The sequence below is a fragment of the Eleutherodactylus coqui genome, chromosome 12, assembly GCF_035609145.1.
Source record: "Eleutherodactylus coqui strain aEleCoq1 chromosome 12, aEleCoq1.hap1, whole genome shotgun sequence".
NCBI classification, from domain to species: Eukaryota; Metazoa; Chordata; class Amphibia; order Anura; family Eleutherodactylidae; genus Eleutherodactylus; species Eleutherodactylus coqui.
Window position 1 is genome coordinate 61,023,580 of NC_089848.1, and position 72,089 is coordinate 61,095,668.

Genomic DNA, 72,089 nt, shown 5'->3' on the forward strand with positions numbered 1-72,089 from the left:
CATGTCATGCTCTCGCAAGCATATCTACATCTACCCTCGTGTGCAGGAGCCCTATGATTGGATACACAAACGTATATCGGCCGTATTTTCACGCCCGGCCGATATACGCTGCTCCTCTGATGCATTGGTTTACAGTGCAACAATTCACATGGGCATATTTCCGCAGCGCAAAAGCGCCCGGCCAGCCAAGGTATTACATTTCAGCCGGGCGCTTTTACACTGCCGTCGGCTGCGTAGACTCCTAGCAGCATGACTGTTAAACTCCCACCCCCTTCCCTCCTCCTCTCCGCCCCTTGCCGGCTGTTTGCAATGGGTGGGGGAGGGACAAGGCAGAAGCTAGTTGCCAAACTGGACTGATGTCTAACTGTAGATTTTAATGCAGAATTGCAGGCAGACTTAAAGGGGTTGTCCCGCGCCGAAACGTTTTTTTTTTTTTTCAATAGCCCCCCCGTTCGGCGCGAGACAAACCCGATGCAGGGGTTAAAAAAAAAAACCGGACAGTGCTTACCTGAATCCCCGCGCTCCGGTGACTTCTTACTTACCTTGTGAAGATGGCCGCCGGGATCTTCTCCCTCGGTGGACCGCAGGTCTTCTGTGCGGTCCATTGCCGATTCCAGCCTCCTGATTGGCTGGAATCGGCACGTGACGGGGCGGAGCTACGAGGAGCCGCTCTCCGGCACGAGCGGCCCCATTCAGAAAAGAAGAAGACCCGGACTGCGCAAGCGCGTCTAATCCGGCGATTAGACGCTGAAAATTAGACGGCACCATGGAGACGGGGACGCCAGCAACAGAACAGGTAAGTGAATAACTTCTGTATGGCTCATAATTAATGCACGATGTACATTACAAAGTGCATTAATATGGCCATACAGAAGTGTATAACCCCACTTGCTTTCGCGGGACAACCCCTTTAAGCCATTAAGGGCTCTTCCTCACAAGCGCTGTGGGCACACAGTATAGGCGCGTGCAAAGATCGCGGCTATACTGCACTAAAGATTGCGTGAACGGGTTAATTCCAGCTCCTTGAAATAGCCTGTTAACACCATCCAAGGTGCTGGTGCGTGCTTTCCAGCTCCCATAAGAAAACACGCACCAAAGATAGGTCAAATCTAGAGATGAGCAAATATACTCGTTTCGAGTAATTACTCGATCGAGCACCGCGATTTTCGAGTACTTCCGTACTCGGGTGAAAAGATTCGTGAGGCGCCGGGGGGCGGGGGGAGGCGTGGCGGAGCGGGGGGTAGCAGCGGGGAACAGGGGGGAGCCCTCTCTCTCTTCCTCTCCCCACCCACTCCCCGCTGCAACCCCCCACTCACCCACGGCGCCCCCCGAATCTTTTCACCCGAGTACGGAAATACTTGAAAATCGCGGCGCTCGGACGAAAAAGGGGCGTGGCCGAGTAGGTTCGCTCATCTCTAGTCAAATCCTATCTTTGCACGCACCCCAGAGCTTAGATGCGACCTTGCAGTCGCATTCTTATCTTTGTTAGGTGTGCGAGTTTAGCACATCTAACATTCTTCCATGTGAATGCTTCTATAGGAAACCATTGGTTCCTATAGAAGCGCTTTCTGTGCGCGCCTATACTATGCACCCACAGCGCTCGTGTGATAAGAGCCCTTAGGCTAACTTCATATAGGAAAGCGTGATATGGGGCCATGCATCATTACATGTGAGATGTTTTTTGACGGGATATGAGCTGTTTTTGTGTCAAGACAGCCTAGAATCACTTTCTGGGATATAGGGATCCTCTGCCGCAGCTGTCAGCCGTGTCGGAGGATCGCAGAGTTTCTACCATTGTTTTCAATGGGAGACCTTACATCGCGTGTACCTAGCACATGGTGCGCTGCTGCCACTGGCCCCATTGAATACATTGGGTGCCGCAGAAAGATAGAACATGCAACAATTTGCTTCCTGCATCGCATTGTGGTGCCATGCAGGAAAACATCGCCCATGCGTATGACCTCATTCAAAAGAATGGAGTTCATATTCATGCGAGATGTGTGCATCTCAAATCTCGTGCGATTTTCTTACCCATGTGAAGGCAGCATGACATCTGAGCTGCGGAAATTATGCTGCTCAGCGCGGATTCTGAAGCGGAATGAAAATGGCTTAAAATAGTTCTGCATCAAAATCCGCAGTTAGCACTGTTAATTTTTATGCAGAATTCCACAGCAGAAAATTGTGTTGCATCCCAGCATAAGGGCGCAATCACATGGACGATTTTGCGCAGCTAAGTTATATGCGCAAAACAAATGTGACTAATAGAACCAATGGTTTCTTATGGAAACCTTCATATGAACGATTTTAAGTCACGTTAAAAAATCGCACCTAAAAAGATAGGACATAAGCGACTGAAATTCTCTCTTTCTCTCTTCTCAGGTGATTTCTGTGTCTTGTGAGATGCATAGAAATTGCATGAGAAAGGAACCCATTATTTTAAATGGGTGTATTTACATGGATAAGTTTTCCTTAACAGCGATGGTGAGAGATAGAAAAATTGCAACATGTCCTATTTTTGGGAGATCCTGTTCAAGAACTACAAATTATTCACTATGGGAGCAAAAAAAAAAAAACCGCATTGCACTCACTTCTAAATACAGGCTTCATGCAACTACAAAGCGTTTTTCTGCTTCTACTATTGGAACAACATGCAATTTTCACACCTGTCAAAATTGCAAGGGCAGCAATGCATTTTTCAGGCAAAGCACACCCCAAACTCATAAATATTGCGAGTTTACAAATGTGATAAACACACACTGATATTGCCATGTAAATGCACATGTATTTATGTGGATTTTGGTGCAGAATTTTCTGCACCTTTAGGTGCATCTGACAAAATATTCTGCGTGTGTGAAAGGTCCCTACTAAGTGACCTGATGCCAGTCTTGGCTTTTCCATCGATTTACACTGTGCACTGCTGAGAGCAACTGATATAACAGTATGTATGAAACCCCCTTCTTGTTGACCTCAAGCCCTAGGTCGAATTATGGAAAGCTTACACACGTTTATTTTGAGACTGAATAGACTGAGACACATTTTTGGAACAAAGATCCAAGGACTGTTCATTAAGCCATTGTAGTTGGCAAGCTGCTGAGCAGGACAACATATGGTGGTGGCTTCTCAGAGTGACTGCTCAACTTGAGTTAAATAATGTAACAAATCGAGCACACCAATAATTGAAAACAAAGAAACTGTCAGGTATATGAAGAGACCAGGAGGAGAGAAGAGGAGAGTCTGGAAGGACCATATGATGGTGAGGAACACAGAGAGGAGAGAATCCTTGTAGTAGAGAGCTCTGAAGGACACCAAGTCTGTAATTGCACAGACTACTTGCTACATTGCAATGATGGTAGCAAGTGGATTTCTCCAGTAATGTGACATGAAGTCGAATAATAGATAAAAAGCCTTGACTGATTGTACCAAGAAACTTTCCTCTACACAGTGTAAATTTACTTAACCAGATCTCCATGGGGATGATAAATTATTCACCAAGCTATTCATATCTCCCCTCCTGTTTACTCGCCTGTTAGCAATGCAGCTTTATTCTAAACATGTAGTTTGCAATTGGTTTGGTCACACTTACAAGAACACGCTTTAATAAGGCAATCAATCACATGCTAACAACCAGGGGGCTGCCTGGAACTGGGCTCTCTTTGGTTGATATGAGTACAGAAGGATCCTTAGGGAACCACAAGGACTTAACCAGATTGTCCTCAACCTTGCAGAATCCATAATCCTGCACTGAGTTATTTACCAAAATTATATTAGGGGACAAATTGCAACTAAACCAAATATATATATCCATATTCATCTCTTTTGAAGGGAAAAATAAAAAAAAAGATGTTTTATTGATTCTGGGATTCATTCACACCTGGAGAGACTTAGCAATCATCTATGCTAACGTGAAGGTTTACCGTATATATTGTCAATTATACACTTGTGGTTATCATTAGTAATATTGTTGTTATTACATGAAGAACCTAAATGCAATATTGTTGCATCTTGCCATGTAAAATATTGTGAAATTTTGACTTTTCCATTTGACCAGTTTCTTTGTAAGGTTTCTAGACTTTCCCCAGGAAATACAGTCAATTAATGACTGTTGATTGGACAGTGGAGGCTATATCATTGATCGCATATCTTATATTACTTCAGACATCTCATTTACTCCCTTTCTAAACGGATGAATTGCCGGTGTTTAGCTTCTAGAAGCAAACCTATTTACCTGCCATAAACCATTTAGCTATGACAAAACAAACCATTTTGCAGGTCACGGGTATGATATTGTTGGTATGAATTTAGACATTTTATATTTGAGATCATATGCATAGGAATGAAAGAAAGAAAGCAAGAAAGAAAGAGAAAGAAAGCAAGAAAGAACGTTATCCTTGATTTTACAGTTTTGTTTGTTTTTGCTTCTTGCTTATTTTTTATTTGCGATGTGAAAAGAAAGAGAGAAAGAAAGAAAGAAAGAAAGAGAAGGGAGGGAATTATCCTCGATTTCACAGTTTTGTTTGCTGTTGCTTCTTGGTAATTATTTATTAGAGATGTGAAATAAATGGGAAAGAAAGAAATATTTTTTATGTGTCTTTGGTTTTACAGTTGTTGCTTTTTGCTTATTTTTTTTATTTCACATGTTAAAGAAAAGAGGATGATTCTATTTAAAAAAAAATTAAATTGTATAGGACATAGTGTGGCAGTATCATGTCTGCCGTTCCCTCCTTTTGTCCTCCCTCCAACTTGACACAACATTACACCAATAACGTCTTGGAAATAATTTTACAATTAATCCTTGTGATTCTTTTATTGCGATTTGTAACAGATTAATGTAACAATGTTTCATGATGTTGTTCTTATTAATATTATTTCATTATTTTGAACTTGTCAAAATCATCTTCAAAAAAGACATTAATTGCAATGAAATATCCAACCCGGTTCTGAAAAATATTTCCAATAAAGCCTAACAGTAGACTGAAATCCAGGTAGACATTTTCAATGCAGCCTACATGTGCAACCAAAGCAAATATAAATAACGATAAACAAAAGACATGTAAACTAAAAAAAATCCCTGAAAATCAAGTATGGAAAAGCAAATAAATCAAAAAAATAAAACAAAAAAACACAAGCCATGAAAATGAAGCTTTGTCCACAGCTTATTAGATAGAAAGTCCTCGTAGTATTCTGCACTCATTTGCAGAGAGGTGGCTGCAGTCTGTAGAGATCTGGCTACCTAATCCTTTCCCTATGCGGCTTGTTAAGATCTGGCAGAAGGTTTGCACGTTGAGGAAATTATTATACATTCAGAAAATTCGCCCTTACATATACATCACTTGATAATTTAATCAGTGTGTGCACTTTTCAGCAGCTGAGGATAAACCATTGGCATTCCCACTCAGACTTAACCAAAGCTCAGTGTCCGGTTCTACCAAAAATACAAAAAATCTATAAAAGTGATAAGGAAATATATAGACTGTGACATTTCCAAAGAAACACTCCTCCACAATAAAGTGTGTGGTTTGTATGCACTGCAGAAGGTGATTGCTATAATACTGTGAGCTGCTGCAAAGAAAACATTTCACTTCAGACATTTGGAATGAAAATGATTGCAAATGACCTTTTGTTCTGTGTTAACATAGCATTCAAGTATTCCAGACTGGTAATCCTAATCTACATACGTCCTCCATGTTGTCACTGACAAAGGTTGTGACAATGCCTAAAAATGGTCATCCTGTATAGTCCTTTCTCTTCTAGGATAATAGTTTTTTTTCATAGAGAGGAAACCTGATGCCCTGATAAGTTCAGTAATGTCACCTCCTGAATAGGTGCATTTTAAGACATGAATAGGAAGTAGCTGAGGAAGGAGTATGTGCAAGAGAAGGCATCAGTTTTTATCTGGTCAGTGGTACTTCTTCTCTCTGGTCTAATGGAATGGAGGATTTACTCAGAACTGATGGGGTGAAAGTGAGAAAAGAATCTGATCTTGAAGACGACGAGCAGTTAAAGTCAGATGCTGTAGACCTTTGTGTCAGCCCATTAGAAGTGGAGTGGCATGCCAAGCAGGAACAGGGGGTGCCACCAGCAGTAAGTCCATGTGCAGGGGTGGCATAAATAGAAGGATGCCGAAATGCACATAACAGTTCTGGCCTTGGGTAAGGATGAGAGAGGACTCTGAAGGTGTCCAGCGGTCTCAGTGGGGAGCTAAAGGGGGTGGCAGCTGAAGCTGTAGTGGTACCAATACCCATGTGAGAGTAGTAAGGAAGAGGTAGGTGAGATGGAAAAGGATAAGGTAGATTGCCAGTGGCTGCTGCATGGCTCATCATGTAAGTATAAAATGCTGGATCTGCAGGGTGTGGCCAGGTCATTGCCAGACGTTGACGTTTATCCTTCATCCTTCTGTTCTGGAACCAAACCTGAAAATAGAAGAATAGCCACATTTAATGTAAAAGAAACATTGCAAGTATTTAGACTTAGCAAATCATTATCTAATATGACAAAAGCTTTGTGCACCTATTCAAAGCGAAACAAAGGTCATGTTGAAGATAAGTGACCTATAAATGTTGTGTTGAGAATAAATGCAGCATTAAACCCATTGAAAACCGAAAAATTAAAAAACACCATATCTTCAGATTCATAAAACTGGAGACAAATAATAGAAAGTAGTAATATTATTCTGAACTTCTGAAAGAACCCTACATTCAGCCTAAAATGGCTGTTTACAGATAACAATAGATGATAAACTGTAGGAATTGTGCTCTGGAATATACTCAAGCCCTTTATCTGTATGTCAGTGATGTCATTACTATAACAACTCCATATACCTTGATAGTGGTCTCTGGCAGGTTAAGAGCTGCAGCCAGTTCACATCTCCTGGGCCTGGACACATAGTTCTCCCTGTAGAACTCCTTCTCCAGACGTGCAATCTGCTCCCTGGTAAAAGCTGTTCTGTATCTGCGCATCTGGTCCCCAGAACAGGACAAGGAGCTTTGAGATCCACCACTTGCCTTTGATGAATCGCTTCCATTCACAGGACTGCCACCCATGGCCTCAGAACAGTGACCTGCACACACAAGTCAAACACAGGACATTATGTTACAGTCACTGCCACCCCTCTGTCTGTTTATCCAGCACCTTAATGGAATCACAACATGAAGAGCCAAGTCATCCAAATGCAAGTGCAAATGTAAACAGATGGCATATATAGTGCCCAGGTATTATGGCACTACATGTACAGCTGCATGCAATGAACAGAAATAATAAAAACAAAATAGACGTATAAAGTCATGTCAGAACTGACATGACTATCTGGTAGCCAAACTGGCAATGGAAATATAGCTTGTGCCTGCAGATTGCTAGACAATGACAGGTCTATCCGTCACACCGATCTCTGAGTACAACCACTGACCATTATTGGTTGTAACCCCTAAATTAGCGTGCATGTTCCAATTTCACAGCCCAGCCGGCCGTAGTCTATGTGCTTGCTAATAAATTAACGATAATGGAAAATAACATGGATCTCTTGTAATGAGAAGTGATGTGCATTATATTGGACAATCGGCATAGTAAAGATAATCGAGAAAGAGTAATGCTGGTGATGGTTAAAAATGTTAATATTAGTAACATTGTCGGAAAAATATAAGCAAGCTTATTAATATTATGATGATGTTTCTTATTAATAATAGCAGTAAAATCAGTAGTAACAGATCTGAGCTTAGACTATAGCATTGATTTCATTGGGTACAACATAGAATGTAGGGATTTAAATATGGTAGTGGTTGACAGAATAGACTCAGCTTATATGATAACACAGAGAAGATGTTTCCAATTGTACTTTTCTCAGCCTGTTTGCTAGAAGTCAACGATTGAATTCTTCTTCGAGTTACATATTAATACATTATAAGTAGTTTATTACTGTAAAGGTATCAATACCCCGTATTAATATGTGTCCTATAATAGCTGGTGATAGAAATGTATTATCTATCTATCTATCTATCTATCTATCTATCTATCATCTCCTGCAGTGCAAAAGGTTTACTTGCTCTTCTCAACAGACATGCATAGGAAGATCTCTGAATCTTCGCCTTTCAAATGCATCCTGGGCTTTTGTCAATAACACCAAAGTTTTTATTTAACATCCCAAAAACGATTTCCTTGCTGGCGCCGGCTACTAGTGAAAGTGAGAAGATGAGTGGAGTCTGTGAAGGACATGTAAAGTATTACAGCAGCCTGGAGCCCCCAGCTCTCATCTCATTGTCTTTATGGTCACCTATAGACAATGTCCCAGACAAGCTTCCTCTGCACAATCTTTGATCTTGAGTCCAAAGAAAGGTGTTAAGCTCCCTAGAGAGACCATTGAGTGTGATACGAGCCAGGTCCCTGAGTGCTACATATTATTTCATAAACTACACAGCAATGAATGATAGCAGAGCAGCATAACATCAGGCAATAGTAAAATGGATGACTATGACATGAAAAATGATAGTGGGTGCAAGCAAGTCAAACAATTACACTGGAGTGACAGCCACTGCACGAAATGTAAATGATACACATTGATATATAGTAAAAAGAAATACGTAATAAGTCAATATATATAAAAAGGTAAATTCAGATACAACTATGCTGTAAATATTTAAACTGTGGAAAGAATCGACATAGAACTGTTAAAATATGATTATCTATCTATCTATCTATCTATCTATCAGCACTGGACTGTAAAAATGTACAATTTGATAGATAGATAGATAGATAGATAGATAGATAGATAGATAGATAGATAGATAGATAGATATAATAGATAGATAGATATGAGATAGATAGATAGATAGATAGATAGATCGCTTGAGTCAGATGCAGTCTACGGTATACAAGCAAGGTAAGCTTGATGCAGCATGCTGTGCCAGCCTTAAGCTTTGCCCGGGCATTCACGATGGTACCTTTGCTGTGCTGGTAGTCTGAGCTGGCAGAGGTGCAGTCCGGGGTGCAGCTCACTTCAATCTCCTCGTAAAAATCTGACTCTGTGTCCGAGCTGCTGTGATGCCCCTTGGCTGATAGGAGATCCGGATGGGGTGAGGGGTGTAGCAGCGCTGCAGATGACCTGCTGTCTGGATCGGTCCCTGATACCACCTCCACCTCCTCCTCTGCCCTCTGCCTGGATGCCACCAAGGGGCCAGATCTAGGGCTCAAGCAGCTTCTTGAAATCATTTTCTCCTGCGGCTCCTGAATGGGGCTTCCCACTGTGTCCGACAAATTAGACATTCTCTTGCCAACTAGAGTGCCAAGTTGTCCTCCCTCCAGGAACATGACCATGTCCTTTCTGGCTTCCATGGTGTGTGTGAGTGTGAGCCAGGCAGGACTAGATAGAGAGATACAGATGATGACCCTGTGCTGCCTGCACTCTCCTGTGCTGGACTGGCTCTGGGAGGGATCACCATTGCCCTCTTCTTCTAAGCTGTCATCCTTAATGGTGCAATCGTCATTACAGAACCTCTGCTGACGCCACTCATTGATTGCTGCTGCTGCTGCCGGATAAATAGAACGTCCGCCACCTACAAGATGAAAGAGAAGCCCGAGCTAATGCTTTATGGACTGACTGATGAACAGGAGGATGCACAAAGTGTGAACACACATCTGCATCTGGAGTAAACAGCAGCACTCTCCTCTGCCTAGTGCTCCGCAGGGATCAGTAATAGCCCTCACCAGCTCCCGCACCCGCTAATTAAGCTTTTACTTTATTTTGTCTTTGTTGCATAATTCATCAGAGGATTCATAACTTTCCCATTTTTTCTATTTTACTTCTAAGTTGAAGAACTGTTGTGAAATCCATTCACTCATCATTCATAATTCACCGCAGCCACACTAGTGCGACTTTATCACAACTTTTGTGTTTTTTTTTTCTATAGTAGAAATATTTGGGGGAACTTTTTCGTATTCTTCACTGAAATTTCTCCAACTCTACATTTTTAAAACTCATGATCTTGTCTTTTTCTTACAGATACCTGGCATACTGGATTGGATCAATATGGTAGTTTTATCTCTACAAAACCATTCTCTGTCGCTTCTGTCACAGGCTCTGCAGCACAGCTCAGGTAAAAATCATATTTATGATGTGTATTATGTAGATTGTACTATTGCACCCCTTGTAGCACTAGGGAAACTGTATGCATTCACTTTGCATTCGGTTAATTTTATATATATATATATATATATATATATATATATATATATACACACACACACACACAAATAACAGAAATCAAAGTGAATGGACAAAAGAGGACTCTGTATCAAATCAATATTTGCGTTGTAAATAGGATTAATTCTTCTAGATACACTTGCACACAGTTTTTGAAGCAACTCGGCAGGGAGGTTTTTCCATACACCTTGGAGAACTAACCACAGATCTTCTGTGGATGCAGGTTGCTCAAATCCTTCTGTCTTATCATGTAATCCCAGACAGACTCGATGATGTTGAGACCATGGCTCTGTGGGGGCCATATCATCACCCCCAGGACGGCTTGTTCCTCTTTAAGCGGAAGATAGTGGTTCATGACATTGGCTGCTTGTTTAGGGTCGCTATCCTGCTGTAGAATGAATTTCGAGATCAAAATCTCAGCAGCATCTTTGTCTACACCTGACTAGAACCTTTGAGCAGTATTGTATATATATATATATATATATATATATATATATATATATATATATATATATATATATATGTATATATATATATATATATATATATATATATACACACACATATATATATATATAGTTACAAAGGAAAGTCAACCCTGTAAACATCTCTTTATAGTAGTATTGTATATTAAACTATTATTAAAAATACCATAAGGACTCATTTCATTATGTCCCATATTTTACATTGCAAATGCAGGGTTGACATAGTAAAGCTGTGGGTTTAATGTCAGTGCCCTTTTTGTAGTTTTCCTTTTATAGACTTTCCAAGTGTATTTAGATTTCCATCATAAAGAGGAGGCAAGTGGTTCACACAAATCACTAGCAACATAAGAACAGAAATATGAATGCTGCTTTTCCCCAGGGGACCAAGTTATGTATTTTAACCACCTCCAGCTCTGCCATATGGGGAATGGGAAAGATTTAGTTTGGGAGCTTCTATCATGCAAAATAATGATAACAGTGCTGACAGTAGAGAAGGACAGCATGGGATGAAACGAAATTTAAATGAAACATGCAGTAAACAGGACATGCACAGGATCAGTGACTCCACATGTAAATGAGTCAGTATATGGAATTCACAGACATGATTTTTACTGTAGCACATACAGTTACAAAATAAGACTTTTCTTTACATACAGTGCATTTTCACTGTTATAGTCATTGTAGCACCTTATTGAAAGAAGACTGGGTGTCTGGTCATACTCAACAGACTCTTGGCTCCTTTCTCTGTAGCCATTCATGGACAATAAGCAGGTAATGCCTTGTTGTGGGTTGTATTGTATCAATTTAAAGCCGTATTCATTGTATGCACTCCTCAGTGGATCATAGACATATGTTATATAGACACAGATATTGTAAATGATGCTCTGTCACACAGCAGCTGCTGGCTTTATGAATGCAATGCATGGCTGCTTTTAACCTCCTGGGTGCCAGTTCAGTATGTTGCTGACTCAGCTGGCAATCAGGGGTTAAGACGTGGCTTATCAGTAATATACGGTTTATAAACAGTATTAATAGCTAATAATGAATTCTGTTTTACAGGTCCTGTTTTTAAGGTTAATGCTTTACTCCATCGTTTTAATTATTTTGTTAGTCCCATGGCAATAATTAAGTCATTTCATTGGCATTCTGTAGTACTTTCTATGTGATATCCTTGCTGTAGAAATGTAAGCTTATCTATTCAGCCTGTGCTCATTTTTATGCTTTTAATGGCCATTTCCCCTTTAGTCCATTAAGGTTTAGCAAAACAATGGAGTTTTTTTTGGACATGATAATGACCACATGAGAGAGACAGAGCTGCACTAATTACCATGAGACAATGGTGACAGGTGACAGGTTATTGGCTTCTGACCTCATAGTGAAAGCATAGGAAGATAGTGTTTGCACTGAGCGCATTAGTGAATATTTCATTAAAATTGATAGAAGTGTTTTAATTGCAGGAATTATTTAGCAGAAATTTTGCTTTATGACGTACAGGTTATTCTGATATTACACACTCACAGATTATTATTATTATTATTAAACCCAACATCGGTCCTACCCATTACACAGTCAAATTAAAGTAATCTGTTAAAGAACGACTGAGGAATAAGGATTTTTATAGCTGGTGTTATTTTATATACATTGTATTTACTTTTCATAAACTTTATTTATTTACTATCTTTATTTTATATAATCCCGGACAATTACGACAATTTCGGCTGTTTTAATATGTTGTAAATGTAGCAATTGAGAATTGTTATATTAGTTGAATGCAATTGCTTTTTCTTATATTAACTGATAGTCAAATTATCATGGAGAGTGGAGACCTCCACCATAATTATTTCCCGAATAGCCTTTATGGCAAGATAGGGGATTACTGTAGGTGTAATTTTCCTTTAATGCACGTCTACATGTTTTATTATTGCAAGTCGTAAAAGTTTTGGAATGCAAAGTTCAGGAAATAAAATCTGCATAAAGTGAATACGAATAAGACGATAAAGAAACTACACTACATGGTTTGCTATTTTCCAGGTAGAATTAAAATTGTCATAGGATACTATATCTGTGTCTACCTACTACCCACATGACACATTCATGTGAAGAGAGTGAATGATCCGGTACAACCAAATGACAGCAGAACTACACAACATACGGTAGATAGCCTCATAAAATCTTAAAAAGAAACTCTCCATTAACTGTCCATATCGAAAAGTCAGCGCCTGATTTTCTCCTTTCTAACCACAGGGCAATGTGGCTACCAGTATATAGTAATCACAAATCATCAAGCAGTAAAATAAGCAGTAAAATAATGACTCTACAGTAAACAAACATAGCCAAGGAAACTAGCATATAAGAATATTACAATTATACACCTAAATTTAGAGACAATCTATAATCATTGTACAGAAGGTTGCAACATATATAATTAGACTGCAGCCTCCTGACATTGACGTGGGCATGCCAAGTGTTGAGAATGTAGCAGTGAAAAGCAAAACGGAAGACCTTTATTGTGAGTCTTATATTAATTACAATATAAGTAGGTTGTTATCAGGGTATGTTTAGCTTATGTCCATTGCTTCTGGAAATGTAATGTGGAAAGTAGGATCAATTTATTGTATTAGGGCTATAACAGAGTTCTATACATAGGAGAATACTAGGGTAGCAAATCATTAAGGGACCTTTCACACTAGACCGAATTAGTCCACGTGGACATTTTTCGTGTCACAATGTGATCCCCATGGTGCTTGAATTCCATACCTGTTAAAATCCAAATGTCTTTACTTAAAAGCGCAAGATTAAATTTCGCAGTGGAAAAGCTTTCTGCTGCAGAATTAAGGGAGTCTTGTGGAATTGTTGTTGCGGATTTCTAACATACAGGTGATCTAATTTCTCAATTACGGTCTGCATAAAAAAGTGCAATAATTGTGCAAGTTGTCCCGTACAATACATTCAGCAGTTAAAAAACGTAACAAAATCTGCACTAATTGAAAAAAAAAAACATCTGCACTGCTTCCTGTGGAAATTCCGTCCTGTGTGAAAGAGACCTTTTCGCAAGGGATGCAATATTCCACAGCAGTGTTGCGGAATATGCTGACCCTGAATTCCACATCCAAATCCACATTGTTAACTGCAGATTTTGATGCAGAATTACCATCAGAATTTAGTTATTTTTTATTTCCGCACATTAGCAGTGTGGGTTTTGGTGCTGAATATTCAGCATGAGCGCATATTCCGTAACGCTGTTCCTATATGAAAGATTCCTTAGGAAGTGTCCAGGTGTTATGCAATGAAAAGTTCTTCAACTTTGTGCTATATACTTTGTATTTGAATTTATCACAATTTTCAAGATCTCTGTTAACTGTCAGTGAACGAAAACATTCTTGCTACATCCAGAGGTGAAAACCCATACAGATCCAGCCCTGAGAGTTTGCTACAATTGTATCCTGCCTAGACAATACTCTGTGAGCTAAATTCAGTGCAATAAAATCTCCAGTTCTCATAGCTTGCTAGGTTGTATAGGTGCACAGTAGGTGAAAGTATCATCCTGGAGACAAGATTGTTCAGCTTACAATGGACTGCACAGAATGGAAATAATTTTAGCAAACTCTGGAATATTTTTATAGAACTGGGTAGTACTGTTGTCTTGCATCGCTAGAGTCCTGGGTTCAAATCCCACCAAGGACAACATTGGGATGAAGTTTATATGTTCTCCCTGCATTTGCTTGGGTTTCCTACATGTGGTCCGGCCTCCTTCCACACTCTAAAAACATACAAATAGCTGAATTAAAAAAAACAAACGTGAGCCCCAGTGGGGACAGAAACCATACTGTCAAAGGGTTATAAAGCTCTGCATAATATGTACCATATATATAGATATATATCTATGTATATATATCTATAGATATATCTATCTATCTCTCTCTCTCTCTCTCTCTCTCTCTCTCTCTCTCTCTCTCTATATATATATATATATATATATATATATAAAAAAAGGTGTGGTTATTGTTATTCAAAAATGTATTAGCTCGGGTGTAGCAAAATATGTATTTTTTAAAATTTCAACGCTTCTGCCTGTAGGTGAGCAAGATCTAGATTTTTGCTATTGAGTACTGTGAATTTCATCATTGCCACATAATGACCATGTTGAGGATTTGACAGTCCGTGTCATGTATCAAAGTACGCGCTCTTTTATGTAATGTATCAATATTGTTTTTTAAACCTCATTCACTAGCACTGCAAAAATCTGCAGTGATTGCACTGCATGTGAGGTTAGTCCTGCATTTTAAGGGACTTAGCCACTAGATGTAAACAAGAAGATTTCCATTCTCTAACACAATCTTGAAAATGATGAGGAATGGAAACTAAGCTTTATACTGAAATGTTGCATAACTTTCCTTAGACTGGATTCATACATTAAGTCACGTTTTAGTGCTGTTTTCATAGTGTTTTCTGTGGTTGATGTTAAAGCATTGGTGAGATGTTTGCTGGTAGTCAATAGGAAATTATAAAGCTGTCCACACACAATGGGGCAGATTTACTAATGACTGTGTGCCAGAAGTTTGGCTTAAATGTACCATAAAACTGAGACACATGCAATGCACCATATTTATTATCTCTATCAGTTATTTATGCGCATTACTACATACTTTTTAATTGTGTCTAGAAAAGGTGACGTGGCTTTGTCAAGTCAAAAACTGAACCCCATGTATTAGTGGCATGTGCCAGATTACTATGGCACGTGAACAGGAAGTCCTGATATATAGATTTGTCTTATTGAGGATATGCAACCTATTTTAAAACCTTATGCTCAAGTAAATGTTTGGATTTTAAACCTTGTTGAGACTGGAGGAACTCTTGTTCATATGTCCTGTATACTTACCCAGTAAGTATACAGCAGTATTGAAGCTGATCTGGGTCAGCTTCTATCTGCCCTGGGCACTGGCATCTGTATTCCCTTGCTTTTCACATCCTGGAGGGTGAACTGACTTTGTTTATGGTTAATCTTTGCCATATTTTTGGCCCAAAAGGCTCATCTAAAGTATAAGACTAAAGAAATTACAAAAAGAAGGCAAAAGAGTTTAAATATATCACACAGAATGCACCTAGGGGATAAATTAGGTGCATCTTCTGAGAGCCTTGCATAAGTTTACTGTTAGGTTGTGCTTCTGGGACTTGTAGTACTCTGGGTTCCAGGAGCACACCTCCACAGGTGAGGGATAATTTGCCTGCTGGGTGTGGTTAGCTCAGTTCAGCCAATCACTAGCGTCTGGATGTGTATATATATACTCCTGCCCCTCTGCAAGAGGAAGCTGGTATCTCCTCTGTCTGGTGTTTGTCAGTGTGGTTGGTTTGTGTATGTGTCATGTCAGCTTGCAGCTTGCTATGTGTGTAGTGTCTGGTCAACTTGCTGGGTGTTTTGTGTCCTTTGCTGCCTGTTTTGTGTCTTGCTAGAGTAGGGACTGCAAGACATGAAGAGCCTTGATTGTGGCCTTGCAGCTTAAGTTCATTGGCCAATGTACAAACTAATCCTTGCTTTTATATTCAGCTTTACCATCTTGCTTTAGTGTGCGAGGTTGTGTGCTAAGTGTGTTTGTGCATTAGGTTTGTCCGTACTTGTTCTGGTTCTGTGTGCCACCTATTTTGGGAGAGCCAGGGCTGAGGTTCCAGCATGGGGCTGCCTTTATTGAGGCGATTGCTCTGCTTGTTAGGTAGGATCTCGCCATCTTCCCTTCAGCACAGGGTCAGTTTCCTCTTCTGTGTTTTGTATGCCTGTTCTGTCATTTTCCTCAGTCTGTCGGTATGTCAGTTGTTCCAATTCCCTAACCTGTGTCCTTTGGTCACGTTCATGGGGGCCAGTGCTTATTTGCCCACACGAACGTAACATTTACATTGTCTATTAGGGACCTCTCACATGGGATGGAATTGTATGCAAGTTGCAGTGCAGATGCGGATTTTGTTGCATTTTTAACTGAGGAACGTCTTACAGAATTTCTTGAGTCTTTTTCCAAAAACTTTAATTGTGGAATTACATCTCCTGCATGTTAGAAATCCGCTACTACAATTCTGCTATTGGCGGATTTTGATGTTGAATCAAAAATGGCTTAAAACCTGCCTGCAATTCTGCATCAAAATCTGCAGTTAGACCTGCAGATTTTGGTGTGGAAATCCACAGCTGCGGATTTGGCTGCGTCGTGCGTCGTAATTCCATCCCTTCCATGTGGAAGGTCCCTAAGACAGCGCACATAAATCTGCCCTACTGTGAAGGTGCTTGTCTTTCTCTTGAATTTCCGAGCCTGGTGGTGCTTTTTATTAAATGTAATATGCTATAAGGTTGGCATTTTTATTCTCCACCAAAAACCTCAGTTTGAGATAAAACAGCACCAACAAATTCCACAATGTTACCTGAGCCTGGAAGCAACTTCTTATCAATACTTTATGGAACAAACACACAAAAAACTGTGAAGGAGGCCTTATATACTAATAACAAAAATAAATGGGACGGCGCCTTGATGTGAAAGTTATGTGCGAATCTTAAATAGAGAGAGTAAAATGGGACTTACCGGCGCTCAGAGGGGTTCTTGCAAGAAATACAATCAGTGGTCACCTCAGGGTCCTGGTAGGCTAAGCTATACTGCAGTATTCTTGTATAGAGAGCAGCAAGAGAAAGTGCGCTCAAATGCAAAGAAGTGGGCGCAAAGTGAGCATTAATGAGTAAAAGTAAAAAATCCTCTGCGCTCAAAAATCTTGGACTAGTGGTGCTCCTAAGGCTTATTCATATAGGGTTAATATAGCAACATATAAAAAAAAAGCATAGATACAAGACGCAACGCATTTCGGCACGTGATATAGAGCCTTTCTCAAGGCTTGAGAAAGTCGCAATGTCACGTGCCGAAATGCGTTGCATCTTGTATCTATGCTTTTTTTTATATGTTGCTATATTAACCCTTTCCAATCCACTGTCTGACGTCTGAAGACATTCTGATTGAAGGCTGTACAGCTCCGATATTGGAAGATGTCCGGCAGGGTATTCTTACTGTAGATTACTGGCTGCTCTGTTGTCTCATTATATAATAAGATAATAGTTTCATAAAACTAGAAAATCTCTAAGGCCACTTCCAGACGGGGGTATTTTAGCTCAGTGTTTGGTCCATGTTAAGCGGACCACAATATGCGGCTAATGTAAATCGATTTATCTATTCCCATGGCCGTTTTTTTCACAGCTGTTTATTTATTTTACTGCAGCTATTTTTTCTGTATTTGCCTCCATATTGTGATTATTTTGTATTGGGTAAATATATGAATCAGTATTTGTCCGGTTGAAAACAAAATATATGAAGGCAAATATAAATCAAATACTTGTACGGCTGTATGGATCCATATTACAAACGTGTTACATTACACTCCTCTGAAACTGCCCAAAAATGTAGAGCTTAGAATAGCTGATTGTAGTGTTATTTAACAGGCTTACTAACTAATCACTAATTTATCCTATATATGTGTCCAGTTCTGAGAATTGCTCCCTTAGACGACCGTACTTGCATGCATATTTTCTCGCACAAAATTTGCCCATGCAATACGCAGACAATAGAGCCCATTAATATCAATGGGTTAATTCTTGTTAACGTTTTTCTGTGGTCGTTTTTCGTGTGTACATAAAAAAATTTTCGTGCGTATTCGTGCACCATAAAAGGCATCTCCGTGCTCAAATTGCAAAGAGATGTGTTAAACACTGCGCAAAACTGCAGGGAAAATAATCTGGATCTAATAAGGCTAAATAGCGATTTAAATCAGGGCAGGGGCGTCTTGCACACGCATATGAACTGGCCCTGTGTGCGCTAAAAGTACAATACTATGCGCAAATATGTGCACAAATCACAGTCATTCACTGCGCTAAAGCGTGTATAATCGCACATACAGTCGTCTGAAATCACCCTTACTGCTCCTTTGAAGTATACCTATATTAATGGTCCTAAATACAATCTTCATAAGGGCTCCTTCAGATGACGTGATTTAGTCCCGTTATGCGGCCATGATAATCACAGCCACATAACAGGACAAGGTAAAACCACTGATTTCAATGATTTCATTGTCATTAGTGGTATTCTTATCCGTTAATAGTACGGGCAAGCAAAGATGGGGCAGGACCTATCTTCACGCTTTTTTTTTCAAACTCGCGTGGAATAGCGTCAACTTTGAAAACTATTCATGCGCAACTATGCTCCGTAGTTGAGCATATGCCCCTGTGTTTCTGGCTGGGTTCCCAATCATCGCTTGTATTTGGCTAGTGTTTTCACATTGGAGCTAAGACACAACTGTCGGACTTTTGTTGCACTTTTTGAACCAGTCTGGCATCCATATAGTCGGACCCAGAAAAGATGCATAAAATGTTTTCACATCCAGCATCCTCAATTGATGGACCGGATGCCTTTAACTGACCCACAGCAAACTATAGAATCAGTCCTGCCATCAGTTTTCCTCTGGAGTTTCACTACAATGCCACAGGGGAAAAAAAGGCGGATGGCTGGGTACATGGGAACCCGGCCAAACTGGGATAAATTCCTAATAGACAGTATGGACTGCCCAGTGTGGGAGATATCTGCTGCTTATGAAATATAGATAGGGAGGAGGATCCCAGGCCGTAACTTCTTGGCTCTGGTATGCAGTACAGAGGCATCTGCCGCAAAGCAAATACTCCTCTGTGATCCCATAGATAATACACAAACCAGCACAGTAATCTCCGTAGGTACATTGGCATTCCAGCTGATGGCAATTGGTCCCATCAGTCAAGCAATGTTTCATTACTGATTCATTTTTTTCCTTTCATACAGTCAACTTTATGATTGTAGAGCGCAGATAGTGATCTCAGAATAGATCTTACTATGTAGAATAGGATGTTTCATTTTGCTTCCATATGTAATGGAGCCATAACAGTAATGCCGCATGTATTTTCCAAAAATATTGGCAAATCTTGGTGGATCCCATTGACTTTAGTGGGATCTGTCAATGTTCTGGCATTTTTAGCAGTACGAATCACTCTGCAGACTGTACTTCCTGTGCCATCAAAAATGCAGTAAAAGGGTATACCAGAAAAGGGGTGTAATGACAAAATTTGAGAAGCAATGGGAACATGGTTAAACTCTTCAAAATTGGCATCACCTGGTTTAATAGGCTGTAGTCCCATGTTAGCAAAGGAAAATCCTGTGGCGTTTGTGGATAATATTGTTTATTATGTGATAAAACAGATCAATGGACAACAATTGTTCTATGAATGACCGATTCTTGACTCCACATTGGAGACATTGATTTGAAATATTTCTATGATACATTACACCGGCCAACAAAAAAAAATATTTTGGAATGCTTCCTTAACTTCATGAGTTAATTCTTACTATTTTGGGGTGAGAAAAACAAAAATGACAAAGAAAATTTTTTATTAGCTCTAGTTTCTGTGATACAATAGGTGGAAGTATGTTAGTTTAATGGATTAAAAGAAAATGATACATTTTAATTACATATGCTAATAACATTGAACGTGCATTTGAATTTTTTTTTCATGACGGTTACATTCTAAGAGTTCTAAATTGATGGAAGAATTCCTGGCAGGTGGTTTGGAGTGAAGAGAATCATGTGGTGGCTTTATGAGATCGTTTTCTTTTGACTTGCCTTTTGTAAGTGAGTTCCGGAGCATCCCTACAAACAGACCAGCAGTAATCCGCAAGCATTGCTTCATTCCAACGGCCCTGATATCTTTGTTCCACTACAGAAATATCCCGGTGGAATCTGTCTCTGTGTTCATCACTGACAGCTCCACAACTAGGAGGAAAAAAGTCAAGGTGGGAGTGGAGAAAATGGACTGTAAGGGACATGTTGCGTCCAAGTTGCTGGTATTTTTCCAGAAGTACTGTCACTAACTGAGTGTAGTTATCATCTCTTTTGTTGCCTAAGAATCCATGAATAACTCCCTTTAAGGTTTGCCAAGCTTCCTTTTCTTTTCCCTCCAACACTTAGTCCTTTACAAGTTGTCTAATTTGTGGCCCAACAAAAAGACCTTCCTTAACCTTTGCATCACTCAATCTAGGAAATTTGTCTCTTAAGTACTTAAATGCCTGTCCTTCCTGGTTCATACCTTTGACAACATTTTAAATTAAAAACACCTTACGTGAAGGGGCGGAAGAAGAACATCTTTTGGGTCCAACGACATTTTTCTTGGTAGAGTCAAGATTAGTTGCAGGCCAGTCCACTTAAATGTAATTTGATTTCCTGTCCCTACTGTCCCACATACATAAAAAGCAACAGTATTTAGTGTACCCCAGATGCATTCAAGAGTACAGAGATGACTTTTAGATCACCACAGATTTACCACTTGTGTTCAGTGTATTTGATTGAGTCGAGGAGGGCTGCCATGTTTGCATAAGTCTCCTTCATGTAAACTGCATGACCAACAGGAATAGAAGGAAGACGGTTGCCGTTGTGAAGTAATACAGCTTTCAAACTAAGCTTGGAGGAGTCTATGAAGCCTCCATTCAGTTGGATCATGGTTCAAATTCAAACATTTCCCAAGCCCTTAACGTCGCAGCAAACAACCAGATTGTTTTTCTTTTCAATAGAAGGAAGCAGATCCCTCTGATGTTCTCTGTACTGTGAGACCCTGACATCACGTTGGAGAAGATTCCATTGCTGTAGTCTTGACCCTAGAAGTTCCGCCTTTTATGTTGACAAGTCAAGGTCTCGAATGAGATCACTCAATTCCGTTTGACTCAGTCTGTGCGGTGTATCATCTTTTACCTCAAAGTCAGGGTCATGGGATGTGGAAGGCTTGTTAGGTTCTTCTTTTTCCACACTTTCTTCATTTTCTACTTCAAGTTCATAATGTTGGGGTGGAGTAGGAACCGAAAAACTGAATGTGGAATAGGTCGAATAGCAGATGGAAGATTAGGGTATTGAACTGTTATTTTCTTCACTGACAATCCTGCCTTTATAAGCGGAGTCAAGCAGAAATAGCGTCATCTGTATGGTTTGTAGGTTCCTGCCAAACCATAGGCGCAGCAAAAGCCATAGATCGTTTTTTTATTGCTCAGCCATTCTTGTAGTTTAGCTGAACAAGAATTGCAACATATATGTGGAGCCCACGACTTATCCTGGTCCCCTACCTTCATACCAAAATAATGATGACAGGCAGTCTTCACAAGAGGCGTCAGATTGCGTTTCTGTGACGAAAATGTTATTTCACTACAAATGTAACAAAAATTATTTACTAAATTTACACATTTTTGTGGCATTTTGATAGAGCAAATTTTACACTTCAAAACCAGAAATTCTGGAAAAAAAAGAAAAACAGAAACAATATGAAACTCAGTCATAGCCACATTTATTATGTTTATAGGCTATAAACATATGGAGAACATCGTGCTATGTCAGTGGAGAGGTGTGACAGCAACCCTCCAAAAACATTCCCACAAAATAAAAATGTAACCTCTAATAAATGACATGTCACTGTATCTCCAAAGCAAGAGCTAATCGGTCATTTTTATAGTGATTTTTGAATTCAGCAGATGGAAATACGTAAGAATATGCTAATTTTGAGCCTGAAACAAAATCATCGTTGGGCAGTGATAAATGATGATTCAGCTCTACAGATATTGCACAGAGTGGGGAATTTGTAGAGAATAGACCCCATTGTTTTCAATTGGTTCTTTCATATTTGCGTATTTTGTGTGAGCATTTCGCACCCGCAAAAAATGCAGCATGCACCAGCTTTGTGCGCACCAAAGGTCCCCATATAAGTTTATGGGGAGTGCACAAATGCATGCGTGATTAGCAAGGGGATGTGCAATACACTTTGCAATTCTGTAGGAAAAATAACACATCTGGAATTCATAAGGCTAAAAAGCCATTTAAATCGGGACATGCTTGTGTCCCGGGCGCAAATGAACACGCCCTGTGGGCACAAAAAGTACAGTAAAATACTCCAATTCCACTGCAAAAAAACCTAATTCAGAACGCAAATGCATTGCGGTGAGGCATGCGCGACTGTGCATACACCCGTGTGAAGGAGCCCTTATAGTTGGGTTTGTGAACTGTATTTACATTGTAAAACTTAAAGGGGTTGTCCCGCGGCAGCAAGTGGGTCTATACACTTCTGTATGGCCATATTAATGCACTTTGTAATGTACATTGTGCATTAATTATGAGCCATACAGAAGTTATCAAAAGTTTTATACTTACCTGCTCCGTTGCTGGCGTCCTCGTCTCCATGGTGCCGACTAATTTTCGGCCTCCGATGGCCAAATTAGCCGCGCTTGCGCAGTCCGGGTCTTCTGCTGTCTTCAATGGGGCTGCTCGTGCAGAATGCCGGCTCCGTGTAGCTCCGCCCCGTCACGTGCCGATTCCAGCCAATCAGGAGGCTGGAATCGGCAATGGACCGCACAGAAGAGCTGCGGTCCACGGAGGGAGCAGACCCCGGCGGCCATCTTCAGCAGGTGAGTATGAAGACGCCGGACCGCCGGGATTCAGGTAAGCACTCTCCGGTTTGTTTTTTTAACCCCTGCATCGGGGTTGTCTCGCGCCGAACGGGGGGGGGGGGGGGGGGTTAAAAAAAAAAAAAAACGTTTCGGCGCGGGACAACCCCTTTAAGTTTTTGATTATAAAAAAGTGAAAAGGCAGCCAGAATCCTAGATAGAACCTTCGAATGCAACTATGAATAGAGTCTAATCACCTAATAAAAAATTATTAGGATGCCTTTAATGTTATTTACAAAACTACCTTTACAAGTAAAAACTCTGTAGCATTTAAAATATAAGGCTTCTTTCACACGAGCGCATATTGGCCTGCCTTTAAACGATGTAAAAGCACCCGGACGCCAATATAGCGCCGGCGTTTTTACGTCAGGCCCAAAACATAGTCCTGGAACTATCTTTTCGGCCGGAATATGTCTGCCGCTGCATAGGAGCATCTGTAGGTGCGAGGGAGTTTAGCAGCATGGCTGCTAAACTCCGTCCCTCTGCTCTCCTCCCCCCCCCCCCCCCCAGTGCAGGCTCACCCCTCGTCCCCTCCCCGCTCGTTCTGTACAATAGAAGGGGGCAGAGCTAAGCACCGGCCCATCCTGCTTCCTCCCATTGACGGCTATGGACAATGGGGCGGGGCTAAGCTACCACCCTCTCCCCGTCCCTTATCCATAGCTATCAATGGGAGGGGGTACGGCAGCCTGGTGCTTAGCTCTGCCCCTGTCCCGCCTCCTCCCTTCGCAAAGAACAAGCAGGGAGGAGACGAGAGGTGAGCCTGCGATGGGGAGGGAGGGGAAATGGGCGACGGCATGGTGAGCTCAGTGCATATGCACCGGATCCCATGCCATGTGAACGGGCGCACCAACGTTAGATTTGTGCGCCTGTTCACGAGCTTCTACGCCTCAGATGGAAGCGTATGTTGGTCGGCCGTGAAAACGCTGGCGAATTTGAGCTCGTGTGAAAGAAGCCTAAGTCATGTGGTGGGGATAAGAAAAAAGATCTCCTTCATATGGTGGGGGTATTCTCTGCAATGAATCTGCAGCGTTTTTGAAAACTGCTGCACTTTCTAAATTTGCAGCATATGTATTCTTGCTGCAGAAATGCGCTATGGAATTCAACCCTTGGAATACTAGGGTTAAATTCCGCAGCTGATCCTCATGTAAAAATGCAGTCATAGCCGCACAATTTAGGGTGGATTTACACGGGCGTATTTGCGTGCGCAAAATTTGTGTACGTAATACACAGAGAATAGAGGCTGTTGATTTCAATGAATTCGCTCACATTCCACTGCTTCAAAGCATGTTCTGCAAAAGAAGGATAAAACAGGTCTTCCCTTTTTCTGTGCGTACGAAATGCACATGCAAAACAGGCAGATAAGACTGAAGGCATTAATAATAATAATCTTTATTTGTATAGCGCCAACTTATTCCGCAGCGCTTGGCATTGAAATCAAGTTGTATTTTCTGTGATTTGTGCACGCAAATACTCGCACAAACACGGCCATGTAAAAAACACCGGCATCATTCACGAACTGGGTGGGATTTATCTGGTGATTTGTTACTCAAAAATGCCAGAGAATTGGGGAAACAGTCTAAAAGATAAAACTGTCTTAGTTGCTCACAACAACCAATCACGGCGCAGCTCTCATTTTGTATTCTGCTCTAGTAAAATGAAAGCTGAGCTCTGATTGGTTGCTGTGGGCAACAGTTCTTCTTTTAGGGCAGACTTACACAGGCATCTTTGCGCACGCAAAATCAGCATGCAATGCGCAGAGAATAGAATCCATTGTTTTTTATGGGTTCATTCTCACTTTCGCTTTCTCACATGCAGAACAGACCCGCAGCATGCTCCATTTTGGTGCACTTTTGCACACCTAAGACTCCATAGAAGTCTATGGGGGGTGCAGAAATACACACACAATGCCCATGTAAGGGCTCCTACCCAGTTGCGTTTTTTTAACGTGAATGTCAATGGGACTTTCTAATGTTAAAAACGCATCGCAAGTTTGTAGAACATGACGCAATTTATTTCCCGTTGCGGAAATCCACATTTGAGCATTGACAGGCAGAAAGCTATTAGGTTCAATAGAACCTAAAAGCAGCGGAATTCACACGTGGTAGAAATCTATTCATGGACATTCACCCTTAGGGCTTATTCTCATGAGTGTATGCGGGCCGGCGTTTTCATGGCTTGCAGATATACTCTACTATCTGATGCATTAGATTCCAATGCATCAAATCATATAGGCATATTTCTGTGGCGTAAAAGCACCCGGCTGGCGCCTTTACTCCGGGCAGGGAGCTATCTTGACTCCTATGGGAGCCAATGACTGCGGCCGGAGAAGGGAGGTGGGAGGGAGTTTAGCAGTATGACTGCTAAACTCCCTCCCGCTTCTCTTCTCCTCTCCGCTTCTTGGCGCTGTTTGTAATGGGAGGGGAGACACAGGAGCAGGGTGGAGCTAAGTTCCGCTCCGCCCACTCCCATTGCTAGCTGCGGACAATGGGTGGGGAGGGGTGGGAGTTTAGCTCAGTCCCCTCCTGCCCCCTCCAATTGCAAACAGCCGGAGGGGAGAAGAGAGGAGGTGAGCCAGCGAGGGGGAGACAACTTAGCAGAGTTAAAGGGGTTGTCCCGCGCCGAAACGGGTTTTTTTTTTTTTCAACCCCCCCCCCGTTCGGCGCGAGACAACCCCGATGCAGGGACTTTAAAAAAGAACAGCACAGCGCTTACCTGAATCCCCGCGCTCCGGTGACTTCTATACTTACCGGTTGAAGATGGCCACCGGGGTCTTCTCCCTCCGTGGACTGCAGCTCTTCTGTGCGGTCCATTGCCGATTCCAGCCTCCTGATTGGCTGGAATCGGCACGTGACGGGGCGGAGCTACACGGAGCTACACGGAGCCCCATAGAGAACAGCAGAAGACCCGGACTGCGCAAGCGCGTCTAATTTGGCCATTAGACAGCGAAAATTAGACGGCAACCATGGAGACGAGGATGCCAGCAACGGAGCAGGTAAGTGAAAAACTTTTTATAACTTCTGTATGGCTCATAATTAATGCACAATGTACATTACAAAGTGCATTAATATGGCCATACAGAAGTGTATAGACCCACTTGCTGCCGGGGGACAACCCCTTTAAGCTGCCTTCCCCCACCCAACGGCATATACGCCGAGCCCGTGCAGCATATATTGGTCGGCCATGAAAACGCCGCTGATATACGCTTGTGTGAATGAGCACTTAATGTGCAATTTTGCGGGGAATTGAAAACACCAGGGACTGATTAGGCTGAACAGCCTTTTAAATCCCAGCGTGGGTGTGTCCCGTGCGATGTGAACAGTTTCTGTCAGTGCAGAAAATACACAAAAATGTGCAGATAAGCACACGGTAGCGAATCATTCACTGTGCAAAAAGTCGTGCTATAGCGTGCATTTTTACACCTCTGCCTGTGTGAGTCCACTCTTAGGGCGCCCACCCACTGGCGTTTTTTTTTCCTTTGCGTTTTGCGTTTTTTCTCAAGAGCAATTAGTTTTGAATGTGTTCCTGTCCACTGGCGGTTTTTTTTTCGGTCCGTTGCGTTTTTTAACATAGGAACTGTCAGTTGCATACGTGTCCTTATTTTTCTCGTAATGCACCCATGAATGTCAATGGAAATGGCGCGAAAACGCTGCGTTTTTCACGCACGGAAATCGCAAACGCCAGTGGGTGGGCGCCCTTAGGGTGCCCACCCACTAGCGTTTTTTTTCACTGCGAAATTCGCAGGTTTTTTTTTTCTGCAGGGGGTCTATGGGACTTGTAATGTAAAAATCGCGATCGCGCAAAATCGCGATTTACCGCAATATCGCGATTTTGCGCGATCGCGATTTTAGCTTTGCATGTCCCATAGCCCAAAGACCCCTGCAGAAAAAAAAAAACCGCTGCGAATTTCGCAGTAAAAAAAACGCTAGTGGGTGGGCACCATTTAGGGTGCCCACCCACTGGCGTTTTTTTCACTGCGAAATTCGCAGGTTTTTTTTTTCTGCAGGGGGTCTATGGGACTTGTCATGTAAAAATCGCGATCGCGCAAAATCGCGATTTACCGCGATATCGCGATTTTGCGCGATTTTAGCTTTGCATGTCCCATAGCCCAAAGACCCCTGCAGAAAAAAAAAACGCTGCGAATTTCGCAATAAAAAAACGCTAGTGGGTGGGCACCCTTAGTCAGTTTGATAAATCTGCCCATGTATGTGAAGGAAGTCTAAGGGCTCATGTCCACGGGCAAAATATGATTTAAGATCCGCAGCGGATCTCCCGCATGCGGATCCGCACCCCATAGGGATGCATTGACCACCCGCGGGTAGATAAATACCCGCGGATCGTCAATAAAAGGGATTTTAAAAAAAATGGAGCATGGAAAAATCTGGACCATGCTCCATTTTCGTGCGGGTCTCCCGCGGGGACGGCTCCCGCGGGCTTCTATTGAAGCCTATGGAAGCCGTCCGGATCCGCGGGAGACCTAAAATAGGAATTTAAAGTATTTACCATCCGTAGCGGACCGGGAAGGTCTCCTCTTCCTCACGGCCGCATCTTCCTTGCTTCGGCTCGGCGGATGTGCCCGGCGCATGCGCGCGGCACGTCGACGACGTGCCGGCGACGTGCCGCCGGCGTCAGGAATTCATCCGCCGGCCGAAAATGAAGATCCGGCCGTGAGGAACAGCTGACTTTCCCCGCCCGCGCCGGATAGGTAAATGCTTTTAAATTGCTATTTTCGGCGCTCATGTCCGCGGGGCAGGAGGGACCCGCTGCAGATTCTCCATGGAGAATCTGCAGCGGATCTTATTTTCCCCGTGGACATGAGGCCTAAGGCCATTCTCACACAGGATGGAGATACTGCGGAATTTACTCTGGTGGAATCGCAGCAGACACCCTGCAGCGCTCACTGTACAAGCCATGTGGAGGGGATTTAAAGAATCGGCTTCACATAGTGCAGAAAATCTGCTGCATGTTTAAAAAATTGCCTGTGTGTCGGAAAGGCTATTTAGCATAATAGGCTGTAGATGTCTCTTCTTCATGGAAGTGCACAGTGCGTTGCGCATGTTCTTGCATTTCTCACACACATTTGCGCACCTCCCATAGACAGCTGTGGCGTCCTTGGTGCACAAATATGCAGGAAAATAGAGCAGGTCCTGGTTTTTTGCGCTCAAGAGAAATGCACATGCAAGTAAAGGAAATGAGTAAGAACACATTGAAATCACCTGTGCTGTGACTTAAAAGGCTATGTAGCCTAATTAGTTAGAGATATGTTCCTTTTCCCGCAATTACACGGGTATTGGGTGCTCCCCCTATGGGGCCTTTGGTGCACAAATGTGCACTGGAATAGAATATGTACCTTTTTTTCCGTGCGAAAGTGAGAATGAGCCCATTGAAATCAATGGGCTCTATTCTCTGCATATTGCACCCGCAAAAATATCTGTGGGAAGCCACCCTAAGGGCCCATTCAGGGGCGTACCAAAAGGCTCAGGGGCCCGGGTGCAAAAGTTCAGCTTGGGCCCCCCCCCCCCCCCCCTGGCCCTTTTTCTCCCTCCCCCCGAACCTATACCTGAGGGCCAATGTCCACATGCGGATTTTATTTATAAAATCTGCGCGTGGCACCTGCACGAGAGATCCGTGTGTCTTGCTGCCCATAGGGATGCATTAGCATCGGTAGGGCAGCTAAAAGCATGCAGATGGGATTCCTTCCCGGCGTGCAGGTTACACGTACAGGAAGAAATCGCAGCATGCTCCTTTTTCCTGCGGATTTGCCACACGGACAACTCCCGCGGCTTCTATTGAGGCCTATGGAAGCCGTTCGTATCCGCGGCACAGCCGCAGCTGTTTTTGTGCTTTGCCGCGGATACGCGGGAGAGCAGGAGATTTTTTTAATACATTGGTGCACATGCACGCGGCACGCTGCCAGCGTGCCAAGCACGTCCGCCGACCGGAAGAAAGAAGATCCGACCTGCACAGAGGGGAGCCCCGCAGCGTCCGGAGAGGTGAGTATAATGTATTTTACCTCTCCACGTCTGCGGGCATGTACGGATTTCACTGCAGGATTCAGCGCCGCGCATGCAAGTAGGCATGAGGCCTGAGAGAGATGGAAAGATACATAGATGGATAGATATGAGAGAGACTCATAGATAGATAGATAGATAGATAGATAGATAGATAGATAGATAGATAGATAGATAGATAGATAGATAGATATGAGATAGATAGATATGAGATAGATAGATAGATAGATAGATATGAGATAGATAGACATGAGATAGATAGATAGATAGATATGAGATAGATAGATAGATAGATATGAGATAGATAGATAGAAAGATAGATAGATAAATAGACCAGGCAAGATAGATAGACAGACACATAGAAAGACATACAGACAGGCAGACAAGCAGATGGATAGATAGATACATACCCGGTGCCAGGACTACTTCTCTGGTGAGGAGAGCAGCTGTGTCAGCAGGAGGGAAGGAGCAGGGAGATGGCATCATCATACCTGGTCCACTCGATGCCGTGCTGTGCTGTGCCCTTGAGCCGTGAGTCTGTATCTCTGTCCTCTCTGCTCCTTCCCCCATCCCCCCTCCTCTTCCCCTGTCCTCTCTCCAAGTTCTTCCTCCTCCCTTCTCCTACTGTCGTCTCTGGCTCATGCTGTCGGTCGGACCGCACTAAGCACGCGGCCGCCAACAGTGCAGTGCGAAGTGAAAGTGTATGGTGGAGGGCGACCCCGGCACCCCCTGCTGGTACGCCTATGGGCCCATTTAGACTGGACGAATGTTGGGAAAACGATGCCTGACACTCGTCCCCGCACATACTCGCTCTCGTGCTGCCGCACAGGAGCTAGTATCGTTAGCTCTCAGCGGGAAGGCTGCAGGAGAGTTGTCTCCTCGTGCTCCCCCCGCCCCTCTCCATTGACTTAACACAGCAGCCATTCAGTACTGAACGGCTGCTATTTGCACTGAACGATGAGCAATCAGCTCATCGTCCATCGTTTATGCTACATAAATGTAGTGTGAAACGAAGTGTAAATAGCAGCCATTCAGCACTGAACGGCTGCTGTGTTAAGTCAATGGAGAGGGCTGGGTGAGAGTGAGGAGTTAAATCTCCTCCAGCCGCCCCACTGTGAGCCAGTGATACTAGCTCAGGTGCAGCAGCATGAGAGCAAGCATGTGCTGGGGCGAGAAATGGACAAGAAATGGTTTGGAATTGGATGCATGTTCGAGTCTGGTGTAATGTCACGACTTCAGTGTCAAACCCTGTAATGTGCATGTGCAATGGCATTTGGCGCTGAACACTGAGGAAGAAACATCTAATGTTGTTGGGCTGATTGGCTTGTTTGGGTATTTATTCCGGCTGGTCTTTGCAGAGGATTCTGGTAACACACTTGTATACTGATCCTGCTCAGTGACTAGGTATGTTTTGCCTTTGAGTGTTTCTTTTCATGCGTTCTGCTTTTAGACTTTGGACTGCCAGCTTCTCTCTCCAGTATTCACTTTTTTGTGTTCTTGAACCCTGACTTCGCCTTCTCTATTCTGTCCTGCCTTGTCCTCATATATTCACTCACTTCTATATTACACCTAGGGAATCAATTTAGGTTCCAGATGTGGGGTTGCCCTTCTTAGGGCAGGTGCTCCATTTTATTGGCAAGGGTCAGATCATGGAAAGATCCTAGGACAGTGGTGGCAAACCTATGGTTGTTTGGGTTGGCTGATTCACCCCCTAGTGAAGGGCGGTGAATCAGCCAACCCAAACAACCAATCAGGTTGCTGGAATTGCTAAGTAGGGCAGAAGTGGTGTGGAAAAAGTTGATATGCCCTCGATACTGGTGTAATATTTCGCCACCAGAAGTAAGGTGGGGGCGACATAATACACCTGTCACCCAACGGATTCACTGGGGGCGGAGGACTGCGAAGAGGCTGAGAGCGGCGACAAAGGTACTGCAGAGCCTGCCCAGTGGCCATGGCATAAAGGACAGCGCCGACCCTGGGAGCTGCGGCAGCAGAGGCTGAGAGGTGCAGGATGACAGCGCAGAGCGCACCACAAATGTGAGTGGGGGAGCCGCTATGGGAAGTCACTATTACCGCCGGGGCCGCTATAGGATGTCGCTATTACCACCGGGGCCGCTATGGGATGTCACTATTACCGCCAGGGCCGCTATGGGATGTCACTATTTCTGCCGGGGCCGTTATGGAATGTCTCTATTACCACCAGGGCCGCTGTGGCATGTCGCTATTACCGCTGGGGCCGCTGTGGGATGTGGCTATTACCCCTGGGGCCGCTGTTGGATGTCGCTATTACCACTGGGGCCGCTGTGGGATGTCGCTATTACTACTGGGGCTGCTGTGGGGTGTCGCTATTACACTGGGGGCCGCTGTGGAGTGTCGCTATTACACTGGGGGCCGCTGTGGGGTGTCGCTATTACATTGGGGGCCGCTGTGGGGTGTCTCTATTACACTGGGGACCTCTGTGGAGTGTCGCTATTACACTGGGGGCCGCTGTGGGGTGTCGCTATTACATTGGGGGCCGCTGTGGGGTGCCTCTATTACACTGGGGGCCTCTGTGGGATGGCAGGGTTGTTTCAAAATGGACAGCATGCAGATTTTGACTGCTTTTTGGATGCAGAAATGCTGCAGAATTTTCCACAGAAATTTCCGCTGAAGACATTCTGCGGTATTTTCGCATCCAAAAAGTAGTCAAAATCTGCACGCTGTCTATTTTGAAGCAGCCCTGTCCTTTTTAGAACGACAGGGATAAAATCGTACATCATGCTAAGCCCCGCCCCCTGACATGTTGGCACTTTGCAGAAAATAAGTGGCTTTTGGATTGCAGTTTGGGCACTTGGTCTCTAAAAGGTTCACTGTCACTGTCCTAGGACTCTCCTCCATTTCTGCCCCTATCTATTGTCCTATCTCGGGAGTCTTAGCAACTGAGAGACTCCCTGTGTTCCACTTGTGAATCAGACTGTCATTCAGTCTGTAACTGTTGGTCAGTTCCTTTGACAGGACTGCGCAGATGTGACATACGACTGGCACATCGTGATAACTCACTTTACAGCACTGTAGTACATTATAGTTATAAAGAATTACATGTCAAACTATCGTTTGCTACATTTGTAAGTGCAGCACAGGAGAAGTCATAGATATGGAAGCTTTTCTTCTAATGTCATTCAACTGGTCTAGAACATTTTAGTACAGCATAAGCTTTATCTGACATGGTTGTATTGCTGCTTACAATGCCTGGTCTGTGGGAGGTGCTACATAACTCAAAATACATTTGGCTAAAACTGGAAAAAGCTAGAGTAACTATAGGTTGGAGCATATAGTTACGTGCTTTAGAATTCTATGATCTGGAGACCCCAAAAATGTAGATTTCTGTACTACTTAACCAGCTTATTGTCACATGGGGTCAACTGGAGTCATTACCCTAGATATTGCTACATAGAAGATATCTAATTATGGCCAACCTTGGCTACATGTGATCCGTAGTGCTGTCTTAAAAGCATTATGGGCCCCCGGGCACAGCAGTGTACAGGGGCCCCTACGACAACTACTCAAGGAATAAAGTGGACGAGTAAGTTAGTAACCAGTGACCTAAACCGGAGAACAGGAAGTCTAAGTCTAGGGTCTATTTTCCTCTTGCACTGTAGACGTCTCTTTGTTCATAGTGCCAGGCTAATTTACACTAGAAAGTAACGAGGCAATGTACTGCGCTTCACAAGATGATCCACACATCCATTATCTTTTTATTAATCTTTTTATTTTAGAAATTATGGATAATTTACTGTAGGAATTATGGGTTATTAGAATGTGAAACAGAAGTGACAAAATTAAAGTTAATAATGAAAAATGTTTGGTACCGTGTTAGCCAGTAGAGCAAAATGTGATTGTTCCCAGCAAGAGAAACCAAGTAATCTTGTAGATATGATACCTTTTAATGGCTAACAAAAATACATGATGTTAATGCAAGCTTTTGAACCAACACAGGGTTCTGCTTCAGGCTTAAATGAAATAGCTCCGAAGAGGCATGCATATTTATACACACATACATAAGACAAAGCACAGACATGGATGTGCATAATTTGTACTTAAAGGAATACTACCACAGAAACATCTTTAAATAGTCACTGATAAGGGAGTCAAGGTTTTATGGTCCCTGAATTAGTGTTGGGAGGGATCACCAGGCCAGCAGTGCTATAGATTTCTATTGAAAGTGTCAAAAGTTGTTATAAATTTATATTCTCAAATTCTTCTATGGCTTTGTGACCTGAAACTGCCTTTCAGTATCATAACATTCATGTCTTCCAAGTTGTGTCTGTGACTAGAAAAGTGCTCCGCCACAGGGAACTCTGTCTTTCTCTGTTTAATTGTGTGGCGATGAGACCTCATCCTCACTTTAAGTTTTTGTCCTGTTTCTCCAATATAAAGGCCCCCTACAGGGCATTTACTGCACAGGATCAGGTACACAACATCAGACGTGGAACATGTGAATGTCCTCGGGATCTTATAGTCCAGTTGTGTGTTGGGGATTTGTATCCTGTCCTTGGTCCGTATATGTGAGCAGGTCTTACAGTTCCTTACATTACAGGGATAAGTTCCTTTTTGTGTGTCAGAGGACAATTCACTCCTGATTGTAAAGTTCCTATAATCTGAAGATTGGCTGTAACACAGAACTGGAGGGTCCGGGAATATGGTTGTCACGTGGTCATCCTTGTGTAGGGTATGATGGAGTTTCTTTGTGGCTTTCCTTAGTATATCCAGCTGTGTATATCTAGCTAATTGTAGGTCACTACTAAAGGTACACGATTGTTTCCTTTCTTCTCTGTTTATCGGAGTAGTTGATTTCTGGGTATCCTGGTGGCTCTGGTGATTTGATCATTAATTGAGGTGGAATGGTAGCCCTGATTTAAAAATGTCCTTTTAAGAAGGCATAGATGTTCCTCTCTGTCTGTTGGGTTGGAGCAGATCCGGTTGTATCTGATGGCCTGGTTGTAAGCGATCGACTTTTTGATGTGTTTAGGGTGGAAGCTGTCCCATCTGAGGTATGTTGGCCGATCAATCAGTTTCCAGGATAGGGATGTCTCTTTTGAGTTGTTTGAAATGTTTATGGTGGTGTCCAAAAAGTTGATTTCTGTAGCTTAATGTCAGGTTTATTGTGGGTTGAAATGCAATGAATATCTCATAGAGTTTTATTAGTTCTTGTTTGGTGTTGGTCCAAATGATTATGATGTCATCAATCTAGCAGAAGTAGGCCAATGGTTTTCTGGAGCAGGAGGCCAGAATGTCACTCTCCTGTTTTGCCATGAAAAGGTTGGCATATTGTGGTGCCATTTTACTGCCCATGGCAGTTCCAGTGAGTTGCAGGAATATCTCTTTGCCAAAGGAGAAATAATTGTGTATGAGGATGGATCTTGTGAGTTGTAACACGGATTCAGAGGCAACCCGATTGGCCTCAAGGTGTGCCTGGCAGGCGGTCAGTCCATCTTTATCTGGAATGTTGGAATATAAGGATTCCACATCCATTGTGGCCAGGATGATGCCATCGGCAAGGGGACCTATGGTTGATAGTTTGTTCAGTAGGTCCATGTTCACACATGGCATAGACAGATTGGAGCCAAGTTCATATCCCGCAACACAACATTATCATATATGATACAAAGTGCATTGAAATGTTAACATACATACATTAGTATGGGACCCCTATGCTTGTTAAGGCCCCCGGGAAGTGCCCATCAGGCACATGCGTTAAAATGGCACTCCTTGGTTCTGGTATTGCATCTATGTACCGAGGTTGATTCATGCTGTTTTTGTGTTATGAGTTTGGTTATGGTGTTGTATGTATGTTATGAGCTTGTTTACATTATTGTATCTATGTACAAAGGTTGATTCATGCTGTTTCTGTGTTATGAGCTTGGTCCTAGTGCTGTATATATGTCATGAGTTTGGTTGTGGTACAGTATTTATCTACTAAGTAGTTGTAGTGTGGGTATGCTGCTATCTTTCTGTTTTCAGCCCAAGTAGAATACTGGCAGACTGCTTATCAGTGCTATACATATTGCTTTTTTTCTTAGGACAGGGGCGCAAAAATTCTACACAGGGTGCCATTTAACCGAAGACTAGCTAGCAGTGCATCTCCAGGGATCCACTGAGTATAATGGATCACAGCAGATACAAAGCTTCCTACTTGTGGCATATTTCCCCAGCTATACATAAACTCTGCAAGGTTCTGGTAAATGTACAAAACAGAATGCCAGGTAACATAGTTCTGACAGGTTGTTGAAGAAGCAGAAATATCACATAAACCTAGAAGTGGCCATGTGTTATAGCCGCAGCTACACCTGCTAGCGATACGCCCGTTAACTAGAATAGGATATGTTTAAAGAAACTTGAATCATACATCCTTACAAGGATATATCAGATACCTGTTCTAGTACCATTTATATTCTGGGAAAGGTATATAATAATTAATTGGCCTGTATAGAATTCCCATTATATGTCACTAACATATGTATTGTCTACTTTTTCTTACAGATATTTGCCAAGTCTACTGCATATAATATCCTTCTGTCCTTGAGAACCCCTGTAGTATTCACCAATCCACTGATGAACTATACAATGTTCTATCCATATCTTAAGGTATTAATAGAAACAAACTTCACTTCTGTTAATGTCGGAACACTTGGCATGCTTTCTGTACGTATGAACAAAAGGCTGAACAGCGATAACATACGGTATAATAAAACACCATATTGTATGGTAAGTGAGGTGAGACACAGCTTTATTTAACAGCATTAAAACATGGGAAAAGATCTTGACGCAGTCCTCGGTCAATGAGATGATCACCGCACACCTTCTGTGGGCATGTGGATGCCATTTGTCCAGATGCCAGCTTTCATAAGAAACAAGGTTCTCTCCCCTTACCAAGTGGCAACTTTTGCAAGTAAACCAAACCAACCTCTTGAACAGAAAAAGAATAGCTATCATCCGTAGAATTCATACTATGGGTGGCCATATACATAAGATACACTGTATAATGCGATTTTGGTGGGTTCAGGCAATCATAATATGTATGGTGGTTTCCCAACTCTCCCCCAACAGCATATGTCATTGGACATAGCTATTGGCCAAATGAGCTATGTCATGTGTATGGGTAGTATAACTACCATTTCATGGAATGAGAGTGTGGGAGCGCAGCTTAAAGGGATATAACCATCTTGGAATGTTATTGTATGCCACTAGGATGCTCTATTAGAATCTGCTAGGTCAGGATCCTATTTTTTGTACCGTCACTAATCTAAGGAACCAACAGACCAGGATCCCTTTAGCATTTCTCCTGGATGGTTCTGCTCTCGACCACCCACATAATAGCAATACACTTTAGTGGGTATGCAAAGTTGGAGATAAAAATTACCTCTGTAGCACCATCTATTGGAAAGTAGCTTTCATATAATTTAATGTCCAACAATTTAATAGGCATTGCAACGTAACTGAAAGTTGCCGTACACTTAAAGGGTTTTCCAGGAGAAAAACTATTTGTGAGCTATCCTCAGGGTAGGTCACCAACAGCAGATTGGCAGTGGTCCGCTGCTCAGGATCAGCTGTTGACATGCTGCTGTAGATGTCTAGGACTGTTATTTGTATAGTGCCAACTTATTCTGCAGCGCTTTCAGGTACTCATTTTACAGACCTCGGAATGATGAGTAATGAGCCGGCTACCTGAACCAAGCGGGGATTGAACTCACAACCTTCATGTCGTGAGTGAGAGCTTAGGAGTGCATTTCTGCTGCTTTAATACTCTGCACCACACAAGGCTCTCCACAGTGGTCCAGTTTGATCTTGCAGCCCTCTTCCATTCATTTCAATGGGAAAGACTTGCAATGCCAAGCCAGACCTCTGTGCTTTGGATGGCACTATGGCAGTTCCAGCTGTCTGTAGCGGCATGTAATCAGCTGATCATCAGGGATCCCGAGTGGTGGACCCCTGCTGATCTAGTTTTGCTCCTGGAAATCCCCTTTAAGATAATGATCATCTATAGTGCAGCCAAACAATCGTCCACAGGATCAGTATTAGAAAATGATGAAGCTATAAAGCCCCACTTATGTTTAGTGATTCAGAGATATGTATATATTTAGAAGGTATAGCTGATTATGTAGCTGATTGTATCCACTTTAAACTTGAATTCCAAAAAACTGCATCAAAGACTGCCACAAAAACTACATGCCTGATACCAGCTTAAGGCTACATCCACAAGTGTAAAGGCCAACTTAGACCCAACGATTCTCATTCAAAAGTCGCTCAAAGCCATCTTTTTCGAGCAAGAATCGTTGGGTCTAACTGCACGGACATCGTGCAGTTTTCGTTAACGAGTCGTGCTGAGCGGGGTATGCAAGAGAACGAGCTGAAAGAGAACGATGAGCCTCATCAGTGCCGCACGCTGAGTTCTCAGCGGGATACTGCTGATACTATTGTTTCAGCTGGTATCCCACTCAGAGAACACAGCTGGGGTATGAAGAAGTCAGCGCTGCAGCTGTGTTCTGTCTACCCTGCTTGGAGCGCTAAGCTGTATACAGCTGTGCACTCCGTGAGCACAGCAGAGGTATGCAGAAGACAGCGCTGCAGCTGTGTTCTGTATACCCCGCTCAGGGCCCTCCGCTGTATACAGCTGTGCACTCCGTGAGCACAACAGGGGTATGCAGAAGACAGCGCTGCAGCTGTGTTCTACATACCCTGCTCGGAGCACTCACCTGAATACCAGCTGAGCGCTCCGAGAAGGCAACAGCTGTATGCAGAAGATAGTGGTCCCGCTTGTCTCCTGCATACAGTGTGAGCCTTCATTTACACACTTATGCAAAGTGAACGCTCAAAACTGTCACACAAACTGCTGTTTGAGCAAATTTTGAGCAATCATCTTGCCCTGTAAATGCACACAAGGATTATCGCTCAAAAGATGTCTTTTGAGCGATAATTATAATTGTTGTGTAAATGGGCCTTTAATTTCGCATGTGCTTTGTGCATTTTTCTTTAATGGAGTCATACACATGAGTTTTTTATTTTCCCTTCCGGCAATCCTGTGAGGTAAAAATGTGCGGCATGTCCTATTTTTTCACAACCCTCGGAATGCATCACCCATTGTTTGCAATGTGCACGGATGTGAAACACTTGCCGATCTTGTGATGTGTGTGAAACAAGTGCCAGAGGATCGGAATTTCAGAGAAGGGATGCTAGATGTTTTGCATATCTCACATCCGCTGGTAAAACGCCTGATGACGAGCGCGATATCGGGCCAGGTTTCTTAGGTCTGTCTATTTCTGCTATGGATTTCAAAAGGTTAAAATCCGCAGCTTTTCCCATAATTAAAAGCAAAGCCAAATCTGCCCCAATGGGGTCCTCCCATTGCTTTTCGTGGGGCCGGCGCTGCTGCCGTTAGCCCCATTGAAAGCAATGGGGCTACTAGCTGCGATCTCGCAGATAGAACATGCCACGGTGCCATGCAGGGAAAAATCGCTCATGTGTATTAACCCATTCAAAAGAATAGGGTTCATATTTGTGCGCCTTGCTATGCACAAATCTCGCATGATTTTCTAACAACCTTACTGCAGGTTTTCTGTGTGTGCATTTTTTGTGTTTTTGTGGAAGTCTACATGAAAAAACTAGAAAAAAAAGCTAGGACCGGAGCATGCTATATTCGAAAAAAGACACGAATGCCAAAAGCTCCACTGGGGGTTTCTTCAGATGGGCGGGTGCAAAACTATTCTTACCACTATGAAGCGCAGTTGCGTATGAACTAGGGTTTCAATTTTTTTTTAGACTTTTCAAACTGCATGCTAGCAGTTTGGATAAAGAAGCGCACGTAGTATTAACAGGCGAGGATACCGCTAGTGAAAACGAAACCTTTGAAATCAACTAAACTAAATCACGCCCATCTGTTTAAGTGTAAAACAGCAAAAACAAAAAAGCTTTGTATCTGGTGCATTATACATTTCTCTATAGACTTTAAAGTACTGTGTTTCCCCAAAAATAAGACCTACCCTGAAAATAAGCCCTTCCCTGATTTTTCAGGTTTTTTAGGAAGGCTTGAAATATAAGCCGTACCTTGAAAATAAGCCATAGCTGCATTACATAAAAAAAGGAATACATTACCTAGCCGGCTCAGTCCAGGTACCTCCCGCTGCTCTCCAGAGCTCCGATTCGCCAACCACAGAAGATCACTTCCTGATTTTGGGATTCATAAATCCCATCTCCAGGAAGCTATGCCTCTGATTGGCATCGATTGGCTGAGCAGCGTTCGAAGAATCAATCCCAGCCATCGCACTGGTTCATCAAGCGCTGCATTGATTGGCTGAGCAGTGCTCGAGAACCAATCAGAGCCATTGCTTCCTGTGGTCGGTCGAGGACTGCAAGAAGCGCGTCAAAGCTTCCGAGAGTAGCGAGAGGGACCAGGACCGAGTTTGCTAAGTATAATAAGACATCCCCCGAAAATATGACCTAGCGCCTCTTTGGGGCAAAAAAATTAATATAAGACAGGGTCAGAGCCATTGCTTCCTGTGGGCGGTCGAGGACTGCAAGAAGCGTGTCAAAGCTTCCGAGAGTAGCGGGAGGGACCTGGACCGCGATTGCTAACTATAATAAGACATGACCTGAAAATATGACCTAGCGCCTCTTTTGGGGCAAAAAATTAATATAAGACAGGGTCTTATTTGGGGGGAAACACAGTCATATATGTCCACAAAATAAGGTCTTCTTCAGATGAACATATTTGTGCCACAATATGCAGAGAGAAGGACCCATTGATAGTTTTTTTTTGCATGCAGGATCTGCCCTATCTTTCTGCGTATTTGCACAGCAAAAGTCCCTGTTGAAGTCTATGGGAGGCATGCAAATGTTCAATACACTGCACAATTCCATGAAGAATAGAACACCTCTGGACCTCCAGCCTTTAAAATCAGGGCGGGGAGGGGGGATGTCGCGCGTGCATATGAACAGGCTCTGCATGTGCAAAAAAGTACCATACAATGCCCTGAAACGCAGGCAAATCAACCTTGTTCACTGGGCAAATAAGTTGTGCTGTGGCAATCAAATTTGCGCATAGGCTCATCTCAAGAGCTGCATTACTTTTCAGATGTCAGCTGTAGGTCAATATTGAGTTGAGAAATGCTCTACAACTGTGTGTTTTGTACTGGCTTTATTACACAATTTTCATGTTTTTTTGGGGGGGGGGGACCATCACATTTTTGTTCCAGATGCAGCAAGCTCTGCCTGTGGTGCATTTTTCCCGTGTTTTCCAATAGGCTTCTATAGAGAAAAGCCTGCCTGAAAAAAAACGCACATCAGTATAAAAATAAACTACCAAAAAAAGTTTGTAAAAAAAACATAAACTTCTTGAAACACAAAAACCGCCACAAAAAAAGCTGTGAAGGAAGCCGTAAAAGTTAGAAAACAAAATACACCGCCAAAACACTTTTGAAAAATACCATTAAAATGCTAGAAAGGCATGGTGTTTTTTTACAAGGGTGTGTGAAGGAAGCCTTGAGGTGGTATGACCAGGGTCTGGCTAGGTTATTTGTATGTGCACCTCCCCTTCATTAGTGTATGGCAAGTTTATATCTTCACTGTAGAAAAAAGGAACAGAACAAGGACATTTGGCGCACTGGATAAAACTTTTTTTGTAATGTGGGTGAAGAGTGAAAACTTTAACAATTGCTGCTCTGGAAGAATTTACAACTCTAGCAGTTTTGCTTCTACTCTCGTGCACATCTCAGAGATGGTCCACTATGGATGCGAAGATGTGCATGCTTGTCTTCTGCTGCCCCACGCTTCAGGAACTTCGGGCTACGGCTGGATTTCAGGTATGGGCTGTTGTGAGACGATCCCTTTCAGGACACACAGCAGATTTGTTGTCAACATTTTTACAACTTTCCCATTTATCTGAATGGTACTTGCAAAAATCCATCTACTTGCAACCAAAATAACCCCTTCAGATGAAAGGAACTGATTTTCATAGACTCCTATGGGAGATGAGATGGATAACAAGGGAGGGGGAGGAAGTTTAGCTGTGTCCAATGACACAGATTTTGCACGGGCAAATGCGCTTGTGTGGATAAGCCCACGACTACATTTACTATGCACAACAAATGCTAGGTTCACGTTATATTTGCGATATATATTTGGTATCTACACCATAAACATTCTCTATCTATGGCCAAAAGAGTTTCCCTTTAGCACACGTCTGACCAGTGTTAAAAGCATCAACTACACTTTGCAATACAGAAATGTATTTCTTTTCTCATTGGCATCAATGGCATACATCTGAAGCGTAAGTCATGGCCAAATTCAATGTGATCCTAGCCTTATCCATATTTGGTGTATGTTATACACTGTGTTGACCAAAGTATTGAGACCCCCACCAATCCTGTGCTGTTAGTCAATGAGGATATGCAAATCGGATGTGTGAGCATAAAGGCCCATTACACGTAAAGATAATCTTTGAAAGATTAAAAGTTTTAGCGATTGTTTTGCATAAAGTACTAAAGCCCCATTTACATGCAAAGATGATCGCTCAAAATTCGTTCAAAAGATAGGGAGAATGAGTGATTATTTTGCATAAGCTGCTAATGGACACTAAGTACCATTAGTAGCTTATTAGCTTCATTTGCATGTAAATGAGCCTCCCTTTACTGTATGCAGATAACAGTAGGTGGTCTGTTATCTGCGTACAGCCCCTTTGTTCTGCGGTGGGACTGCAGCTGAATATAATGTTATCAGCGCTCCCATGGAGAATTACAGTGTGCGGTCCCTGCTATCAGCTCTTCAGCCAAACAATAAATTTTAAACAAAATAAAAGCATTATTTGGCCGAAAAGCAAACGATGGTAACATTTACATGCAACGAAACACTCAAAAGACATTGTTTGAGCAAAATTTGAGCTATGATTGTTGCGTGTAAATGGGGCTTAATTGGCACTAATGCCCATTAGTACTTTATCAGCTTAATTTGCGTGCAAATGAGCCTCCAGAAGCTGCTTGCAGAACTCAGCAGGTGGTCTGCGCTCTGTAATTAGCTCCATTGTTCTGGCAGGGGCTGCTAAGAGAAAACAATGTAATTTCTTGCTCCTGTGGAGAACATAGCTTGTGGTCTCAAGGATGGTTTTTAAGATCACCTTAAAATCATCATTCAGATGAAAAGTGGACGATAGTAGCATTTACACGCAATGATTATTGCTCATATGCCATCGTTTTAACGAATTTTGAGCGATAATCGTTGAGTGTAAATGGGCCTTTAGATACAAAGGAGAATATCACATAGGTATATCCCAGTGCAGAAACCATTAGAATGCCACTAGCTGTAGAGTTAACAGTCTTCCAACAGGTTATGGTGGTGGAATGTCACCTGAGCAACCAATCAGTGCCGGACTCTGCAGCGCTTTTGGACATCCCAAAGTCCATAGTTGGCAATGTTATTTGGAAATGAAAACCATCTGGTGTGTGTGCAGTGCAGCCACGTTCCTGGAGACCTCATAAACTGGCAGAATGAACAACGAAGCCTTGTACAAGCTGTGAGGGCATAACTAGGGGCGTAACTGTAGGAGATGCAGGGGATGCGGTTGCACCCGGGCCCAGGAACCTAAGGGGGGCCCATAAGGCCTCTCTTCTCCATATAGTGAGCCGAGTACTATGAATAAAGCGTTATAGTTGGGGGCCCTGTTGCAGGTTTTGCATTGGGGCCCAGGAGCTTCAAGTTACGCCTCTGGACTTTGCCCCAGTGTGGGGGAAATTTAAGTCACTTCATATAGCACATCTACAATCCCTGGCCCATCTGGACCCTATCAGCATCCTCCAAAAGCTGCAGCCGGAGCAGAACTTCTCCTTCTTGGAGGTAGCTCAGGTGACGGGCATGTTTAAAGCATACTTCAGCACTTACAAATCCACTAGACCTTCTACACCCTTTGAAAGGGCCTGACTAGACAACAAAGCCTCTCAGAGGAAAATTACCTTCCTTCGTAAGAACTTTATCTCCCCAGTTCAGCCCTATAAACCAACCTTCCTCATCTCGTGGGAGAAGGAATTGGGGATCCATCTAAGCACAGAAGAAACTAATTCAATCCTTAATACCTCATTCGGTCTGTCCCCTTGCGTCTTGGCCCAAGAGGCACACTACAAGCTGCTGGTAAGGTGGTATCGAACCCCTCAGTGGTTATTTGACCACAAACTCTCCACCCAGAAAGCTTGCTGGAGATGTAAGAAAGATGTAGGGACATACCTTCACATCTGGTGGTCATGCCCATTGCTGACCCCCTTTTGGAGAGGCGTGGAAGAAATTATACAGAAGATTAACCCAAAGATCTCCATCTCACCGGACCTAGTCCTGTTATGGAGGCCAAATGCGCATTTCCACCCCTCCAGAAATAAATTGATTGCTTTGCTCCTAGATACTGCTAAATCCCTAATTCCCCGTCTATGGCTACAAAATACTCCCCCAACGTTGGGTCAATGGAGAGATAGAGTGGACAATCTATACTCGTTAGAAGAATTACATAGCTGGTCCAACAAATCTTATGACAAGTTCATCGTAACATGGGCGCCATGGCGTGAGGTTCGGCCCCTGGCGTTGTGAGACTAAAGAGACGGATGAGTTGGGGGCGCTCTTTCCATCTCACCCCCCCCCCCCCCCTTGTACTAAGAGACCACCACGGCATTCCCATCTCCCTTCCCCCTTCGTCCCTACAGCACTCTCCTCCCCCCTCCTTCCTACCCCCCCCCTTCACAATCCACAGATGTTGATTTTGTGTTATATTACCATCTGTCGGGTTGAAGAGTTAACCTGGAGGAGAAGAGTTCTGATAGTGTTGCTTTATTTTATTATGAAAACTCCTCCAGAAGCGTTACAAATATCTTTTCATAATGCCAATCGCAGAACGAATAGCTGAGTATGAAATTATAATACTGGCAGGTTGCACTCTCCCTTCCCAGGTATGCTTGTTACATGTTGTATCCTTTGATATTTCTGTCTAATTGCCAAAACTTCAATAAAAACTGATTTATAAAAAAAAAAAAAAAAGTTACGCCTCTGGGTATAACGCACATCATCTGCCAAAACACTCATTCAGGAGGTCTCACAAACCATTGGAAAATCAAGAACCATCTGTAGGGAACTGCATGCAAAGGGTTACCATAGACAAGCTCAACATCACAGCAGTGAATGCATAGAGGCGTCTGCGATTGGGCTTGAAACGTAATTCTTAGACTATAAGGGCGGAGTCACATGGATGTATGCACAAAAACATATACGGTAGCGCAACTTTTTTGTGCTGTGAAGGAGTCTTTTTTGCGCACACTTAACTGTACTTTTTGCACTTGCTGGGACCTTCACATCGGTGCGGGAAACACCCGTGCGGTGATTTATAAGGCTGTGCAGCGTAATTAGTCTCCAGTGTGTTTTATTACACGGGCATCGTGTGCGCATTTAGCAAGCCCCTATAGACTCCTATGGGGCCTTTAGTGCGCAAACGTGTGCAAACATAGAGCATGTTGCATTCTTTTCCACTCACGCAAAAATGCATAGTATGAGAGAACCCATTGAAATCAATGGGTTCTATTCTCTCCGTATTGCGCATGCAAATATGTCCGTGTGAGTCTGCCCTAAATGAGTGGAAGCAAGTGCTGTGGACAGATGAATTACGGTACACCATCTTCTGATCGGATGGCTGTACTTGGGTGTGGCAGCTGCCTGGAATGCCATTTCTGTGCGACTGAATCATCCAAACAGTGAAGTTTGGTGGTTCTGTTATGGTGTGGGGGTGTATCTACTGGGAAGGACTAAGGCCATTGGTCATAGTGAAGTGCACTCTTAACACCAATGGGTGCAGAGACATTCTAGACAATGTGGCATTACCTACCTTGTGTCAATACTTTGGTACAGCTCCGTGCCTCTACCAACATGACCGAGCACGATATCACACAGCATACAGAGGCTTGGATTCGGGAGCAGAACATTTACAAACTTCATTGGGCAGCCCAAAGTCTGGCTCTCCATCCCATCGATGATCTTTGGGATGAACTAGAATGCTATTACCTGCATCACTATCTCAAGCTCTCCTCTAGGAATGGAGGCAAATCCTTCCACCCATCTACTGGAATTTGGTGGAAAGCATACTTAGTAGGGTTACTAAAGTCATTGAGGCCAAAGGCGGCCCAACACCATATTGATAAATGTAAATAAAATTGAATTTCATCACTTTCTATGTGTGTTCCAGTATTTTTATCAACATAATGTATACTTGGGTGGCTTCATTTTTATGCACACGTGCATTTTTTTCCAAGCTTTTTTTTCTCTAGAGATGTCTTTGGGAAAACACATAAAAAAGCCAAACCAAGAACATGCTGCTTTTAAAAAAAACACTGTGGACCCGAAAACACAAGACAAGTGAGAAAAAGATCTGACCAATGTGCCATGTACTATGCGTAAACCCACCCTCAGCTGGTTCCAGCATTCATACATCCCGCTTCCAGGAAGCAATGGCTCTGATTGGCCAGTGAGCGCTTCTCTCAGCCAATCAATGCAGCGCTCGCTGAATCAACGTGACAGCTGTGAAATCAATGGGGAAAAAACAGTTATTTTCAGTTTCTCTCCTCTAAAGACGGAGGTGGGAAAGCAGCCTTGGGGCTCAGGCAAACGGGCGTTTTTTACATGCGTGTATTCACACGTGAAAAAAAATTGCAATGCGCGCGAAAAAAAAATCATGTGACCCCGTCCATTGACACTCATATGTTCTATCCTTTGTAGGTTAAAATTTTATGCACATGTAAAATTCGGACATGTGACCGCTACCATTGAAAAGCTATATAGATGTGAATCGCAAACGCAAAAAACATGTGCAGCACAAACGTCTGTCTGACTGAGCCCTTAGGCTCCATTCACACGGGGCAGTTCGGTTGCGATAAAAACTGCACCAAAAAGTGCATTTGCAAAACCGTGGTAGTCAGAGAAATCTCAGTAATGTTAAACACACTTTTATTAAAAAAAAAGACAGAAGTATTATAGAGATGACACCTTTATTGGCCAGCCAGAAAAATTATATAGCAGGTTTCGAGGCTAATTAATACCCCTTCATCAGGCTTGTCTGATAACTGAGGAAACATTTATACACAACAGAACAGAGACATAGTGTGAGTAATTTACATTTAAAGGGGTTGTCCGGTTACATGACCACCCCTTTAAAATAGTCTTTGCTAGTCATTTATGGGGATGAGAGGGAACTTCTGATGAGAGATGCTTGCAATACTTGAGGGCAGATACCTCCTGCACATGCACAAATATGCTCACAGCTACGGAGCGTATTTGCACTTGAACAAGTCCCCCCCAAAAAAGCCAAAACATAGGACAGGACGTATCTTTTCTTACACATTTTAAAAAATCAATGACTTCGCTTCATCACGTTTTGCAGCAATCATTTTCTCACCCGAAAACGTTCTGCAAACACGGTCATCAAGTATCCCTCTGTCAGAAGCTGCCAGAATAGTCAAACTTTGTTTATCTGTGTTCAAGACCAATTTCATGCGTACTCGCTGCATGCCGCCAATCCTCATACACTATCTTGGCATGTACGTGTGCATAATATGTTTCAAGATGGGAAATGCCACGATTGCCACGGGTGTGAGTGGCCCAATAGAAATCAATAGACTATTGGCATCACATGTTGCACGTGCATCACGCTATGACAGCCAGACCAGTCTTAATGGTTGGTTCTTTGGGTTCTTCTTTTTGTTTGTTTTTCTTGGTAACCACTTTACCATGTTTTTCCGTCCTGAGCCTTCTAGTCATGTTGTAACCAAACGTTCCTAATTCATACATTCATTTTTACCTCTTTTACCAGCGTTTGTTTAGGTGATTTATCTCCCAATGACTTACAGTGAGCTAAGTTTACAAGAGTATAGAGGGAAATGATCATGTGCGTTTTTGGTAATTGCGTTTTACTGATGCCTACGTTGTGGTGACAATATATGTGACAAATGTGTAAAATACCCCTGCTGATGATAAACTAGTTGCATCTTTAAGTATGCCTAGAGACGTGGAGCACTTTTTAAGTCACCCAGCTAGAAGTGAAATTGCACAAAAACTTTTCAACTTTTCAAAAAGTTGCATTTCTTAAATCTGTTTAAAAACCTCTCTCCACTCAAACCAGGCCCCCTTTCCTAGACGCTTTTAAAAAGGGAAGTAGGAAGCGTGCGACGGCAAAAAGTCATAAAACCTTTGAGTAAAACCCTACTTGTGCAAAACTGTTAAACTTTTTGATGACAGAAAACTACCGCACTGACTTGAAAAATTCCCTCTCTATGTGTATTTTATATAACAATGTGAATATTTCTTTCCATGTAAGTATTGACTAACATGATGTGGATCGTTACATGCCAAGGATCACAACATGATGTTTGTAAATATTTATTGTAAATATGTGTTATAAATATTTAATAAACTTTATTGTTCATGTAAAGCCCTTTCTAGACACATTTAAACACTATCATTTGCACAGATATTATACTACACACTATTTTATGGTTCAAAATGTATTTTATTTATTTGTAAATAACCAATTGTCACCGTAGACCATCAAATATTGTCAAGTTACAGCGTTAGAACAATCCTGTATTCTAAACAATAAACTGTTTCCCAAACAAATAAGTCTCATTCTTGCACAACGCTCAATTCAGTATAAAATACGGTACTTCGAAAACTAAATTGCCAAAATTGAATTGTGTTGAAGTAAATGATCTGTATTACTAACGCCAATCATTATAGAAAGAAGGAAAGAGTAGAATAGTCTTAGAGAAAAGAGAGAGCGTACAGATTGGCACAGCGGTAAGAAAAAAGTGGAAGGGGGGGAGGGGAAGGTGAGTGATTCAACCCAGTAGTCGCCTAGATGCCAACCTTCTGAGTTATGTGCTGTTTAGGGTAAGGTAGAATGAGCCTGCGGGGGGGGGGGGGGATTTAACCATTGCAATCCGAGACACCTCTGCTCAGGCGGTCCAGGTTGCCAAATACCCATTATGCCTCATCTCGTCCCTAGAGCATAGTTCTTCCATATACCTGGTGGGCGGTGATGTTGATTTCCATTTTCTGAGAATCACTTAATGCACAGCCAGAATGAAGAACCATAATAGTGATTTCTTGGCTCGAGCCAGAGAGCCTGGGAACATCGACAATAATGCTATTTCCGGCGTCAGTCGAGTATTCTCTCTGCTTGTCCAAGAATAAAGGGAGCCTACTTCCTGCCAGAGGGGGAGGACCACTGAACACGACCACTATATGTGGATAAAAGTGCCCTTCTCTATCAGGCACCTCCAACAGACATTCGGGTATTGTGGGAAAACTCTGGCAAGTCTATCCGGTGTTTTATACCACCTCATCAGGATCTTGTAGTTCAGCTCTTGCAGCTTACTTGAAATGTTTAACTTCTGTGTGAGAATGTAGGCCTTCCTCCATGACTCCTCAGGGGGAGCCGCCCAACTCCCTTTCCCACTCTCTCTCCAACACCATCTCGTTTTTCAGGGTGTTCTCCTCTGACAAAAAATTGGTATAGTTCAAAGACTTTGCCCTTGGTTATCGTGTTGCAGATAAATTGGGTCTCAAAAGACATCAGGGAAGTCCCTAGTGATTGAACTCCCCATAGCGACCTGATGTAGTGACATATTTAGAGATATTGAAACCATGCTCCAACTGGTAAGCCCCGACCCCCAATTACCTCTCTCAGAGTTTTAGGACCGTCTTCCCCGTACATATTTCTTACCCTTGGGATTTCCTCTGACTGACCATTTACTAACATATTAACAATGGGTAAACCTTTATAAAGTGTTGGAATGCCCACATTTCCCACTAACGGTGTCAACGGGCCTGGTCTCCTGATAGTCCTGCCCTGGTTGCGGGCACCACCCAAGCTGTTAAAACCCCTTCTATAAATAGAGAGAGTCCCTATAGACTATTTTAGTCCACATATTGCCATCAGGGAGTCTCAGAGTCAGCTTGAGGTTCTTTGGACTTATTTTATTGAATTAGGGTTCCATACTTCTGTCAAAACAATGGCCCACCAGAAGATCCTTTGGACAATGATGACTAAACCAATGTAAGACTGAAACCCTTTCGCATGAATCTCCTTCCATCCAAATTGGCGAAAAATATATTTTCCATCAACCTATTTTAATAAATCTTATTTCTGGTAGCTTTTTTTTACGCCTGGACTGCCCCCCATTGGCTTTATATCTGATGGACAGTGCAGACCACACAACCAGACTGCTGTGCAGCAACCAAACCATTTTATTTTTTTCAACTCTCCCTCAGCATCTTCTCATGGTCAAACAAAGTCAAAAACTAAATAAAGTCCATTACCAATTTGTTTATTTTCCAACTAACCAGCTATTTCTGAATCTACGCAATAAATCCTTCCTTTATTTTTGTGTTTATAAGGGAGCCTTGTTATGGCCATGTTTTATAACCTTAATAATAACACCATAACAAATATCTCCTGTGGTCAATGGAAATATTAGTCCAGGAGATTAGAGAATCTTAGAGGTTTTCTACTAAAATATTTTTATGACATGTCAATCAGTTTGAAGTATTTGAACATCACCACAGTTGTAATGTGTTCTTGGCATTTAGAGTGGAATTATCAGCCAGTAAGCAGTCCTCCTCCCTCCACCTTGCTGTGAGCAGGGACACATTAGCCAGCATTGTAGCAATTGCTGATTGTAATGGATATTTGGATTTTTCTACCAAAAGACTCCAAAGTGGACCGAAGGAATGGATAAGAGAAAAGCAGAATTACTTGGAAAGTAAAATGTGTCCAAGATAGAAGCTTCACACTGGGGTTTACAGTTAAACTATTGCTTCTAAAACTATCGAAATACTGTCCTGCTATGAAGGATACAGTGAAAGTCTTTTAAAAGGGAAAGTCTTTCGTAAAAAAGGGAAAGTTTGTAAACATTATGGAACTCTTTTTTTTGCTGTTTTTTTTTATTTTGGCACCATTATGGAATTTAAAATTAAAGGCAAAGTACTGTTAGTACTCCTGAGCACTATCAGAGTGCTGAAAGGACCCCTCGTCCTGCACCCTGTGTAAGAGCAGAATCTACAAAGAAGGTAACAGAATACAGTAGAATTCTGTGTAGTTTCTCCTACTATCCAGTATATGGCCATGTTCATACAATATTAAAAATGCATTGGGAACATAAGACATGGGTTTTAATCTGTATCAGAAAGCCATACAGTTAATGCAGATTTTCATCTGAAGATGCGTATGCATAGTCTGCATCAAGAATACACCTTAAAAAGTCTTATTTCTGCAACGTTGGTTTTAAATCGATGTGTCAAAAACTCAGAGCCCTATGAACTAATGGCATGGATTACCACTGAACTCAAGGCTAAAATGTATCACATTCTGATACAAATTTCCCCTTTTAGATCTCAATTTTGTTACAATACTATAAATGACTGTTATACCTATGTGTTTTTGAGTAAAAGGAATCAGTGACTAGAGCTGACCTCTTACAATCAGGCTAATTGTTAGATCCTCTAAGATGCCCTTCTGTACTCACTGAGAAAGTCTGCTTTGTATATGCACAAAAGACCATCAGCAGAAGGTCAATGCATGGAGGACTGATATCCCTTATAGCACGAATATAATACTTATAACGAAAAATCATAACAAGCATTATCAGACTTAAAGGCTATGTACACCTTTGCACAATTTTTTAAATTTTAATCAATGTGTTTTTGTAAATTAAGACTTTTTGCGATTGATTTTCATGATTTTTCTGATTGTTTGATTTATATGCTTCTATTGTTTCCAAGGCACTGCAAACTAAAGGACTGAAATCTCAGCATCATATGTCAGTCAGAGTAAACTGACTGGCTCATCCTTAGCCCGCTCCCCTGTTGTTGCATTCGCTGCCCTTCCACTGAGCTATTACAGAGAGCTGTATAACAGTCTCAGGGGATGGCGGGTATGATCAGGAGGACAGAGAGCAGAGAAAATTACTATTACAGAGGGCTGTAATTCACTCCAGGTGCATTTTTTCTTTTATCAGCAGTGTGGGAGCAATAGTGCCAGCAGCTACTCTGACAAAGGAGGAGATAGTTATAGAGATGCTGTGTAGTATTGAGTAGGTGTGGTTATGCTACACAGACTCGGAAAGAGGAGAGGTGAGGGAAAGCTGAGCTTGTGCTGGCTTATGAGAGAGACCAGCTGATCTTACTAAGATATGTGTGTATTGATTTTTCATATACAAAGGTTTTCACAGCCTTTAACTGCCTCAAATGAGGCATATAGGGCTCAGTAAATGGAAGGAACCTCTATATCCATTTTAACAACAATCATTTTTTCCATGATCTGTTTATACCCAGGACTGTGACGGTAACAAGAGGGCATCCTCTACGTCTCAAGGAAAGAAAGTTTCATCACCAACACAGAAGGGGGTTCTTTACTGTAAGAGCAGTGAGACTGTGGAACTCTCTGCCTGAGGATATGGTGATGGCAAAGTCAATAGAGGATTTTAAGAGGGGACTAGATGTATTTTTAGAGCTCTATGATGTTACAGGGTAGACATTAAATAACCAGTAGGGTTGTTGATCTGGGTCTTGGAGTCAGGTAGGAACTTTCAAGTGTTGATCGAGGGAATATTCTGACTGCCATTATGAAGTCTGGAGGGATTTTTTCCCCCAAATGGGCTATATTGGCATCTGCCTCATTTGGGTTTTTTGCCTTCCCCTGGATCAACAAGGGGGGGGGGATAGGCTAAACTAGATGGACATTGTCTTCTTTCCACCTAATATACTATGTTACTATGTATTATGTCTATGATTAAAAAACTGTAAATGGGGCTGGGCTACAATACCAGACACAACTCATGGACTAGAGTGGCACTAATGCTGAAAAAGTAGACTTTTTAATCTAATCATTGACAACTAATTTATGGACACTTTACATACAAAAATTATTTTTAGGATAGATATGCTTCCAAGTGGTCATAACTCATAACACTTCCTATTATAAGAGCATAAGGTTTTGGTTTTTCACTTAACTATTCATAAGCAATATCCTTGCAGTAATACAGAAACCCAAAGAAGGAGAATTACTTAAGAAAAAGGAAACAAAATGTTTATGTAAATTACATCAAAAGTGGAATAGATGATCTGTTTTAGACACTTTTTCACATACCTACATCAGTGTAAGGCTGGGTTTATTAATGTCTGGCAATTTGGAACTTACATAAAGAGAACCAGTATGGGAACACCAGATGAATGCATTATACAGTTTCGTAGCCAAAGGGAAGCAAGTGGGGCATGTGCCCCAGATGCAGTTGGGCAAGTGGTCACTGGCCCTGTGGAATACTGCATCAGTATCAGTTGGTACGGCAGCCAACTGACAAAGCCCACAATCACTAATTAGTATCACAGTTGGCCAGGGCCGCATTCCTACACACCAGCAATTATTAAGTGTGCCAGGTGGCTATCCCATCAGCTGATTTCTTACATTAACAGAAATCCTCTATCAGTGACATCAAGATATTAACTGATGCGACAGCCTCCGGTACACTTAATAATCGTTAGTGTGTAAGAGTGCTGGCCTGGCTAACACTAATTAGCGATTGTGTGCTAGGTCAGCAACCCCGCTGTAGGAGAAAAGCTGGGATCTGGTCCAAAACGAACTAGCGACGCTGATCTCTTTTTCACCTAACCACAAAGTATTTGGGTTCAGGATTTAGAGCTGAACACTTAACAGAACTTTGAGCACAGGTCTACTGAGCACTATAATGCCAGAGTGCAGAACACACTGGCACAGAGTAATGGCCAATACACGGGTGTTCTTAATACAAAGGAAACGGTTTAAATAGCCAAACTGAAAGACTGATAGGTTGACTGGACTGACAGACAGCCCAGGTAGCCTATCAGCACTGGAACTGAAGGAAGATGTTATTCCCTTAGTGTCCAGAGCAAAATGACACTTGGCATTTGCCGCCCAAGTGTTTCACATGGTCTGAGCATGAGATTGTGACGTCGCTCTGAACCTGAACCAACAGCCATGAAGTCATGGCACTGCCAATACCATGACAGGTGCTCTATCATGTGCAGTAAATGCCAAGCCGAAGACGCTTGATTAGAAAATTGGTTTGCGCTCCATAATTTGTTCTCCAACAAGTCTCTTACTCCACCCTGGATCTGTGCTGCATGCACCCTCAGGCATAGTGACATCCTGTCTGTAGTTCTACTGCCTTCCTGCCTGACTACTCACTGCTCTGGCTGTCCTCTTACTTTAGTTCAGTGTCCTAGACCTGTTATGTGGCTGGCTGTCTCTTGCATTATGTTTAAGTAAGTTCACTAAACATGAATTCTATGAAAATAACTACACTGTCATCTAGCTATATATATATGCAGTTAGAAATATTTGCCGCTCTTCATAGTAACCCCCAGGTTCTGTGACAAGATTAGTTAGTCCCGGGAACAGAGAGAGGGGGATATCAGTATTACCTTTTCCATTTGCGGCGCTCCACCATCGATCTGCCGGGCTCTACTTTGGTCTGTTTAGATGGATGCATTGCTCCTCTGACTACCTGATACACACTCTGCATTGTTAGTGCATGGGTGGTCTAAGATAGCACACACTTCTCTCTGATCGGCCAGTGCTGCTCACATGAACAGTGCTGGCCAATCCGCAATACTATGAGGTGTCTCAGAAGAAATGAAAGGACCCATGTGGCCATCATGGAAAACCAAAGAGTGGCCCAGCTGATCCTGCTTTAAAGGGGTTATTCCAAGTAGGACATTTATCACGTATCCACAGGATAGGTGACAAATGTATGATCACATTGGGCTGCGCAGATCACTAGGAGGAGGACCCTAAGTCCACCATTCTTTCCTACATGACCACTGTTAGAAAATGTTGGAATGGAGCATTAGGTGGCACATGTGCTTTTGCCACTCCATCCAGACAAAAACAGTCAAGCATTGTGCTCAACTGACTCCGAGTTTCAGATGTGTGTGTGTTTAGGCGGGAAGGGGTGAGGGAACCAAATCTTTGCCATGGGTGAAGGAAGGCCTAGTTATACCTCTGCATTTAACCTATGCTACTCCACAGGCTCAAGTAGGGCATGATACCAGACCTTTTGACTAGCTAAATCAAAAATCACCATAGAATCTTTTCAGAGGGTTTTCATGCTGGATCATGGCACATATATGTATCCAGCCTAAATGTTCACCAATCATGATGTGGTGTAAGCAAGAGAACATTGGTGTTGCACTAAAATTCTGCCGTAAGTCGCACCTTCTCCTTGGTGCAAATCAATCTAGACAAATTTACTATTGATTTGCGCCTAAGAGAACAGATGATACGCCTTTCACTCTGCTTTTCAACAATATCTAGAAAGGGGGCAAGGTTTAAGTGGTGAGGTTTGTTAGAGATATTTATGATATGTGACCCAGTAGCTGGGTGGTGTACCAAATGACTTCACATTTCTAGCCATATTTGAATATGCGTCAAATTAATCAACATCATGTGACATTTGATAAATTAGTTGCATCTTTAGGGCTCGTTCACACAAGGGACCTAATCATGAAAAAAATTGTGCTCGCAAAAAAATTACGGCAATCTCCACCAAAAATTGCGTGAATACACAATTTTTCTTGTTCGAGTCCCGAGCCTCATTAGCATTTAAATCGCACATTCACATGATCTGGAGCGACGTGTGGCTGAAAACAAATGTGCTGCTGTTCGAAATTCTCTCACTTGGTAGAAATCCTCATAATGACTTCTAATGTATATAAACAAGGGAATACTCCATACACCGATTATAATATAAATACAGGCACCTGTCTTCTTCTCCCAGCGCTGCCCGCTGCTAAACTCCCTCCCCCTCTCTTTTTTTCCAGCTCCCATAGGAGTCTATGGACACTTTTTAGGTGCGGTTTTTTTGCACGCCTAAAATCCTTTATCTGAATGTTATCATAGGAAACCGTTGGTTCTAATAGTCACAATTTTTTGTGTGTGTGTAAGTTAGCTGCGCAAAATCCCTTGCGTGAATGAGCCCACAAACTGTAAAATAAAGGAAAAGCTGCAGAAAAATTGCATCCAAAATTCCCCTAGTGATAAATTCCCCTTGGTGTCCTAACATGCCTAATGCACTGTACTAAACTTATTATGACATGTGTCCTATTTTGATCAATTAAAACCAATATGCGCCATTTTCGCCAATTCAGGCAGCCTGGACACTATTAAATAAATCTCCCCCAGTATCTGCAATCTAGTAATATTTTTTTCTTATGGAAAATCATTTATGCAGAACACTGGGTTAGATCTTTACATGTAAAGAAAACTTTAGCATATTTTCAAATATGGGTTTACCAACAATAATAAGCTGTATAATAATAATTATGTTTATGATGTGAAATCTATCAGATCACTGAATTGCGAGTCATTAGGGAGATTCAATAAGTGTTGAATATTAAAAATATTTTTAATGGTGACTGCTATTTGCTAGCTGTGAAAGTGAATTTGGGACAGTGTGACAATGTATTTGGAAGTCTAATGATACTAAATAATAAGAGATGTAGGAGGCACATGAGCTCATATATCAAAGCTGTCACTTTAATAATCCTGATCGTGCTGAATGTATAATATATTTCTGAAGATGTTGTTAGAAACTTAAATATAGATTAGCTACACATTGGACTGGGAAAGTGTCTAGCACGGGTCCAGGCTGATGAGTACGAGTGTACTTTAGAATGGCACAACTGTATGTAAACTGTATCTATGTTCTTAGTGTCTATGTATATAACAGATCATTGCATTTTCTGACGATTTATACCTGCTTCCACCGGCTGGGAATCTGCAGCAGACGTTCCGGGTTGCACCAAATAATCTGCAGATGATTCCTTATATTTATGTATTTTGTATTCTGAGTATCAAATAGTTTCAGAAAAAGTCGTCCATTAGAAGTTTACCTCTTCCACATTTTTGTATAATTGCATTCACTGAAATCGGCTCCCAAATGATCACATTTCTGAAGAATGATGATTCTTTATTATTCAATTATAGAAAGTAGAAAGTGCAAAAAATATATTTCCTTCCTTTGTCATTGTGAACCTGTTCGTGTAATGGCCGTATATTGTATTCTATATGTAGCATTTTTCCCAGAACCAGTAATATCCAGCATTGTTTAAATCATTTTGTCAATTATTCCCAAAATTATCTGACTATATTTCAATTGGTAGCCCTCGCAATATTTGTAAAGACTCACCTATTATTGACATATCTTTCTGTTTTTTACATTAGGTATCCTATAATGCACAAAGCTATTAATCTACATATTTGTGTAAAAATATATGACATTTTACACATAGCTAATATATAAAATTACACAATTGCGTACAAAATAATACAAATTTCTGTAGAAGGTTAATTTTTATATCACTACATTTTTTGCAATAGTGTAATAATCAAATAAAATACTTCTAGAATGATGTATATTTTTACTGTATCATCGTTGCTGATGTTATTGGCATTATTGCTATCATTCTGGTTTCTCTTCTGCATGCTTCATAACACTTTAGAGTCACCAAGACAAAGCACACAAGTGGAATGATCTGGCACTGGCAGTAAAGCTATTTTTGCTGAAATATTTTTTCCTACAATTCTATTAAATAGAGAAATTAGCTGAATATTTTTATTAGAAAGTTTAAAGAATAATCAAGTGATAGCTTAGCGGTATTCTGTGCATTACTAATATAACCGCGAATATGAACAAGAGCAGATCTGGAGAAAGAAAATATATACATATTATTACACACGGGTGGATAACGATAGATAGATAATAAATAATAGATAAAACATAAATAATAGATAGATATATTATAGATAAATAGATAGATGGATATGAGATAGATAGATAGATAGATATGAAATAGATAGATAGATAGATAGATAGATAGATAGATAGATAGATAGATATGAGATAGATAGATAGATAGATAGATAGATAGATATGAAATAGATAGATAGATAGATAGATAGATAGATAGATAGATAGATAGATAGATAGATAGATAGATAGATAGATATGAGAGAGAGAGAGAGAGAGATAGATAGATAGATAGATAGATAGATAGATAGATAGATAGATAGATATCCATAGTGGTTTGCTATTACTGTTGGCCGGTACCTCCATGCTTTAATCCTTGCATAGCAGAGCGCTGATGTGCAGAATTTCATCTCTTCTGTGTTTCTACCTAGTAAATACTGGACATGTTTTACGACTAAATACCGGCTGGATACGTCTTCCACGAGTATTTCGTTCCACATATATCCGGCATAGTTTCCCTGCAGCGTTTCCCGGTCCGGCCAGGTGGCACTCCGGCGCCGAGCGCCATTCCAGCCTGTGGAGCGCCGGAGGGTACGCCGGGTGCAACGCTGTAGCTCCTGGCATCTGGAGTGGCACAGGACATTATGGTGCATTGGTATTTAGGTGAGGGTTCCTGGCTTATTTAGCCAACATTTCACTAGTCACCATCATGTAGATTCGTGTACAGCTGAGGTGCTGGTAATGAATGTGCATATTTCTGCTGCCCTCTATAGTGGAAGACAAGCAACGCCTTGGCACAACAATCAGGAGTGAATGCATTTCCCAGAATAATTGCATCGAAACCTGTTAAAATCCCAATACAGTGCATTGTGCTGAGCCAATAGCCCTGGAAGTGATTAGAATAGTTATATAATGTAACAGAGAGCTGGGAAGTGGCTGGCTGCCAAGAGGAGCACAATTACCACTGCTGCACTATTACATTCTAATCATTGGGTGTAGAACATGTATGTGCCCATATGTCGTATCATGTACGTCATCCGCTAAGCCACACACTCTATGTGTTATTATATGAATTATTATTGTGATATATTATACCTAATCCTATAATAACCAAGGCTACTGCATCTTACTACCTGGGATTTATAATCTATAATTTCCCTGTGCTAGACAATAATATATTGACTCTCTTGTTAATGGATTACAGGATCAGCAGCAGGAACACAGGCAACCAGGTATAATTCCATTTACTTTTTTTTACACATTTAACCCCTTCTAAGGCTGTGTTCACACATGGTGTTTTTGTTGCGGTTTTTCATTGCAGTTCTTCTTTAATTAAAAACTGCATCAAAAAGCATATGCAATTTTCAATTATACAACCCGCAACAAAAGCGCCATGTGTGAATGCAGACGTAATAAGGCCTCCAGCACACTCGCGTTTTTTCATCTGTGTGTAGTCGATTGAAAAAATGGACTATACATGTACAGCATAGGGACCCAGATTATTCTATGGTGCAAGAAAGACTACCAAGTTTTTTTTGCGCAGATACAGACTGTGAAAAAAAACTCATTGCATGCACTATTCTGGTCCTCTTTACAGATGAGACTTGCCCATTCAAGTCAATGGGAGGAGAGAAAAAAACAGACAACACACAAATGCCAAACGTGTACAATTCATGTGCTGTCTGTTATTTTTTCCAATAATATAATGTATAAGAAAATAGGATAATTTTTTAATATTCACACAAACATTTTTTACAATCCAATGTTTATTCACACAAAGGATTTAAAAGTTGCGCCTAAGATTCCAGGGCACAAGTCGCATTGGACAGCAAATGGACATCCTGTCTATGTGTTGTTCGATATGCGAGACACCGCACATTTACATATATTATTTCCATCCAAAAAGCAGACAAGAATGGGATATGCTGTGATTTTTTTTCCTATGAACAACTAAAAAATGTGCAAGTTTTCCATCTGATTTGGGACCAATTTTGTTTGTCTGGACAGAAAAATCATTCATGTGAATAAACTCTTATAGGCTGAAAAAATTGAACAGAAATAACGTATATTATTTTAGCTATATTCACACCTGCGATTTTTTTTACACAGATGAACTGAGTAAAAACAAATCGCTGCATCTGTTACATGTATATTTCCTTTGCAAGTCCATGGCTACATTTTAAAAATCAGATTGCACTCACATGATGTGAGTATGATTAAATTTTAATGCAGGTAACCATGGAAATGATAAATAAAAATACAAAAATAAAGATGCAGTTTTTATATATATATGAAAAATGCATTCACCCCCCCCCCCCCCCCCAAAAAAAAAAAAATACAAGGAGAAATCGCAAGTGTGCACGAATGTTGCAGGAAAATTGCAAAATCAGACCAATTTCTACGGTCTGAATTCGCAAACGCCCATGTGAATAACTCTGTCGCAAGGTCTTGATTTTTTTGCTGACGTGAAAAATACATACCATACAGAGAAAAAAACTGACACCTGGACCAAATATGGACCAAAAATAAGTACCCATGACAGGTATCAGAAAAAAGTCCGCTTTTTTTGTTGATGCAACACGGACATTTTTTAACCCAAGTGTGTACCTAGCCTAAAAGGCTGTTAGTGAAAAGTCATGCTGAACAAGTAACAAAGGATATTACATACTGTCTACATGTTTTATAAACCCTTGTGTGCCTTATTAAAAACATATTTCAGTAAAGAACGCTTTATATTGTATATACTGTGCTAAAATACATGTACATTTTGTATATATTACATACCAAGAGTTTTCATAAAGATGTGAAGGCTGGAAGTATTTGTTATATAAAGGTATAAAGTAGTTTTATTTCTCTTTGTTCTTTATGTAGCAATATAGAGGGTTATCATTGTACTCACATCTGCCATAATTAAAGCATTTAACCCTAGACTTTTCCCTTATGCATTAGCAGCTCTATGTGGTTGTATCTTGCATTGGTATCTAGTAATGTTATCTGATCAGCAGCTCCTCGCATGTGATGAGGTATCTGTTGTCTTCTTGCGCCCCCATCCGCTGGTGATGAGCAGATATGAGATCGGCTAGTCTCTGCGCACAGCAGCAGCCCCTTCTTTCCCTATGGACGACCCTATGGGATGGAGGAGAGGATTATTACTACTACATGTTTGTCCTGCTGCTGGACTCGGTTTAGCTCAACTATTTCGTGTTGGCTGGATTAATATTTGCTCTAAAATCATTTCCAAATGGCAAGTTGAATAAACCTTTCATTTATAGAGGTTACAGAAGTCGTTTACTGAAGACGCTCATGTCTTACAAGAAATACTTTGTTTCTCAATCAAGCTGCATAGTATACTGTTCACTGGGATCAGGGACATCAAAGGGCTGCAAACATCTACTGAAGGCTGAGAGTAGATGCAATCCTGTAAAGCTTACACTTTCTCCATGCAGAAATATATGTGGTGCGACATAGTAAATATGCCCAGACTAACGTCTAAACACTGCTAGCTACAATAATGACAGGGCATTAAGGTCACACTAAAACCTGCCAAGATCACTTAGGTTTTACCTAAAATACTCTAAGAAACCTAGTGTGTCTAAGATATATATATATATATATATATATATATATATATATATATATATATATATATATATATATATATATATATATATATAATGTATATATATACTTTACAACAAATAATAGTGAATTACCTAATTTACAGTAAATATCTAAGTTTTTCCTCTGGATTGTAACACACAGTACTAATTAGGCTGTATTTACACCAATGAGTGCAATGTGGGTCTGAGAAAATTAAGCCTATATTACGCTCTATTTTGCTGCAATTTTTCTGTGATTGCAGTGCATTTCAGCACTAAAAATGCATCAATGTACATGCATTTTTCCCATGCATGAAAGAAAAATAGCATGGGCTTCCAATAGTTAAAATGGTAAAATTGTATTGCACGCAGATGCAAATCACATGGTATGCGAGTGCAATGCGTTTTTTCTGGCTGCCATAAGAAATAATGCACAACTGCCCTTGTGGGTATGCTGTAAATGCAGCAATGACTCGCCATCATCGGCACCACGATGGGCAGGGTGATTCCCCCGTCCGTGTGAACAAGCATTGCCTGCATAAATATGATCCGTATGTGCGTAGGCACGAGCACAAAAATTTTACTCATTCTCTGCACAAAATAATTATGTAGGATGAACGTATTGCGTAACACACTCGTCTGTTTAAGTCCCTAGGGTGCATGCACATGGGTGAGTACAATATCGGTCATGGAAAATTAGGGCTCCTTCAGATGGACGTATTTGCGTATGCAGAGAATAGAACCCATTGATTTCAATGGGTTCATTCTCATTCTTTGTGTGTGCATTTTGCATGTGCGGAAAAAATAGAACATGCTCTATTTTCCTTCACATTTGCGCACCAGAAGTCTCCATAGAAGTCTATGGGAGGTGCGCAAATGCACGCTCATTGAGCTCAAATGCATAGTGCGCTGAGGAATTCCATGAAAAAAACACATCTGGACCTCATTAGTCTAAATAGCCTTTTAAATCACGGTGACGATGTGTCCCACGCCCATGTGAATATGCCCTGCGTGTGCAAAAAGAAGAGGTACACGCGCAAAAGCACCAAATTCACAGCGCAAATGTGTAGCACTGAAGTTGCCCACAGACCAATAGATATTGCACTTGTAAGGGTGTATGCACACAGGCTTTTTTTTACTTGGACTGATGGTCGTAGTCTGTCCTATTTTTGTCCAATTTTTGGAAAAAATAGCATATATCAATGTATGGTGTTCAGCACATCGGACAGCACATGGGCAGCACATCTGAGTGTTGTCCACTGCCAGTTGCGCCCGAGATTCTCGATCATAACTTTTTTTCAGTCCCTGTGCATGTACCCTAAGCCTGCAATTATGTTACAATGCATTTGGCAAGAATAACGCATTGCATTGCATCAGTGGACTTGAGTTTTTCACCCACATTGAACAGAATCACCCAAAAATAGGACATGCTATACGATTTCTATCTTTCAGCATCGCAGCAACAGAAAAGTCCCCCTTTTGGATTCATGCATTTAGGATAATGGGTTCTTTTCATGTCTGATTTCAGTGCACCTGCCAACGGTTCCCATAGGAGTCTATGGGATGGTCCGCAAATGCATGCGCAATACACAAGAAAATGTGCAATATGCTGCACAATCCCGCTGGAAAAAGAACACATCTGGAATCCATTACACTAAATAGCCATTTAAATCAGTGCATTAGTCTGCTGTGGCCAAATGAATATGCCCTGCGGGTGGAAAAAAGTGCAGTAAAATACGCCAACAAGCATGCAAAAAAACCGCAAATACTTTTGATGAGGCAGTTGCGCATCTGCCTGTGTGATAGAGCCCTTAATGCTATTAATATTACTTACACTTGCATCATACCACAAATAAATAATGTCATTTGCAATGGTCATCCAAGAATATTTTTAGTAGATCAGATAAATTAATTCCATTTATTTACTTTGTCTATATACAGTGCGACAATTGATTACTTTTCGGTGGACTACAGTATAAATAAATGTATATGAGTGTACTACAGAGTAGGTAAAAGAAGATATTTATTATTATATGTTGCATCTTATTTTCTTCTGGTCCTCATTTTAAAGGGCCATTACAGCAAAAATAGATTTTGTCCAACCTTGCCCCCTCACCTGATTGACACACTGTGAAGGTCTGTTCCATGTATGGCAGCCACTTCCCTGCAGTGCAGATGCCTGTTATCAGGCAGCATCTTGAGGCTGAGATTTTTAATATTCAGTTTCACATCTATCCCATGTTGCAACAGCACAGCATTAGCTAGAGGTTACACCATATTGTCTGCGGAGGGGACTGTTGAATTATTCTTATCTTCTCTATTCACCTAAATAAGCTACAGACCATAGATGTGCAGTAAGGAGGCTGAGCTGTGATCTCCTTTACTATAACTGTGTGACAGGAGCTATGTGATCATCATCAGTAACTGTTAAAGGACTGTCTGTTTTCACTAGTAGGGCAGCTCTTGTGATAGGTGCTTGTAATAGCATCACACAGACCGTGAAACTGACTTGATTTGAGAACACATAACCCTAAGTAAAATTGAGCTGGTCATAATTGAGATCACATGACAATGGAGGAAAAAGAGGCCAGGAGTTTAAAACAGAAAGAAATAACTAAAGTAACACTAGCTGACTGGGGGGAGTAGCTACACAATGAATGAATTAAAAATAAAATCACTGGAGTGGCCCTTTAATTTACAAACTGGTGAATTGGTGTTTGGAAATAACTTCCTGAGGGCTTACACACATGGCTGTGTTTCTGTCCCGTGAAAATCACAGCCCCATAATGGGACGAAACAGAACCATATAGTTTATACCACGTGCGAGAAAGATAGAGCAGGACCTAGCTTCCTGCTTATTTTTTCAAACTCGTGCGCAACAGAGTGGAGTTTGAATAGTAAAAATAGCGGTGAGCGTACTAGCGTATGCGCCGATGTGTTTTTGCCCTCAGTGTAAAAAAGAAATGTATATATACGCAACTATACACAACCATCTATCGATCAATACATGTGTATGTGTGTATACATGTGTATATGCGTATAAATACTTTTTTTTTTACATTATGGGTAGAGATGAGCGAGCACCAAAATGCTCGGGTGCTCGTTACTCGAGACGAAATTTTCGCGATGCTCAAGGGTTCGTTTCGAGTAACGAACCCCATTGAAGTCAATGGGCGACTCGAGCATTTTTGTATATCGCCGCTGCTCGCTAAGGTTTCCATTTGTGAAAATCTGGGCAATTCAAGAAAGTGATGGGAACGACACAGCAACGGATCAGGCAGGCGAGGGGCTACATGTTGGGCTGCATCTCAAGTTCCCAGGTCCCACTATTAAGCCACAATAGCGGCAAGAGTGGGCCCCCCCCTCCCACCAATTTTTACTTCTGAAAAACCCTCATTAGCAATGCATACCTTAGCTAAGCACCACACTACCTCCAACAAAGCACAATCACTGCCTGCATGACACTCCGCTGCCACTTCTCCTGGGTAACATGCTGCCCAACCCCCCCGCACGACCCAGTGTCCACAGCGCACACCAAAGTGTCTCTGCGCAGCCTTCAGCTGCCCTCATGCCACACCACCCTCATGTCTATTTATAAGTGCGTCTGCCATGAGGAGGAACCGCAGGCACACACTGCAGAGGGTTGGCACGGCTAGGCAGCGACCCTCTTTAAAAGGGGCGGGGTGATAGCCCACAATGCTGTACAGAAGCAATGAGAAATATAATCCTGTGCCACCGCCATCAGGAGCTGCACACGTGGGCATAGCAATGGGGAACCCATGTGCCACACACTATTCATTCTGTCAAGGTGTCTGCATGCCCCAGTCAGACAGGGTTTTTTTTATAAATAGTCACAGGCAGGTACAACTCCGCAATGAGAATTCCGTGTGCACCCACAGCATGGGTGGCTCCCTGGAACCCATTAAATCCCATTGCAGTGCCCTGCTCAGCAGAGCTAACGTCAGGTTTAATGCAGGTGGTCTTCGGCCCACACTGCATGCCCTAGTCAGACTGGGGTTCTTTAGAAGTGGACACATGCAGTTACAACTTCGTGTGGACCGACAGCATGGGTGGGTCTCAGGAAGCCACCGGCGGTACATAAATAAATCCCATTGCAGTGCCCTGCTCAGCAGAGCTAACGTCATGTTTAATGCAGGTGGGCTTCGGCCCACACTGCATGTCCCAGTCAGACTGGGGTTCTTTAGAAGTGGACACATGCAGTTACAACTCCGTGTGACCCGACAGCATGGGTGGCTCCCTGGAACCCACCGGCGGTACATAAATATATCCCATTGCAGTGCCCAGCACAGCTGAGGTAACGTCAGCTTTAACGCAGGTGGGCTAAAAATTACTAGGATTACAATGTAGGCGAGGGCCCCAAAAAATTGGTGTACCAACAGTACAAATGTACTTCAGAAAAATTGCCCATGCCCAACCAAGAGGGCAGGTGAAACCCATTAATCGCTTTGGTTAATGTGGCTTAATTTGTAACTAGGCCTGTAGGCGGCCCAGTTAAAATAAAAATTGGTTCAGGTGCAAGTTTCAACGCTTTATTGAATTGAGAATTGAAACGTATAAACATTGTTTACAAAAGTCATATGACTGAGCCTTGTGGGCCTCAGAAAAATTGCCCGTTCGGCGTGATTACGTGAGGTTTCAGGAGGAGGAGCAGGAGGAGGAGGATGAATATTATACACAGATTGATGAAGCTAAAAGGTCCACGTTTTTTATGGTGATAGAGAACGATGCTTCCATCCGCGGGTGCAGCCTACGTATTGTTTAGGTATCGCTGCTGTCCGCTGGTGGAGAAGAGAAGTCTGGGGAAATCCAGGCTTTGTTCATCTTTATGAGTGTAAGCCTGTCGGCACTGTCGGTTGACAGGCGGGTACGCTTATCCGTGATGATTCCCCCAGCCGCACTAAACACCCTCTCTGACAACACGCTAGCCGCAGGACAAGCAAGCACCTCCAGGGCATACAGCACGAGTTCAGGCCACGTGTCCAGCTTCGACACCCAGTAGTTGTAGGGGGCAGAGGCGTCACGGAGGACGGTCGTGCGATCGGCTACGTACTCCCTCACCATCCTTTTACAGTGCTCCTGCCGACTCAGCCTTGACTGGGGACCGGTGACACAGTCTTGCTGGGGAGCCATAAAGCTGTCAAAGGCCTTGGAGAGTGTTCCCCTGCCTGTGCTGTACATGCTGCCTGATCTCTGCGCCTCCCCTGCTACCTGGTCCTCGGAACTGCGCCTTCGGCCACTAGCGCTGTCGGATGGGAATTTTACCATCAGTTTGTCCGCCAGGGTCCTGTGGTATAGCATCACTCTCGAACCCCTTTCCTCTTCGGGTATGAGAGTGGAAAGGTTCTCCTTATACTGTGGGTCGAGCAGTGTGTACACCCAGTAATCCGTAGTGGCCAGAATGCGTGTAACGCGAGGGTCACGAGAAAGGCATCCTAACATGAAGTCAGCCATGTGTGCCAGGGTACCTGTACGCAACACATGGCTGTCCTCACTAGGAAGATCACTTTCAGGATCCTCCTCCTCCTCCTCAGGCCATACACGCTGAAAGGATGACAGGCAAGCAGCATGGGTACCCTCAGCAGTGGGCCAAGCTGTCTCTTCCCCCTCCTCCTCATGCTCCTCCCCCTCCTCCTCCTCCTCCTCCTCAACGCGCTGAGATATAGACAGGAGGGTGCTCTGACTATCCAGCGACATACTGTCTTCCCCCGCCTCCGTTTCCGAGCGCAAAGCGTCTGCCTTTATGCTTTGCAGGGAACTTCTCAAGAGACATAGCAGAGGAATGGTGACGCTAATGATTGCAGCATTGCCGCTCACCATCTGGGTAGACTCCTCAAAGTTTCCAAGGACCTGGCAGATGTCTGCCAACCAGGCCCACTCTTCTGTAAAGGATTGAGGAGGCTGACTCCCACTACGCCGCCCATGTTGGAGTTGGTATTCCACTATAGCTCTACGCTGCTCATAGAGCCTGGCCAACATGTGGAGCGTAGAGTTCCACCGTGTGGGCACGTCGCACAGCAGTCGGTGCACTGGCAGATTAAACCGATGTTGCAGGGTGCGCAGGGTGGCAGCGTCCGTGTTGGACTTGCGGAAATGTGCGCTGAGCCGGCGCACCTTTACGAGCAGGTCTGACAAGCATGGGTAGCTTTTCAGAAAGCGCTGAACCACCAAATTAAAGACGTGGGCCAGGCATGGCACGTGCGTGAGGCTGCCGAGCTGCAGAGCCGCCACCAGGTTACGGCCATTGTCACACACGACCATGCCCGGTTGGAGGCTCAGCGGCGAAAGCCAGCGGTCGGTCTGCTCTGTCAGACCCTGCAGCAGTTCGTGGGCCATGTGCCTCTTCTCTCCTAAGCTGAGTAGTTTCAGCTGTGCTGTGCTGCCACGCCGCGTGACACCGACTGCTGGCGACGTGCTGCTGCTGACACATCTTGATTGCGAGACAGAGGTTGCGTAGGAGGAGGAGGAGGGTGGTTTAGTGGAGGAAGCATACACCGCCGCAGATACCAGCACCGAGCTGGGGCCCGCAATTCTGGGGGTGGGTAGGACGTGAGCGGTCCCAGGCTCTGACTCGGTCCCAGCCTCCACTAAATTCACCCAATGTGCCGTCAGGGAGATATACTGGCCCTGCCCGCCTGTGCTTGTCCACGTGTCCGTTGTTAAGTGGACCTTGGCAGTAACCGCGTTGGTGAGGGCACGTACAATGTTGCGGGAGACGTGGTCGTCCAGAGCTGGGACGGCACATCCGGAAAAGTAGTGGCGACTGGGAACCGAATAGCGCGGGGCCGCCGCCATCATGTTTTTGAAAGCCTCCGTTTCCACAAGCCTATACGGCAGCATCTCCAGGCTAATCAGTTTGGCTATGTGCACGTTTAACGCTTGAGCATGCGGGTGCGTGGCAGCGTACTTGCGCTTGCTCTCAAACACTTGCGCTAGCGACGGCTGGACGGTGCGCTGAGAGACATTGGTGGATGCTGCCGAGGACAGCAGAGGTGAGGGTGTGGGTGCAGGCCGGGAGACGGTCGTGTCTGTGTCCTGAGAGGGGGGTTGGATCTCAGTGGCAGGTTGGGGCACAGGGGGAGAGGCAGTGGTGCAAACCGGAGGCGGTGCTTGGCCATCATATGCCTGTGCATGCTGGTGGTGGTGGCTCCCCGGCTGATCTTGGCGCGACAAAGGTTGCACACCACTGTTTGTCGGTCGTCTGCACTCTCAGTGAAAAACTGCCAGACTGTAGAGCACCTTGACCTCTGCAGGGTGGCATGGCGCGAGGGGGCGCTTTGGGAAACAGTTGGTGGATTATTCGGTCTGGCCCTGCCTCTACCCCTGGCCACCGCACTGCCTCTTCCAACCTGCCCTGCTGCTGCACTTGCCTCCCCCTCTGAAGACCTGTCCTCAGTAGGCTTAGCAAACCAGGTGGGGTCAGTCATCTCATCGTCCTGCTGCTCTTCCTCCGAATCCTCTGTGCGCTCCTCCCTCGGACTTACTGCAATTACTACTACCTGAGTGATAGACAACTGTGTCTCACCGTCGTCGTCCTCCTCAACCACTGAAAGCTCTTGAGACACTTGCCAGAAGTCCCCAGCCTCATCCCCCGGACCCCGGAAACTTTCCAAACGTTGGGCATCGGTCACGACAAATTCCTCCGGTGGGAGAGGAACCATTGCTGCCCATTCTGGGCAGGGGCCCGAGAACAGTTCCTGGGAGTCTGCCTGCTCCTCAGAATGTGTCATTGTAATGGAGTGAGGAGGCTGGGAGGAAGGAGGAGCAGCAGCCAGAGGATTCAGAGTTGCAGTGGACGACGTAGAACTCTGGGTGGTCGATAGATTTCTGGATGCACTTTCTGCCATCCACGATAGGACCTGCTCACACTGCTCATTTTCTAATAAAGGTCTACCTCGTGGACTCATTAATTGTGAGATTAATCTGGGGACGCCAGAAACGTGCGTCTCTCCTAATCCCGCAGCAGTCGGCTGCAATACACCTGGATCAGGAGCTCGGCCTGTGCCCACACCCTGACTTGGGCCTCCGCGTCCTCGCCCGTGTCCACGTCCTCTAGGCCTACCCCTACCCCTCAGCATGGTGTATTACCAGTAGTGCAGAAACAGAACGCTGTAATTAAATGTGCCGCTTATTGGCCTGTGGTTGGAGGCTGACTTCGCTTACGGAACGCACAGCAGAGCCAGGAAAGAATTTTGCGCAAGCCTGTAGTGGGACGTAGGTGTGTATGACTGAGCTAGTGGAATTCACAGCGCAGAAGCAGTCAAGTGTCCAAAGGCCACTAGTAGGCCTTAAGTATTTTGCTTCTATTTTTTAAAAGGCTGAGCTGAGACAGCAGACAGATACTGTAGGCAGCGTATATATGTATACTGTTTCCCTCTGGACGGGATGACGGCGGTGATGTAACGGGCGACGCAGAGCCAGGAAAGAATTTTGCGCAAGCCTGCTGTAACAATTAGCTGCGTATTAATTAGGACTACTACCCCCAGCAGAGACGCAGTACACTCAAGACGGTCACAGGCAGCCCAAAGATAGTATTTTTCCCAAATTTGTTTGAAAAAGCCCACTGCCTATATAGACAGTATATCTCTTTCACCTTTCCCACTGTCCCTGCCTCACCACTACTGGCCCTATACTATGTAAAATTACTGCAGACTGAGGACGCAATGCTCTGCACGCCCGATATACAAAAAAAAAAAAATGGGCAACACTGCTCACAGCAGCCTTAACAGTACTGCACACAGTCAGATGTGGCCCTAAGAAGGACCATTGGGGTTCTTCAAGCCTAAAATAACTCCTAACGCTCTCCCTATAGCAGCAGCAGCATCAGCAGCACTGTCCCTGATCTCTGTCAGAATGCATCTGTGGCGAGTCGCGGGCGGGGCAGATTTAAATACTCGGGTGACACCTGATCTCCCCAGCCACTCACTGCAGGGGGGTGGTATAGGGCTGGAACATCACAGGAGGGAGTTGCAATGCCTTCCCTGTCTTTCTATTGGCCAGAAAAGCGCACTAATGTCTCAGAGATGAAAGTGAAAGTAACTCGAATATCGCGTGGTACTCGTCTCGAGTAACGAGCATCTCGAACACCCTAATACTCGAACGAGCATCAAGCTCGGACGAGTACGTTCGCTCATCTCTAATTATGGGCAAAAACACATGGGCAATATATATATATATATATATATTTATTTATATAGTGATAAGGGGGTTCACTCGCCTGCGGATCACCAACCTCTTGGACCGGAAATGGGTACCACACTTGTAGATAGATGGCTCAGTCCATAATTTAGGGTTCACAAACTCACTGGGTGACCGTCACTAACCCCACCCGGAGTGTCTAGAGGGCGTCATCCTCTATCAGAGGCATGACGGCCCAGACTGGTCCACACTGGACCTCAGGCTCACAGTCCTGATGCAGCGTCTCTCATTGCCTCTCTGGCCAGCATTCCCCTCTGAAAGTGGCAGGACCGACACTTTTAACCTTCTGTTTCTGGGCACGCGCAGATGTTAACCCTATCTTAGGTTCTAGGAGGCCTGTCTGTAGCCCTCTGCAGGCCATCCTGTGTACTGCCCTCCTGATATATATATATATATATATATATATATATATATATATATACTCATTTCACCAGTGTTCACATCTTGTAAACAAGCAACATCTCAAGAGATCATCCTGGCAGCCATCAGGCTGTTGATTATAGAGGGCATAACACTTTTCTATTTCAGACCATTCATTTTCAGGTTCCATCTATAGTTTATAGTCCAATTTATTGTGTGTCATGTGGAAATAGGCTCCAAGCCTCTTCTTAGCATACAATAAGTATATGTTGCGCAATCCGCCAGTTGGGATACTATAATGTTCACCATATCAAGAGGCCTGCCAGCAGGGGGACATGTTTTATTATAGTTATCTTATAAAGAAAAATAGAGGATAAATATATCAAAATGCATAGTAACATTGTACCCTCTACTCAGCATAAACATCTTTAGCCAGATAGGACTATTTCCTTCACTTAGAAGATTTATTATGAAGCACCAGTCTTAAACTGAAGTGCATTGGAGAAAACTATGCCAAATTTATTAAGAGATGCAGTGTTCTCATTAACTTTGGTTCCTCATGGGCCGTACTAAAGCTAGAAATTGAACAGATGTAGATTTGCGCTACAATCTGCATAGTAATATTTTAACTCCCAGTTAACACCACCCACTTTGGCAGCTTTTTTTCCTTCTCCAGTTTATTGCTAATTTCACACAGGCCAGTGCGATACTGGTCCACGAAACTCATCCTGATATCGCATTCGCCAATGTGCGATGTCCCTGCGAATGCGAGGCTTTTTTGTGTTTAAACCACCTTGCATCACTTTAGGAAAGTCACGATCCTCCGCCACAGCATTGTTTTCAATGGGCAAACCTTGCATCGCACTCACTTGCACCTCACACGCCGTGCGATGCTGTGACGACCCCATTGAAAACAGTGGTCGATGCGATCAGTTCTGAGGGAACGTTCAAAGATAGGATGTGCGCCATGATGTGATGCAGGAAAAAATCACTCATGTGTATGAGTGGGGTCCATTCAAAGGAGTGGGGTTCATATTAGTGCGTCTTGCAAAGGCCCAAATCTTGCACGATTTTCTTGGCTGTATGAAAGTGGCCTAAAAATGTAATAAATGTATCAAATATCACATGATGTTGATAAATTTGTCGAATCTTTAAATATGTCTAGAGATGTGCAGTCACTTTGCACACCACCCAGTGACTGGAGTGAGATTGCAAATTTTGCGCCTTTTTTATGTCACAAATGTCTCTAAAAACCTCCCTGCACTCAAACTTCGTCTCCTTTTCTACACACTTTTGGAAAATGAAGTTAGAAGCATTACTTCTGTTCTTTTTGGAGCAAATCAATATTTAGTATCCCAGTGCATGCTTTTCTGGTACCCTTCATAATGTCATACATGTACATCTTATGTGGATGCTCTGTGCAAAAACTGTCTTGTCATTCTGTTATGTGTATTGCACAGCTGCAGCAGGTGAGAGGTTAATGTCTGCAAAGTGAGAGCTGTCTATCTGTAAATGTATCAATTCATGTCCTGTCACGTGGTATGAGTGAAGGTATAAATGTGAGTGCTTGAGAGCGGAAAAAGAGTTCCATCTTGTCCTCCAACTTGTAGAGCTGCTAGAGAAAACGAAGAGACACATGAGGGCACCTTCAGCCCTTGTGTGTTGAAGATGGAGGAGGAGGAGAGATTTCCCAAGTGCCTGCTGTTATGAAGACAGAGTGAGCCCCAAAAAGAGAGAAAGTGAACAACAAGTGAGCGTTTTCATCCCAAGGTCTAGTGCAGAGGTACTCCTCTATTTTCATTGTCTTTCACACCCGAGTGTCCTGAAGTCTGGGACTGCCAGGCGGAGGTACTCTATTCTCATTGTTCACACTCAAGCATCCGGAAG

At 42.8% G+C, this 72,089-nt stretch overlaps 1 protein-coding gene and 1 long non-coding RNA gene across 2 annotated transcripts; one reads left to right on the top strand and one right to left on the bottom strand.

Moving 5' to 3' along the window:
* Positions 1-4,796: 4,796 nt before the first annotated feature.
* Positions 4,797-9,521, bottom strand: EVX1 (even-skipped homeobox 1). The gene is made up of 3 exons (XM_066585723.1): positions 8,931-9,521; positions 6,819-7,057; positions 4,797-6,410 (listed from the first exon to the last, which is right to left on the bottom strand). Exons 1-3 carry the CDS (start codon positions 9,319-9,321, stop codon positions 5,889-5,891), a joined length of 1,152 nt encoding a protein of 383 aa, XP_066441820.1. The 5' UTR covers positions 9,322-9,521; the 3' UTR covers positions 4,797-5,888.
* Positions 9,309-35,862, top strand: LOC136587186 (uncharacterized). Its single transcript, XR_010787432.1, has 3 exons — positions 9,309-9,635; positions 9,989-10,082; positions 35,720-35,862. It is a non-coding gene; the product is annotated as an uncharacterized lncRNA (long non-coding RNA).
* Positions 35,863-72,089: the final 36,227 nt, after the last annotated feature.

Coding starts and splice junctions, on each gene's coding strand:
- EVX1 (XM_066585723.1), bottom strand. CDS start 9,321: ATGGAAGCCAGAAAGGACATGGTCATGTTCCTGGAGGGAGGACAACTT. Junction 7,058..8,930: donor AGACTACCAGCACAGCAAAG/GTACCATCGTGA, acceptor TTGTGTGTGCAG/GTCACTGTTCTGAGGCCATG. Junction 6,411..6,818: donor TGCCAGAGACCACTATCAAG/GTATATGGAGTT, acceptor TTCTATTTTCAG/GTTTGGTTCCAGAACAGAAG.